The sequence below is a fragment of the Syngnathus scovelli genome, chromosome 3 (assembly GCF_024217435.2).
Source record: "Syngnathus scovelli strain Florida chromosome 3, RoL_Ssco_1.2, whole genome shotgun sequence".
Lineage (NCBI taxonomy): Eukaryota > Metazoa > Chordata > Actinopteri > Syngnathiformes > Syngnathidae > Syngnathus > Syngnathus scovelli.
Genome location: NC_090849.1, coordinates 10,327,249 through 10,391,722, shown reverse-complemented (window position 1 = coordinate 10,391,722; position 64,474 = coordinate 10,327,249). Strand labels below are relative to the sequence as shown.

The following is a 64,474-nucleotide window of genomic DNA, read 5'->3' as shown; positions in this document are numbered from 1 at the left end:
GCAGGCACCATGAGTTTGATTCCCACATATGACGGTGTGCATGTGTGTGAGCGTGTGATTTAAAAAAAATGAAAAATACGTTGGTACTAGCCGTAAGCCTGCATAAGGACCTCCAACTCCATCGTGGTAAAATAAGGCTATCTATTTTTTCTCAGTTGTCATGGTATTGGGGCCCCATTGATGATGGCTTATTATAGTGGTTGTGCACGCTCGTAACTCCAGGTTAATACTCAGAGTTTATTGAACTAACTCAGATTAGCTTTTCTGGAACCGAATACTCAGAGTCTCCCATCTCTGGGGTAAGTCAACTCAGAGTTCAGGAATAGACTCAGAGTATATTGAACCTGCTTTCTGGAATAACCACCTAGTCAATCACTGTTGTGTTGAGCACACTTTCTCGATGTTTGGAGGGGTGATGGTAAAACCACCCCACTAGTGACATTGTGTCCTACCTTTTGTAGGACCTTTGTACCACAGATGAAGCACATTGATGATGACGTATATCGAATGACGTCGGATGGAAAACGGTCTATACAGCAGGTTGCTCAAATTCCCAATGTCGTTCATTGCACCGTTTTCCCTGAAATGTTATCGTATTCAAATGAGATGCAGTCAGATTTGCTCATGAAATGTGATGATTTCTGTGAAGATTTAATTTTCTACTCACTCAGATCAAGATGTTCTGTGTATATCATTACTAACCTCATAATTGGATTCTACACAAGCTTCATCATCCTCCTGGTGTCATGAGACCATTAAAGCAGTCAAGCACAAACCTGATTAGCATTGACCCATATTTAACTTCTGCATGATCATCAGCTGTGTACAGCCAACCACAATAGCCACCACAAAAGTGACATCTTTCCTATATAAATATTTTGATGCCTTGAGAGTTAATTAATTTCAAGCTATTTGTGAATCATGATTCTTGTCATGAGTAAAGGTCGGATAACTACAAATCATTTTTTTTGTATACAGGTGTGTTCGAACAAGTAATAAAAATATGAACTAGTTAATAATTCTGAACAATCTCAGTTGGCCTCAGCTTGACCAACATTTCAAAAGTGAATGACATAACGTAACCTATAGAGCTAATATGACCTTTCAACTCACAGCCATAATCAACCCTTAAGAGTCCTCCTGCTCTGTGGGATGTGCTCAAGTAGCATAAAGGTCATACCTACACAAGCATTCTTCGATGTCTCCCTCAACCTTTGTTTGCTCATTAAGACATTTGAATTACAAATCTTGGCCTTGCATTACTGTAGAAATGTGTCAGTGATTAATCACTCATGTTTTAAAAATAAAATACATTGATTAAGTAGATTAATGCATTTACTGTGGACCATGCAGCTTTGAGGTCATTTAGCCTAACATAATTTGAGCAATTTTAAGCCTTTATCATTCCTCTTAAGCTAAGTCACCAAAGGCCGACAGTCACCAACGTGTTGCCCACCCCAAGGACTATACAAGAAGCCCATGTGTCTTTTCCAAAAATAGCTCATCAGTGATGGAACGTTGTGAATTTCTAGAAATTATGTGTACAGTGATCGAGTGAAAATGTAAACACTAGCAAAGATTTATAGAAATAAAGTGTTTCGTGTTCATATTTATCCGTTTCGTTGTGAGAAATCATTAGCATAAACAGTTCCTTAACATATATATTATGACTTATTAACTCATTCACTGCCAATGACGGCTATAGACGTCAAAGATCCATTTTAACTGAGATGGCAGTGAACGAGTCAATAGTTAATAGGATATGATTAAGGGTAATGTGAGCAAATCTCTCTCTCTCAGATGACCAGTGAATCAATGAAAATATCAAATTAAATTTACGCAAATTAATGTTTTCTGCATTTTAAAACTTGTCTTAAAACGGAACATACTATTTGAGATTATTGAGGATGGCATTCACCCCAGCTCAGGCTTGGTTCAAAATAAACCATCCAATGAAATGTGTTTACTTGCTGTGAAATGTGCGACATCACTCTTCGGCAGCAGAAGTCCATCCTCATTTAAAATGGTGCGCGGGTGAGATGATAGTTAGTTTCATTCAGCATTAAATCAGTTTTAAATAACTGGAAACACACAAGGTAAGAAAGCCCCAGCAGCTGACATCACTTGAAGCATGTAGTATTTGAAAATATTTTTTTTCTTTGCTTCGGCATCAAGTCTGCGCTTCGCTAACTAGTTCCTTTGAACGGTCTTGTTTGCTCAGGTTTGCCCTGCCCCAGAAATGTGCCAACCTAATTATTGGTAGAGCGTTGAGTCTGAGCTTGCCAGGCGAGCCATGTATTGCCTTAATATTTACAATGCCTTTCATCCATGAACTGCCACCTCTCACATCAGCAGCACAAACGGCATATGCATCTGCATTTTTCACTTCAATGACAACTCTTTCACCATCCTTGTCGCGTTTCATTTTCAGTTTCATTTTCAAGTGACCCAAAAAATATCATCTTCTGCATTTCATATCGTATCATCCCTATTATTGAGTCTACTCCAACAGCAGTTCTTCATCTCAGTAGACCCCGGACTCATTACACGAACCATTTGCTCCCTCCCATTTATTCTAACCAGATTCAAAGTACACTGCAACATCTTTCTGGTCGTAAAGAGTCCAAGCTTCAGTCAGATCCTGGGCACATAACCTGCAGGCAGAGAGGTACCACGCAGTAGTTGTATCACGTCCGACTACTTCCAGTGTCATCAAATCGATAATAGATTGCTATAAGTACGGAGGAATAACTCACACCCCTGCCTTATTTGTTCGTGTGGAAGAAGTAAAATTTTTATCTATCCATTTCCGAGAAAAAAAAAAAAAAAAAAGACTCGGGACCTCAAGACCAAAACATGCATGCAATTCAGTAGGGACCCACAATGACGTTTATGTGCAGTTTATATTCAGGTTAGGGTCAAAATTCCTGTTTCTGATATATTCAGAATAACTGATTTACATGCCTGAAAGAACAGAGTTACTCACACATTTAAATATCCTGTTTGAAATGGCGATACACAGACGTCATGACGCAAATAGACGTCATTTCTGCTTGTTACTTTCAACTGTCAGTAGAACACATTATATCATGTCACTCACCACAGTAAAACGCCAGTCTGTTTCTCCCTCACTCCAAAAGTGTCCTTTTCTGCTACCATAAATAGAATAAGTTATGTTGAAAATAGATGGATGGACCTGACATGTTTTAACGGATGTCTTTTGCTGGTCACGTGATCGTGTGTGAATCGTCAATATCAAGGCATGGCTCACTTGTCATATTTGAAGTGGTCTCTACCAGGTGGTAAAGAGCATGTGCGTATGCTCTCTTGTTCTTATTGATGGTTGTCGGGCCTTGCTTCCTGATCTCAGTAACATCCCTGATCATGTGCTTATGTATATTGTCTTCCATGCGGATGGCTCTAGTCTTTTTCCAGTCCATGATGTGGTTTTCCCTTTTTCAGTGATCGGTGATAGCTGACTTGTGGTGTCTCTTTTGTGCCTTTCTTTTATTGTTCTTGTTTTTTTTTTCTGCCTCCTCACACGGTTTTATGTTCCTTCTTTGTTGTAATAAAGCCCCTCCATCATTTCCCCAGTGTATGATTTATTGGTATTTCATATATGGCGTTGGTATTATTATCTGGATGTACCTTGTCCATATGATGAGGCAGTATTTTTCGGAATTTGCTGAAATAAAATTTGGTTATTTACGGTGATGTATTCTTGCTTAGCAACATTACACTTCAGCGACAGAGGTCCATCGTCATAAAATTCAAAATTGCTTGCTTTGTATGTCTTCCCAAATGGTATTTTACACTAAGTTGATATTGCTTCGTACAATCCATTAAAGACATATTTCTGCACATGCTCACTGACCCTACTATCCCACTCACTCAGAACTTATTGGGTCAGTCATTCACAGGAGGACAAAGAAGGAGATTGGGACTTCAAGAGACCCTTGAGACAGTAATCAAAGTGCCGGTGTAAAAAAATACAAAAGCTCTCCTGCATACATGTCACTTGAGAGGAACACGTTGTTTTGAAATCAAAGAAGTGGCATAGTATTTATGGCCATAATGGTTTGCCATCAGTGGCACACCAAAATATACCCGTTTTTTTAAATATTGTTGCAGAGCTGCCTTTCAACTATGCAATCAGTGTTGGAGCACCAATCAACAGAAGGGTCCAGCTAAAAATAGTCACCCAGCACACACAAGCCATCCATCACTCGTTGAAGGACTATTAGGTCATGCTTCTGACAACCCATTGCTTTACCTATAATTATTGATCCAAAAAGCTACGTACCACAACTGACCTTCACGCACATTTCACAAGCACTCCATCTGTCAGTATGACACAGGACACACTTTCTATATAATGCCCTGACGTACCACCAAATCCCAGTTGTTGTTTTTTTCCCATTATGCATGGGGGTGTGACATTTCCAGGCTGTTCACTGACCCAGTGTTGTAGCTGGTATGTTAGAAGAAAACATTGCACTTAAACCAAATTATGCAGTAGCATTTGTCAACTCTGCCATTTTAGTTCAATGGTATAACATGATCAGAGCATGAATGCTAGGATGTGATCATAATATACTATGTATGGTGGATCTCAATTGTGAGCTATCTAGTACTCTTTCTTTCGTTTGTTTGTTTGTTTGTTTGTTTGTTTGTTTGTTTGACAACTTTTATTCCGAACATTCAAATACACAAACAATACCGAGCTTCCCGTTTGCTATCAGACAAAATCCCTGCATAAAACCAAATGAAATCGAGAAGGCAAAATAAACACAGAGAGAAAAAAAAAGAGAGAAAAAAAGATATTTGGAAAGGAGTGAGAAGCTCTCACCCCTTTATCTAAACCAGTGGTTCTTAACCTTTTTGGAGGTACCGAACCCCACCAGTTTCATATGCACATTCACCGAAACCTTCTTTAGTGAAAAATAAAATTGTAGTTTTCAAACTCAAGACATCAATGTTTTTTACGGATGCACAAAACGAACTGTGCATGAACATCACAAAGTACAAAACAAAACACAAACCTGCAAATCAGTGTGACTTCTGCTGTTGCCTCTGCGAGACCAGTTCGGATGTGTGTCATCATGAATTTACAAGATAAATCAGGTGTGTTCAGACCTCCGCAGTGAAGCCTCTGCTGAACCCCTGAGACCGACACACCGAACCCCTAGAGTTTGATCCACTGATCCAAACATAATTTATATGCATATGTAGGTATAAATATACCCGTTTTTTGCATAGGTATATATATATATATACCCCTCCGCGAGTCGTCACCTTATCGTGGTGGAGGGGTTTGCGTGCCCCTATGATCCTAGGAGCCATGTTGTCGGGGGCTTCATGCCCCTGGTAGGGTCACCCATGGCAAACGGGTCCTAGGTGAGGGGTCAGACAAAGCACGGCTCACCCAAGCCCCTTATGATGAAAAACATAAATGGACTTTGTTTTCCCTCGCCCGGACGCGGGTCACCGGGGCCTCCCTCTAGAGCCAGGCCTGGAGGCGGGGCTCGAAGGCGAGCGTCTGGTGGCCGGGCCTTCGCCCATGGGGCCCGGCCGGGCATAGCCCGAAATGGAAACGTGGGTCCCCCTTCCCATGGGCTCACCACCTGTGGGAGGGGCCGAAGGGGTCGGGTGCAATGTGAGCTGGGCGGCAGCCAAAGGCAGGGACCTTGGCGGTCTGATCCCCGGCTGCAGAAGCTGGCTCTTGGGACATGGAATGTCACCTCTCTGGCTGGAAAGGAGCCCGAGCTGGTGTGCGAGGCAGAAAGATTCCGACTAGATATAGTCGGACTAGCCTCCACGCACAGTTTGGGTTCCGGTACAAGCCCTCTCGAGAGGGGCTGGACTCTCTTCCACTCTGGAGTTGCCCACGGTGAGAGGCGTCGAGCAGGTGTGGGTATACTTATTGCCCCCCGGCTGGGCGCCTGCACATTGGGGTTCACCCCGGTGAACGAGAGGGTAGCCTCCCTCCGCCTTCGGGTGGGGGGACGGGTCCTGACTGTTGTTTGTGTCTATGCACCAAACGGCAGCTCAGAGTACCCACCCTTCTTGGGGTCCCTGGAGGAAGTGCTGGAGAGCGCTCCTTCTGGGGACTCTATCGTTCTACTGGGTGACTTCAATGCTCACGTGGGCAATGACAGTGAGACCTGGAAGGGCGTGATTGGGAGGAACGGCCCCCCCTGATCTGAACCCGAGCGGTGTTCTATTGTTGGACTTCTGTGCTCGACACGGATTTTCAATAATGAACACCATGTTCAAACATAAGGGTGTCCATGTGTGCACTTGGCACCAGGACACCCTAGGCCGCAGTTCGATGATCGACTTTGTAGTCGTGTCATCGGATTTGCGGCCGCATGTTTTGGACACTCGGGTGAAGAGAGGGGCGGAGCTGTCAACTGATCACCACCTGGTGGTGGGTTGGCTCCGATGGTGGGGGAAGATGCCGGTCCGACCTGGCAGACCCAAACGCTCTGTGAGGGTCTGCTGGGAACGTCTGGCAGAATCTCCTGTCAGGAAGAGCTTCAACTCCCACCTCCGGCAGAGCTTTTCCCACGTCCCGGGGGAGGTGGGGGACATTGAGTCTGAGTGGACCATGTTCCGCGCCTCCATTGTTGAGGCGGCCGACCGGAGCTGTGGCCGTAAGGTCGTTGGTGCCTGTCGTGGCGGCAATCCCCGAACCCGCTGGTGGACACCGGCGGTAAGGGATGCCGTCAAGCTGAAGAAGGAGTCCTATCGGGCCGTTTTGGCCTGCGGGACTCCGGAGGCAGCTGACAGGTACTGGATGGCCAAGCGGAACGCGGCTTCGGCGGTTGCTGAGGCAAAAACCCGGGCGTGGGAGGAGTTCGGTGAGGCCATGGAAAATGACTTTCGGACGGCTTCGAGGAAATTCTGGTCCACCATCCGGCGTCTCAGGAGGGGGAAGCAGTGCAACGTCAACACTGTTTAAAGTGGGGATGGCGTGCTGCTGACCTCGACTCGGGACGTCGTGAGTCGGTGGGGAGAATACTTCGAAGACCTCCGCAATTCCACCTACACGCCTTCCATTGAGGAAGCAGGGCCTGGAGACTCTGAGGCGGATTCTCCAATCTCTGGGGTCGAAGTCACTGAGGTAGTTAAAAAACTCCTCGGTGGCAAGGCCCCGGGGGTGGATGAGATCCGCCCGGAGTTCTTAAAGGCTCTGGATGTTGTGGGGCTGTCATGGCTGACACGCCTCTACAACGTTGCGTGGACATCGGGGACAGTGCCTCTGGATTGGCAGACTGGGGTGGTGGTTCCCCTCTTTAAGAAGGGGGACCGGAGGGTGTGTTCCAATTACAGGGGAATCACACTCCTCAGCCTCCCTGGTAAGGTCTATTCAGGGGTGCTGGAGAGGAGGGTCCGTCGGGAGGTCGAACCTCGGATTCAGGAGGAGCAGTGTGGCTTTCGTCCTGGCCGTGGAACAGTGGACCAGCTCTACACTCTCGGCAGGATCCTCGAGGGTGCATGGGAGTTCGCCCAACCAGTCCACATGTGTTTTGTGGACATGGAGAAGGCGTTCGACCGTGTCCCTCGGGAGGTTCTGTGGAGGGTGCTTCGGGAGTACGGGGTGCCGAGCCAACTGATAAGGGCGGTTCGGTCCCTGTATCACCGATGCCAGAGTCTGGTCCGCATTTCCGGCAGTAAGTCGGATTCGTTCCCAGTGAGGGTTGGACTCCGCCAAGGCTGCCCTTTGTCACCGATTCTGTTCATAATTTTTATGGACAGAATTTCTAGGCGCAGCCGAGGCGTTGAGGGGGTCCGGTTTGGGGACCTCAGCATCGCGTCTCTGCTTTTTGCAGATGACGTGGTGCTGTTGGCTTCTTCAGGCCGTGATCTCCAGCTCTTGCTGGAACGGTTCGCAGCCGAGTGTGAAGCGGTCGGGATGAGGGTCAGCACCTCCAAATCCGAGTCCATGGTCCTCGATCGGAAAAGGGTGGAATGCCCTCTCCGGATCGGGGATGAGATCCTGCCCCAAGTGGAGGAGTTCAAGTATCTTGGAGTCTTGTTCACGAGTGAGGGGAGGATGGAGCGTGAGATCGACAGGCGGATCGGTGCAGCGTCGGCAGTAATGCGGACCCTGTACCGGTCCGTTGTGGTGAAGAGAGAGCTGAGCCAAAAGACAAAGCTCTCAATTTATCGGTCGATTTACGCTCCTACCCTCACCTATGGTCACGAGCTATGGGTCGTGACCGAAAGAACGAGATCTCGGATACAAGCGGCCGAAATGAGTTTTCTCCGCAGGATGTCCGGGCTCTCCCTTAGAGATAGGGTGAGAAGGTCGGTCATCCGGGAGAGACTCGGAGTAGAGTCGCTACTCCTCCACGTTGAGAGGAGCCAGATGAGGTGGCTCGGGCATCTTATCAGGATGCCTCCTGGACGCCTCCCTGGGGAGGTGTTCCGGGCATGTCCCACCGGTAGGAGACCCCGGGGACGACCCAGGACGCGCTGGAGAGACTATGTCTCTCAGCTGGCCTGGGAACGCCTTGGGATCCCCCGGGATGAGCTGGATGAAGTGGCTGGGGAGAGGGAAGTCTGGGAGTCCCTCCTAAAGCTGCTGCCCCCGCGACCCGACCCCGGATAAGCGGAAGAAGATGGATGGATGGATGTATATATATATATATATATATATATATATATATATATATATATATATATATATATGTGTATATATATATATATATATATATATATATATATATATATATATATATATATATAAAAGCCCTGCTCGCTTTCTGCTGCTTCACCTTGCACTCCGGTCTGCCCGTTCGCCCTCTGCCAAGTTCCTATTGACCCATCTGACAAACTCTATTGCTCCTTCCAGCTCCTGGATCTACCCTGCTGATCTCCCGGCAGAATCCACTCCTCTCTGGTGGTACTTCGCTCTCTCCACCTTCTGAACGACCAGTTCTGTTGCTCCTGTCCCGGACCCTCAGCTCTGCTATTCATCCCCTTTTCAATAAACACTTAAAGTTCTCCTCCGTCTCCTGAGTGTGTTCTACATGTGGGCCAAATCAGACGCCAAAACCATGACAACAACGATAAAAAAAATAATTTCAATACTAAAAGTACACATTTATTGGTGCAAATAAAAGATACATGCCACTCAACGCCGATAGAATACAAATTAGTGATAGTAATAATGGTTTGCTTCCTTTCAGTACATCATTATAAAAGCATCCCATGAATCAAATTCTCACAGTTTATGATAAAAAACACATGGCAGTTCTAAAGTTTTATGACTGAAACTCTGTACCTTGGTGACCCAGCAATAAACCGTATCTTATTCTTTCACAATCAAGGACAAGTCTATTTGTCAACTGATCAGCTGACAACCCGATCTACCCGATCAGCTGGTAGACAAGTTGACTTGTCCTTGATACTGTCCTTAGGCTGTGCTGCAATTAAGTACTAGCTTTTCCATCCTCAAAAACAAACACATAACTATTTACTACCTTGTGATTAAAAAATAAATAAATACAAAGCATGTAGCATTTCATTGAGTCATACTTCCTCTTTTAAATTACCAAATGACAAATGGTAAACTCGTGCGCCAACAGTTACGACATTGATAATGTAATCACACCATATTGTTCAGCTTGCTTTCGACACACACTTTCTAATAGTCCAAACAAACAAATAAAAATTATTAACGGTGCTCGTTAATTATCTAACAAGGTCTCAAACATTTTTTCCACCTTCTGCACCAGCACAATGTTAACACTCCGGAGAAGCATTCTCATGTGGGCGATTCTTATTTTGCCAGTCCCGCCTCGTAATGTCGTGGCTTGGGCAAACATCGGACAGTCCAAAAAAAAATCGCTGACATCATTACTGATTTTGAACCGTAACACAAGGTGAAACTGGAATTATATTCAGAGGATATTTATCCTCAGTCAAAAAGCAGGGGACGATTTTCATGTCAGCGGATGGGTGTGTCCAATTGGGAAGAATTGTTCGATACAGAAAAGTGTTTGTTAGAGATTCGGTGAATGAAAGTGACCTTTCGTTAATGTCCATTTGAACTCGGATCCTCTTCAGTTTCACAGGCGGATACCATGGTTTTAATCGTTCTGAGACAATTTTGTATTTATCATTTTGAAATGCGATACTAAACAAGGCTCCACCAAACATCACCCCCAGCTCCCAGTAAGTGTTGTCTCCCACCTCAACATCCCAGATGTTCATCCCCGAGGCCAAAGCAGAACTGAAAACACTGTTCGTACAAGACCTCTCTGGATTTTGGGGACGCTGCTGTTCGTCACCAGTTCTCACGCTGGTCAGATCTTCAGACAGACTAAGTCCTCGACCGGCTGTGTTCGGGTCCAGAATGATGGGACTGTAGGAAACAATCTCCTTCATTCGTTTCCACGCGGTGAACTTGAGGTTGCCCACGTGTTTGGCTTCATCCAGGAGAAATCCCCTTGGGAGCTGCTCGGGCTTGGACAGCTTCTGCATTCTGGTCATCAAAGTCTGGAAGTTATTCATGAAGGAAAGGTTGTCAGACACCAGCTGCTCCTCTGCGGTTCTGATCATAACTGAGAGAGTGGCCATGTCTGCGCTGAGAGCTTCAATTTCCTCCTTCATCATCTGAGTTTTGTTCTTCTCTTCCTCCCTCAGAGCAGACAACCTGACCTCCTCTTCAGCCTGCAGGAAGCGACGAAGCTCCTCAAAGTCCTTCTTAATCTTGCTTTCCACATGCTCCCTCTGGACCTTGACGTACGCCGATTGTTTAATGCAGTTGTCCCTTCTCTCTATATAATCTTTCAGACTTTCCATTGCAACCTGCAGGACTTCCTGGAGTTTCTCTTTGTTACCTTTTGCAACTTCATCAATGGGACGGATCTTATGCCCATCGTGGGTTTCTGCATCTTTGCAGACGAGGCACACAAGCTCCTGGTGGTCCAAACAGAAGAGCTCGAGTTTCTTCTTGTGCAAGCTGCAAATGTTCTTCGACTCGATTGAGGCTTGTGAAGAAGCTGCACTCGCATTCCTCAGTGCAAAGTTCAAGCCTATCTCCATGGACGAAAACTCTTTTCTAGAGACTGGACAGGAGTGACTGCTTTTCTGCTCCGACCTTATCTGCAAACACTCTTGGCAGGAGCTGGAGATGTCTTTCGACTCGGTTGAGGCTCGTGAAAAAGCCTCACACACGTTCCTCAGTGCCAAGTTCATACGCAAATCCATGGATGGAAACTCTCTTCTACAGACTGGACAGGAGTAACCGCTTTTCTGCTTACGCCATTTCTGGAGACACTCTTGGCAGATGCTGTGAGTACACGGCAGCATGACAGGATCTTTAAAGACCTCCAAACATGCCGGACATTCGAGACTGGCCTCAACGTGGCTTGCCATGGTCCTGATGAAGATACCGCCTCAGCCTTCAAGCGTTCAACGTTCACTCAGAGAGCCTCAGTACGTCTGCCTGAGTGACTAGGATCATTTTGTGTCCAATAAGTCCGAGAGTTCAAGTCTTGCTTCCTGGACTTTGGCTTTTTTTTTTGTCAGAGTAGGGTTTTGATAAGACCAACGTTATCTACAAATATGGCTGTAGAAATACAGATTGCCTGGTGCCAAAGTGCACCGCAAAATGCCATAACGATCCACTTCAGGGAGTGTCGGGGCAAAGGGACGCAATTCATGAATTCACAGTACTGCATCACGACCGTATGAGTATTTTTACTCATCTCAGAAGGATGAAGCTGGTACAAATCGTTTGATAATGATATGCTGAATTTAACATATTTAATGCATATTTGGAACTTAAAATAATAATAACAACCCAAGTTTGCTTTCATTCCCAATATCATTTTGTATTCATGTCAGTATGCATTGGATTGGAATTGAGTAGTTTTGGGCGTATTGGTTCTGTGGTATTGTGATATCGATACTTTCTTAAGTAGCAATTGGTTATGGACTACGCTCATCGAGTATCAATAATTAATAAATGCATGCGTCACGTGATCGAGTGGCATGCTGTTTCTGATTGGTGAGACAGAGTTTATGTGTTAACAGCAGATTCTGGATAGGTCAGGCTAAAAAATTAAGGTTTGACAATCACCAGATTGCCTTGTCTGAAATCGCGATTTGGATCCAAAAACGATTAATCGTCCAGTCTTCTCCTTCCATCTCACAACAACAGACACACACACAAAGAGATTAATAATGCGACAAACAAGGAGCTAAACACGCTATGTCGATATGGATTCTACTGATGGGTCAGGGTATAACAAAGTTAAAATAAGATAAAACTCGCACGCACGCACGCACGCACGCACGCACGCACGCACGCACGCACGCACGCACGCACGCACGCACACACACACACACACACACACACACACACACACACACACACACACACACACACACAATGACAATCCTTTAGTCCTTGTTGTCACGACTCGTCCCCTGTCATTTCCTTGTGTCTATGTTGTCATGGTTTCTGTCGCGTCTCTGTGTACTCGCCCCACCCCTTCTGTGTCTACTCACAATCTATGTACTAATCACAGTCACCTGCCTCCTGATACCTGTCGCGTATTTAAGTCCTGTCTGCGTGTCACTCCTTTGTCTGATTGTTCTCGTCATTCTAGTCTCTTGTCTCGTCTCTTGTCTTTCTGTTCTTGTCTCTCGGTTTCAATTAGTTTAGTCTCTGTATCAGGAAGTCATGTTAGTGTGCCTGTTCCTGTTTGTCTGTTCCCCTTCGTCTCCCTTTTCTCTCAATAAACCCTGGTCTAAGCTGGATTTGGTCGCCCTGGCTCCACTCCATCCGTTACACTTGTACCCGCTAAACAACATATTTTTGTACATTTTTTTTAAACTGGTGGATATTTGGTCTTTGCTTGAATTCCTCACTTAGACTGTTCCATAGTTTGACCCCGGTTATAGACATACATAAACTTTTTAAGGTTGTTCTTATGTTTAAGATTTTGAAGTTATGATTCGACTTTAAGCTTATAACCTCCCTCCCGATTCCTAAATAAGCTTTGGACATTTTCTGGTAGTTCTTTTGCTTTTGTCTTACAAGATAGTTATTAAATTTACTTTTTTGGGTGCAGGATCTTCTGCTCTTTGCCCACACAGCTGAAGGAAATGATGTACTACAGGGGTATCCAAACTTTTTGCAAGGAGGGCCAGATTTGATAAAGTGAAGGGGCCCGGGGGCCAATACTTTTTTCAGACATTTTTTAACTACAGAAGTTTCATGCAAATACATACTGTTATGAAACAAATTTCATTGTCCCAATTGTCGTTATTTTTTAAATGACAAAATAACCAAATATAAGCCACTCAGGCAGATGTGAACAACTTTAAAAACACAAATTCTGCCTTTCGTTCATATCTGAAGAGTCAGATAACATTGAACAAACTGTATGAAATAATTTAATTTACAAGAGTTTAAAATTATTTTTGCCTCATGAACATTTTAAACAGGAGTTATAAGTAATGCAAAGTTGTCTGTTATTTTTAAAACTTTTAACAAGTGAATTTTGCTCTTGTCATTTACAATATTTTTCAGAAAGAAATAGTTTGTGTCACGTCTACAGGTTCATAACTTCAACAGTATTAACATGGCCACTTCGTAATATTTAATATTAAGTAATTTTTACTTTTGATTTACTTTTGAGGCTGGCTCGGTGGAGCACTGGGTAGCACGTCCGCCTCACAGCTAGGAGGGTGCGGGTTCGATTCCACCTCCGGCCCTCCCTGTGTGGAGTTTGCATGTTCTCCCCGGGCCCGCGTGGGTTTTCTCCGGGCACTCCGGTTTCCTCCCACATTCCAAAAACATGCTTGGTAGGCCGATTGAAGACTCCAAATTGTCCCTACGTGTGAGTGTGAGTGCGATTGGTTGTCTGTCTCTGTGTGCCCTGCGATTGGCTGGCAACCAGTTCAGGGTGTCCCCCGCCTACTGCCCGATGACGGCTGGGATAGGCTCCAGCACGCCCGCGACCCCCGTGGGGACTAAGCGGTTCAGAAAATGGATGGATGGATGGATTTACTTTTGACTCACAGCCCCACGTGATGAATCGATGTTGTGATGCCAGTTCAGCTTGGAGCTGCTTCACTTTATCAGCGCGGTCACTCCCTGTTAGCTTGTTGTATGTGTTAGCATGTTTAGTCTGATGGTGTCTCTTTAGGTTGAAATCCTTAAACAAGGCAACAGTCTCTTTACGAATAAGACAAACACGATTGCCTTGATTTTCAGTGAAGAAGTATTGTAATTCCCATTTCTCTTGAAAGCGACGGCCCTCAATGTCAACTTTCCTCGTTTTCTTTGCAGTCGCCATGGCAGAAATGAGCGGAGAGGGCTGGTGCTGCCACCTTTTGGTAATAGGAGGAATTACAGTTTCAAGTTTCATATATATTTTTTTTTTTTTTTTTTTGTATTCATTTTGACAGTGCAGGCGGGCCATGAATAATACATTATAAGACCGAAGCTGTGGGCCGTATGAAATATGACCGGGGGCCGGATTTTGGACATATCTGATGTACTACATGCATTTGCATACTGCATTGATAACACTGGGTTGAGGTTTCAGTATCTTGCTAGATTTCCCTCTTGGGAAGAATAGAGTATCATATTCATCCAGCGATCCATCTAATGACAGCCAGGTTTCAAGGACTTTGACATCTATTATTGATTGTATATGTCAATTTTAAATTAAGAGGTGCTCTAACTGCATGGCAGTGAATGGTAATCTAATAATGTACAGAACATGTCACACATTTTTAGGCTGTGGTAACAATTGGTTTCAAAAAGATTTAGACCAGTGGTTCCCATACTTTTTTACCACCACGGACCGGTTACATGTCAGACAATATTTTCACGGACCGGCCTTTATATAAATATATCGATAAATAATAAACATATAATAAGAACTGCATAAAAATAAAACTCACCATTAAGTATCTGCTCCGTTGCTTTGCGGGCTCGACTGGAGAAACACGTTACGTGACTCGGACGAGCGTCTAGACCTGAATTAATTGATCGTCGATAATAAAAAATATATATACATTATTTTTTTCTGTGCGGCTTGGCGGCCTTGTACCAAGTGACCCACGGACGGGGGTTGGGGACCCCTTAACTAGAGTATTGTTTTGAAATTGAAATTTGGAGTTATTCATCCGTCATTCTGTTTGTTCATTCATTCATTCATTCATTCATTGCATTAATCATAATTTATTTTGCACCACGATGCTATGGAAATTCAGTAAAATTCATGTACATTTTTAATCTTATATGTACGGCAAGCTAATTTCGAAATGCGCGCTATCTATTTTGTCCGATTGTAGATGCCGTACTGAGTCATCAAATAGAGCCGAACCGTTGCGCATGCGTGCTGGAGATTGCTGAGGCGACCGTGTAGGATTGTCTTGCTGTGTATCTTTTAGTTTGTTTTGTTTTTTAAACTTGTTTTTACGTTCATTCACCATGCCCAGTGACCGTTGGGAAACGTTACAGGCTCTTAAAAATTCACCAAAGGGAAGGATCACTTTCAATTCGTATTGGTCGGCAAGGGGTGAGGTGAGTGTGAAAATGTATTATTATTATTATTAGTTTTTAGGTTAGCTCAACTTTTGGTCGACTGGCGATTCACCACAATTTTCACCATCTAATCGGTATCATATCCGATTTGCACGTTTATTTAGGTCTCAGAACGTGTTAATACATTGCATATTCATTCACTCATGTGATTATATATATATAAAAAAATCTTAACTGGCCACGAGAAAAGTCAACTAATACAGTACAGCATGCTCGAAAAGTCTGCAATGAAAATATTTTGATTTGTACCTCTGTACTTTTAACTGAAATGCAATCATTCATGTTACTAGTTTACGGTAACTTTCCGAAAAGCCCCTTATAAACCAATCTAATTCAGTTAATTTCCGTTAATCGTTTTAACCGTGCAGTACTTAATTTATTTTGTTCGTTGTGTTTTAGTGTATTTCTACAAACGTATGTATGTGCTTTGCAGGACATTTTGTCAGGTTATCAAGATTCGATCAGCTTGTCATCGCAGTCTGGGGTCATACTGCAAAAACTTAACTCCCAATCTCCACAAAACGCTGATGGTTTGAATTATACCAATCAGTCCAGCCCTGGGCTTACGCCTTCCGTGTCTTTCACTGGATCGAGCAGTGACGTGACATCGAAAGACAATGCAACACTATATTTGAAGACTGAACATGAACAGGCAAGTTCTGAAGATGAAATGAAATCAATATAATTTTATTTGACAATATTATACTTGGCACAACTTTTGTTGTGGGTGTTTTAAATTAATTGATGACATTTTCCATTTTATCAAGGCTTGTTTCTTTTGTTATCCAATATTTGAGAGTTGTTATTTAAAGATGAATACTATGTAATTACTTGAATGAATGATTCTATTTGGAAGTCTTATCTCCCCTTTTTTTTAATCAGACTCATGATGGGAACAATCAGCCTCCAGAAAACAATGCAGATGAACTCACCTGCCGCATGTCCTCGACCATCTCTCTGCTCTCCCCTGAAGCCATGGCGATGGCTGGACGCATTGTTAGGTTTGAAAAGGAGCAACAGAAAAAAGCAAAGGTCTCAACCTAATCATTTATTTTTTTTCCCCTTGCAATTTGTTTAAAAATAACAATTATTAGTTTTTGTGGGGGAAATTGTTCATAATCATAATTGTACTAAGTTCATTTTGTTTTTCCTTATTTAATCACTTCACTGGTTTCTTTTATATCAAACAAATTGTTTTAGGTTATTCACCTGACATGTTTCGGCGGTTTCTTCCGCCTTCATCAGAGTCACCATTAAGTATCTGCTCCGTAGACTCTGATGAAGGCGCAAGAAACCGCCGAAACATGTCAGGTGAATAACCTAAAACAATTTGTTTGATATAAAAGAAACCAGTGAAGTGTTCATAATCATGTTAAATCAATTTGTAAGATGGTCCAATTTGAGTGTTAGTTGGACACTTTTTTGCAGTGTAAAACCCGAACACTGTTTTGCAACAGAATTATTGCTAATGGCAGGTTTAATTTTTGTGTGGATCAGATGGCGTTCAGAGTGCGTCAGGAGCTGCAAGAGAAGCTGGTGATGGTGGTGGCAAGTACTGAGTCCGAGCAGCTGAAGCGCTTTGAGGAGCTCATGGAGTTAAAACAGAGACAAGAGTACCAGAGCATGCGGGATATGATGGAAAGAGAGTGAGATTACCTGACCAATGTATAAAAGTGTGTCCGCTTGGCTTTCTTTTTATGGTTTTTGAATTTTCTGTACTGTAGAACAAAAGAGAGCATTGGACGTCAAGAGAAGCTGAAGGAAGAGCAACGCCACAGATTGAAGGTATTTTCACAATGTGACCCGTCCATACATACATCCATACATTTGAAAAAAAATGTCAGTGTGTAAATTCTCATGTTGGTCTTGTCCTCTGACTCAAAGATCCAGAATCTCCGCCTGAGGGAGGTAGAGCAGCAGCGTCTGAGGGAAGCGGAGCTGGAGCGGCAGCGGCTGGCTGAAGGCAAAGAGAGGCTGCGGAACCTCAACTCTATTCAAGAAGAGATCTTGCAGCTCAACCAGCTACTGGAGTCCTCGGCCCAAACTCAAACCACTGTCCTGTCAGCTAGTCTTGGCACCTACAGCATGCGTGGGAACCAACTGTGCTCCCAGGTGTCAGAGATTGTTCGAAAGACAGCAGAGGTCAGTATAAAACTTTTAGTCACACGACCGCATTACACTAAAAACATCTTTATTTGGGATGATAACATGAAGTATTTAAAGGGCTAGAGACATCCCTTTTTTTTTTCAATTAGAACGGAATTTGATAGAATGTATAAAGTGAACACATTTGCCGCATTGGAAATTAAAAATGGACACCGATTACTAAGAATAAAGCTGAAATGAAATGCCAGTTTATCAATCTGGTCCCGCACGAAGCCAAACTGGCGGCGCCGTTACTGTGACGTCACAAGTTGTACATCTGGATGTCAACAAACCCAAACAACATGGCAGATGATAGCGACAGCTCCGTTTCTAGCGGCACTATTAGCATCATTTTATCCGATTCAGAAACCTCTTTTGATGCAGAATATGATGAATCTAGCAGTTCACTTGGGCTGAGCTGAGCACATTTTCTGAATTGTGCCCCTCCCGTCACTCTGGTTAGGTTGGCATAGTAAAAAGTGCTCTTGGGGGCTTTAGAGTGCCGAGTTGATCTCGGCACATGAAGACATGACCACCTGCAACGTTTGGTTTAGGTTTTATAAGCATTTTTAATTTTATTGCTTAAATCGCATTTTCTCGACGAGCTGAGCACGTTTTCTGAATTGTGCCTCTCCCGTCACTGTGGTTAGATTGGCATAGTAAAAAGAGTAGAGTGCCGAGTTGACCACTGCGAATGAAGAAATTAACATCTGCAGCGTTTGGTTTAGGTTTTAGGCGCAGTTTTAATTTTATTTCTTAAATCGCATTTTTTCGACGAGCTGAGCACGTTTTCTGAATTGTGCCCCTCCCGTCACGCTTCGACATACTTTTCAAAGTCAAAGTCTCCTTTATTGTCAATTCCTCCGCATGACAAGACACACAAAGAGATCGAAATTACGTTTCTCACTATCCCAGGGTGACAAGACAGCGTTCACAACGCACATACAAGTAAACAACACAGGAAAAATAAAACAAGATGAACAATAAGAGTGATAGCCCGCTAGCCGCTCCCGATGCACAGCAGAGTCCGGAAAGATAAGACAGAGTTCACAACGCACATACAAGTAAACAACACAGGAAAAATAAAACAAGAAGATGAACAATAAGAGTGATAGCACGCTAGCCGCTCCCGATGCACAGCAGAGTCCGGAAAGATGACAGTCAACCAGGCCACTGTGAACACGAGCACACAGCAGGCACGCACTGTCCGGTTCGTGGATCCTATCAGGCGAACTCAACCCATCTTGTCGTCCCGCGAACGAACGTACGCCAGGATAATGGAAGGCACGGCTAGGCGAGCTGGGTTGGCCGCAAACCTGGCCCGACGTCTCCGCGCTGGCCCCTCTTCTCTTTTTGTTTACACTTCCGGCTGGCGGCTCGGTGCAGTCAAACTCATCTGTGCGGCAAATTTAAATTATATTTTTAGAGCAACAGCTTCCTTTTCGTTGTTTCGAGCGTCAATTTATATTTATAAGCCCATAAGCTAACTAAAACCGATTTATACATATACCGGTGTCTCTAGCCCTTTAAAAGGGAAGTCAACCCCAAATCTTCATGACAATAATGTTGTATGTGCATCCTCTAGTCTAAACACAGCATTTTGATTAATATTGCGTTTGTGGAATATGAATTAAGCAACAAAATTTACCTGTTTTTATCCATCTCATGGGATGGTCGTTTTCCCACTTGCTGTCGACTGGAAAAAGGAAAAGAAATCACAGTTGCCAGGTCTCGGGTCCAATCACGGCTCAGCTTCGGAATACTGGTGAGCCAGGGTGCGCACTCCCCTTTCGCCTGGTCACCAATAACAAGTTTAAACGGAGAGTGGTGTTAGTCATTCGAGCGAAAAGCCCAAACCTGCCCCACCCTCCTTAAAAGCACTGGCGACGAAGCGCAAATATCCGTCGGCAAATAATGTGAAAAATACTACAGTTCTCCAAATGACTGGTTACCGTATAAATGCAACATTGATTGTCAGTAATGTTAACAAGAATAAAATCCCCCGAAATGCTCATCAATCCAATAACACATTTTTATTTGTGTTCTTATGAGATTGGTAGTGATAGAGGCCAGAAATGGGCACTTAACCCAATTTTGCCGGTCGGTCCTCCGTTCGCGACCTGGGCAAACTTCCGTCCTTACTTCCGTCATTCCCGACTCCCCAGGCCGTCCTTTTTGGAACTTTCTTGCCCCTCTTCCTTCGTCCGCGAAATGGGCGTCCGGCTGGGATAGACAGACCGCCTAGCACAAAATGCCCACCTCTGGTTGAGGACATGACACGCACTTCTTCATTACAGTGTATGGTTGGAGGCTCTGGTGCGCAATGTCTGCCTTCCTGTGGTATTACATTTTTCATTGGCTCAAACATTGCCCATCCCTATTCGAAATATAAAACCTAAATGCCTGGAACTGGGTGTTATGACTTGTGTTGAAACAAATTACTCAAATAATTTTTGAAAACGTGAACAGTGTTTCAAAGAAATCAAGCTATTAAGTCATTCTGTTATCTTCACAGGGACAATATCCCACTGTGGAAGACATGACTGAGGCAGAGCGGGCCCTACATGAAATGAGGAATCAGATCCGCCTGATGCAGGAAGAGGCAGCCAAAGCTCAGGAGGAGGAGAAGAAAAAAGAGTTGGCAGAGTCCCACAGGAAGCTGGTGGAGCTGAAGATGCAGCAGGAAGAGCAAAAGAAGGCGGAGCAGTTAGCCAAAGAGAGAGCGCATAAGCAAGGTGGGAAATTGAGCACCCAAAACACAGACATTAAATTATTAGGAAAAAACAAACACCAGATGTTTTTTTTTTTAATGTTGTCTGGAAATGTGCCTTTGGAGGGGCAATACAAAGTAATTTATTTGCCGATGTATTAAAGTGCACAAGAAGAAAAGTTTGCAGTCATTTGCATACGATTCATTAAGCCTCAGTTAAGGTCAGTGTTCAGGACTCAACCATAAGAAAGACTGGCCCAAAATTGGCATCCTTGGTAAAATTCCAAGGCAAACTCCACTTCAGTACTTAAGAAGAAAAAAAAAAAAGTGGGCCAAAATTCCTCCACCATAGACTCACCAGTTTTTGCAAAGACCTGGTTTTAGTCCTTGCTGCCGAGAGTGGTATGTAATAGCAGCATTTTATATTTTCTTGGATTGGTTATATGAGGTAGTACAATTGGTTTGAGGATCTGAGGTGTTGAAATCTGATATTAAATATGCCCTGCCTTCCCCCCCAAAAAATCTGGTACCATGCAGGAAGTGGAACAAATACTTTTTCAAAGGACTGCACATTTCCATCGTCATTTTACAGAATTCTGCTGTTAACTTTGAGCGGGATGTTTGACACTACAGTCATGTCGTCCAATAGGGCTGCAAAACAATGCAGATGATAGCACGCTGAAATGGTACAAGGAGCTGCAGGATTCCCTTACTCAGTGCACTCAGTCCATTGAACAACTCAGCTCATCAAAAGATGTCCAGGTTAGTTTGTGCACTTCAGCAATTTCTCAGAGACCTAACACTGTCTGAATGCATGCTTACTGTGTCGTCATTGCTCTTCATGTAGACAAAGAGACTGAAATTGGAGCTCCAGAAAGCCGCGACTATACCCATCAGTCAAATCTCCTCCAATTCTGGATCTCGGCTTCGAGAAATCTTTGAAAAAATTGACAAGCTGCTCTCTGGCCAGGCAGTGGTGTCGGGGGGGAAGTCAGTTTCCTCCTCCCATCACCCACAGGGCTTGGACTTTGTGTATTACAAAGTGGCTGAGAAGTTTGTGGTGAGTGCTAGTCACAAGACGGGTCTATTAAGAAAATACCTGAAGATGTCATGTTATGTCATGCATGTGATTTCTGCCGTAGAAACAAGGTGAGGAAGAGGTTGCATCTCATCATGAAGCAGCCTTCCCTATTGGTGTGGCAGCCTCAGGTATCTGGCAGCTGCACCCCCGATTTGGTGACCTCTTCCTTGGCCACCTGCACAAAAAATGCCCTTATGCGGTCCCCCATTATCCTCGAATGAAGGATGGCACACCTGTGGATGAATATCAGAGGTCAGTCACCGCTTCCACTAGGATTGGTACGATAAACCCAATCGACTGACTATCCCTTTGTCAAGGAGAGCGATACAAAAACCTCAGTTGAATCAAAATTTGCCAGGAATCCTTGGCTACATCGACCATAAAGCTGTGAACAAGCTATTGCAAGGCTATGAATCGGTTGCGTGAGACTTTACAGTTTTCATCTTTTAGAACAAGAGCATGAACTCTGGCGCAGTGCTCTCGTTCTAACCTTATGCTTACAATCAAAAGCAACATTAGTAGCGACACAACTAATTTCAGTAGCATCACCATTTCCTACGTCAAATAGCTTTTCAGTATTCAAGCTACTTTTGTCTTTACATCGCGATAGCAAAGTAAGTCGTGTTCATTGTCGCTTCATCTCCCCCTGTTGTAAACATTAAATGCAACGTCTAGTACCTGGCCTTGCACGCCAAATCTTAACTTGTCATTCGTGTTGACATCATCGCCTGAGTGCTGTATAACATCAGATGTTTATATAATATGGATCTTTTTAAAATAGAAATGTCATATTGTAGATCAGGGGTCACTAACGCCGGTCCTCAAGGGCTCCAATCCAGCCTGTTTTAGGTGCAGCCCTACTACAACATACCTGATTCAAATGACCAGTTCATCAGCAAGCTCTATAAAACCATGATGATAATTTGAATAATTTGTTTTGCAATAGGGATACATCTAAAACAGGTTAGATAAGGAGGGGCCCTTGAGGACTGGACTTGGTGACCCCTGTTGTAGATCAATTAAGGAAAATTCCAATACTATTATTTTCAAGTCTCCACAAATTACAAATGTCACAACATGGATTAAACATTTCATAGTTAGCCACTAGATGACAGTATCGACCCATTTGCTATGTATTAGAATCTCGTCAAGTACCGTAATTTCCGGACTATAAGCCGCGGCTTTTTTCCAAAATTTTGAACCCTGCGGCTTATAGTCAGGTGCGGCTTATATAAGATTTTTTTTGTGATTTTTGTGATGACTTGATCACTTTTATACACTCGTAAAAAGGCTGTGGACCACTGTTGTGCGGTATCTTGAAGAAAAAAACAACAAAAATACTATTTTAAAACACTACTATGGCTGCTGCTTATTCTGGCTGTGTTGTTTGTGACTATTATGAGCTTTAGTAGGAATGCACACTAGGTTACCTGCGTCAAAGGGCTCTAAACCCTTTCTCTTACTCTGCCATTGTATTGAAGCCCAATCAATCAGCATTTAAATTCAATTCTTCTGAAATTTTGTTCACCAAAAACAAGTTGTAATGAATGTGAACTTTTAATGCATTTCATTCAGAAGGTTACTTTGAACCCTGAGGCTTAAATGGCGGCGCGGCATATTTATGGATTTTTACGGCTTTCTGTGTACTGTCTTTCTTTGTAAAAAACTCATGTGCACGTGCGGCTTATAGTCCGGTGCGGCTTATGTAAGAAAAAAACTAAAACATCCCTGAATTTTAGCTGGTGCGGCTTATAGTCCGGTGCGGCTTATAGTCCAGAAATTACGGTATAAACAACTAATTAATTAGCTGAGAGGTCAGGAAATACCTTTGAATGCTAGACATTATAAAGAGGAGTTTGTGCAAGTTTTAAATTTATATTTTTGAACAGAATAGGGTTAAATCGTAGGTTGTGATATTGGTGTGTGAATGTGAAGCATTGTAAAGCACTTTGAGCATCAGATGATGCAGATAAAGCACAATTATATAAGCAGTCCATTTACCATTTAAGATAATTCAGACCCACACTCAGAAGGTGACAGTGATGCACTTCATGCTGTTTGCCAACCGCCATAAAACAGAAGCAGAAGAAAAAGAAACATGACCTCGACTGTAAACACAGCCATACAAGCAATCGTAGAATACAGTACTTAGGTTTTTTGTCTTCTTTTTTAAACCAGTACGTCGTGGCAGCAATTGTAGTAAATCTTATAAGAAACAGGTCAAGTTTATTTGTATAGCCCTAAATCACAAGCAGTCTCAAAGGGCTTCACATAAACAAACAATTGACAATTATTCTCAAAGCATCCCCTGATCTTAAGATTTTAAGAATGAATTAAATAGTTGAATGTTTATCCTAAATGTTCAGCAGTTTTGTTCGAAATGTGTTCATCTTTTTTTTCCTGTTGTATGTTTATATTTTGAATATTGTATTGAAATGAGAATCTTATCGTATCATTTTGCTCAGAAAGGTATCATTTGCCAATCAAATAGCTTTTATTGAGATGTGACGAATTGGCCTCATTCCCAACTCCAGCTTTCACACTGGCCATCTAAAGTTTGTCTAATGCTGGGTTCAGACCGATCGTGTCTTGCGTGTTTGTTTAGGTTTTATTTAGGTGGAGAAGAGTAGAGACTCCTACTATCGCTACATGATACAAGCTAGTCGTTTTGCCAGCATTAGTTTGCAGTCGGATAAATGTTGCGTTATAAACAACCGCTACCATTTTTTTTTTGTTAACTTACCGCAATGTCTTTGTAATGAACTAAGATGTGTCTCTTTAGGTTTGTTTGTTTGTTTGTTTGTTTGTTTGTTTGTTTGTTTGTTTGTTTGTTTGTTTGTTTGTGAATGGATGAAAGTAATTGTTGCTATTGCGCTGATGTCACCACTTATCTAATTTGTGCAAAGCTGCAAGGGCTCAGCCACTTGCAGATCTCAACAGTGCATATGTGAGGATCAAGTGTTAAAAAAGAACAAAAACGCACAACAAGCTGTTTTATATATAGTACATAGGTGTGGGCCTCACTGTACACCTTAAAGCTTGCAGGCATCGATTAAAAGGCTGTAAGTGACGAAGCGACAGTTGCACTATGTGCCATGTTTAACTGCTCTAATTTTAGAGGCTTGAACACATTTTCAGTTAATTCCCAACAGGAAAAGATTCAGATGAATGAATAATTTCTTTAATCACTGTCATGATTAAATCGATAAACCTTTCCGCATAATGTTGGTGTTAAATATTACTGCGGTATGGGACATGGCGTTTACTTTGCTGATTGTTACGCGGTGTCAGATTACTTCACTCATGCCATGTGAGCAAACCAACACATTTATTCAGCCTATTTGTCTTTTGCCGGCAGTGCTGATAGTAAATGCATAACAAAGCTAATGACTCACAACTAATGCGACATGTCACATGGTCGGTGCGCTATTAAGATGTGCTATTAGCATTAAAATCCCCATGCACTGGGGCAAAGCAAATGACCACAAATGTCCTATCATACTCGCGTCCTGGTGTTGCGCACACATTGCCCTCGCTGCACATATTAAGCAAACCGCCATCAAAAACTTGATTAATCGTGACTGTCGTGTCCCAGCAGAGGGCAGTCACTATGTCAGACGGAATCCAAAAAAAAAATAGCAATGCAACATCTCCAGTGGTTGTAATGCTCCAAATCATACCCCATGCAAAATTAATAGCTAAACAATTTAATTTCCCTTACTCCTGATTACCGCTTAATTTGTTGTCAATGCAGTGTGTATATACCTTGTGGGACACACAGTAACTGAAAACAGAAGAACAGCTTTGAAAGTTATCTTTTCGCTTAATAGAATTCTTGGTTACCGTGTGGATGAGTCTGGGGTTGAAGGTCAAGACAGTTTCCTGAAAAGGATGTCCGGCATGATCCGCCTCTATGCTGCCATCATCCAACAGAGGTGGCCATTTGACTCCAAGCATGCGGTAGGGACTCTTTCATTCGTTTGACCAGTCATGCCTGGCAATAATTTTTTTAATGCTTTTGATCATCTCATTTGTTTCAGTTACAAGTTGTTTGCATCTTTTGTTTTTTATCAGGTAGAGCAGCTTATTGATGGTATCGTTTATATTTCAGATGCCCACTCATGGTCTGAATCATGGTTGGCGCTGGTTGGCTCAGATGCTCAACATGGAGCCTATTGCTGACATCACCGCGACACTGCTGTTTGACTTTCTCGAGGTGAGTCCTACTTACTGTACCATATTCGATTTGGGAAAAGGAAGCCTACATTAGTAGGCTCGCACCTCACAGCAATCATTGATTTAAACAAAGCTGGAACGCCTCTTTTGATTCCCTCAGGTTTGCGGTCACACTTTATTAAAAAGCTATCAGGGCCAGTTCTGGAAAGTCATCCTTCTTCTGAAAGAGCAATACTTACCCAGGTAAATACTCGCATGGACTTGTAGCTACTAGCTAAGAGACACTTAAATATTTTGCATGATGACCCAATTATGGCTATCTGTTACCAGGATTGAAGCTGTGACAGGCAGTGGACAGATGGGTTCTGTCTCCAGGCTCAGATTATTCCTTGAGGTAATAGATGCAATCTTCCAATTAGCCTCTGCATGTGATCGCTATCATTCAAAATAAGAAAATGTTACAGGGAATACAAAAGCATTCATTGAAGGCTTGAAACTTTTTTCAGATATGAAATCTGATTGAGGTATTGAAGAGGTTTGATTTAGGATTGTGAAAGTTAAAAGGAGATTGTTTCAAGCCTAAAAACAACAATGAAAAAAATCTACATATTCAGATGAGATCGTGCGTGCGTGCGTGCCTTCATGTTAATGGGTATATTATGTGTTAATGAATCCTATGAAATGAAACTCTGTAATGGGTTTGATGATTTTTTTTTTGTGTCATACCCACAGAAATTGCTTCAAGAAGGGCACATCAGTCCACCTAAAGGCCAGCTGACATCCATGTTCTGGAGGTCCTGATGTTTTAGAAGAATATGTGGATTTCAGGTGAAGCTGATAGATGCAAGTACGAAATATTTCTCAGCAACGAAGTCACCATGGACAAACCCTCCTAAACACTGCGATGTATGTATATAATGATGGAAAATATCTAGTTGGTTTGTGTCAACTTTGTTGACCCCCTAGAGAAGAAAGAGATCTAAACATCTATTATTACTTATAGCAGCTTTTGTTATGACTATATTTCATTAATTGCAACAGGTGATGACAACTTTGTTTATCAGCTGAAACATGAGGGTTCCACTAAAGTTATTTTACTATGTTTCATTATTTTAAAATAATGGATTCTAGTAAACAAATAAAAGACAAATATATTTGCAGCAAATGAAATGTATTGAGTTTATTTTAAAAAATGACATTTCAAACAAGACAAATGATGTTTGATGTCAATGGCAGTCCTTTTTTTTAATGTAATTTTCCATAAATGCAGTGCTTAAAGCATTTATCTTAATGTTGTTATTGCTGCACAACTTTGTCTTTCCATCAGTCATCCAGACTTGGTCTTCTTTTGTTGACAGACAACAGAACTCTAAAATAGATGCATCCAGTGATTATAGCATAGAAGGGTCATAAAAAAAAAAAAAAAAAAACTGTGCCTTTTATATTGCAAACAAAACTAAATTCAAGACTCCCATTAGCAGTGTACGCAGCACATGCTGAAAAGTATGCACAGATAAATTCTCATCAATGGGACATAAATTTGCACGCTTCAGTAAAACTCGAATGACAAAATGAGAAACATTTTGGTTTTTATTTTCAGGTTACATTTTTTGCAAAATTATTAAAACGCAAAACTATGCAATTACATGTACATACACTGAACAAAAATATAAAATTTAAAATCCATCTACCTCACAGGTGTGAGTGACCACCAAGTGCCTTAAGATGCCCACGATAAACACAATAAAACGCCATTCCAAGATATGTAGTTTTATCACACACTACAGTTTCAGATACTGCATTTCACAAGTTTTAACCGTCACAAGTCGTGAAAGGTCCAATCAGCTCGCCGACAGCCATACAAGCAGTTTGTTGGATTGCCTTCTGCAGTAATACACAAAGGTGTGTTATTTTAACACTTCACATCTCAGTTTCTCACTGGTCAGTAATTTATTAAAATTTGGTTACTGCGTCAATTAGCAGTAGTTCAATCTGGAAAGACGTTTGTTGTGACCAGAGGTTGGAGTGGAGTGATATGATAGGCATTACTAGTATTCACCTTTAATGCCATGGGGGAAAATAAATCACTGAAACATCTTTGTATATGTTAGAGTAGGCTTTGTAATTATATTTTTGTTGTTAGGAAACTGCAAAACAAACATCTTAAAGTGTAATTTGCAGAAACCATGGTGTGTGATTAAATTACAACAAAAAGAGAAACAAAAATACACTATTACTAGTATGACATGGGTTCAAAACTTTATTTTTTTGAATGTTTTTAATTTGATAATACAAACAAATTAAAAAGATCCATTAGTTTAGAACATGAAAACTGCATTAGCAACCACAGAAAAGTACTCAATGCAGATCAATATACTAAGTACATCCTTGCTATACATCTTCCAATTTCAAAGTCTTTCTGTATAAAAATACCCCAATTTCAGTCCAAAACAATTTTTCCATCCTGAAATCTATACAAATGTCTATTTAAACATGATATTAATTTCTACATAAACTCTTATGTAGTCTTTCGTATGAAATAAATGAATGTCTAATATTAACATAATAAAAATAATAATTTTAAGACATTCTTTTATTTGTCCCACACAGGGAAATTCCAAGCAAAGTCTTTCTGCCATATCTCTTTAAGTTGTGTGCTTTAAAGAAAAAAAAAAAACACTTCGATTCAAATACGACAATAGCTGGTCTTTTCTGCCCTACTTTTTATATTTAAATGCTGTTTTCTCAGGCAAAGCTCGTGATTGTCCTTATTTCCAATTACAGTAGACGTCAAACCTCTCAGCTGTCAAATTTGGCATAAAATGAAAACTAAGGAACGGTTAAATGGCGTGGACAAGGAAAACAGTAAATCAACAGACACGACTGTCTGTACGGTTAGTTACAATTAGCCAAACCCCGGCCAAGAACAGAAAAAAACAAAAGCGCGTGTTAGCTTATGTTGGAATTAGACATAAAAAAAAGAAACAGGACTTTCTGTGTACAGTGTACACTCCTTCCAGTCTATATAACGGCAAGTTTCAATACCAAAGTCTCTGACAAGTCGCCGTATTACTTCTCAAAAACATCAAATATCTTTGCACTGTCTCAGGTGAGCAGTCTTGTCGCAGGTAAATGAATATGATTATTTTTCAATCGGGTTTATGTTGTTCTTCCAGTGCTTCCAGTCGTTCATCTACTCGGCAACTCAGGTCAAGGCCAATTCCGTTTTTGGCGGTGATTCCAGACTCTCTGCAAATTCTCCTAACTCATCTAATAACTCTGTGAATGCTGGACGTTTGAAGGACTCAACCTAAGGGACAAAGAAACACAATTGACAAAATGTTAGCGCAGTGAAAGCAGCAGAGCTTAACAAATTTGTTACATTTTCATACAATGGTTTCATCAGCGCACTGTATATGAGAGAATCTTTCAGAGCGGTATTTAACAACATATTTATCCTACTGCACCGCATCATGCTGAGAGCAGCTTCTAATATTTTGGTGATGTCATTTAGCTACACCAGAAAGTCCACAATATTAATAAAAAAAATCTGACATTTTTTTTATTCATATTGAACTATACTAGTGTCAGTGTATGTGTGGACAAAAAAAAACAAATACCCACCATACAGCAGCTGGCTGCCAGTTCCAAGAGACGCTGAGGACAGTCTGTCACCATCTCCTTGAATGCATTCTTATCCAACCCATAGTCCTAAAATATATATAGTCATTATTATACATGAATTGCATTTCAAAAGGTTTTGACAATATGCTGCATACATTGAACTATCTTCTCCAACTGAAGGTAGGAGTCTACTTTGACCTTGAAAAAGTCAAATACAACTTATCTGTGCTGCATGGGATTCAGAAGTTATATGCCCATTTTTGTCTTAAACGTTTTGTCCAACAGAGAGGTACAACTATCTTTTCAACTCTTTCAAGATTAGGAGTTCTTCAAGGCAGCATTCTCTCTGTCACTTTATTCAGTGTTACATTCAATAGTATCGTACAAGCAATGCCCCCACGTCTATTTTGTAGCCTTTATTTCAATCACCTCTATCTGCTATAGAGGAAAATGTATGAGTGAGAGACAACTCCAACTATGTATAAATAACATCAGTACTTGGTCGATTCAAAATGGCTTCAAGTTCTCTAAATTTAAAACTGTACTCATTTTGGTTAGCTGAGGTCATTACACCTTGATCCTCTGCTCTACATGGATGGACCACCTAAGTGGTGAAAGAAGTTAAATTTCTTGCACATACCTTTGATAACTATCCTTAATTCCACACATCAAACGTCTTAAGAAAATATGCTTTAAAACTTTGGATAGTTTAAATGTTCTATCAAGGACAAAGTAGGGAGCAAAGTAGACTGTGCTGCTGCAATGAGGTCCCGTTTGTCTACGGATCAGCAAGGAAATCATACATTCAAATGCTGAACACGACCTCAAAAACTGGCCTTGGGAGCCCTCTGAACCTCACCAATTGGGAGCCTTCATGTGGAGGCGAGGTAACCCCCTCTTCAGTTAAGGCACCTAAAACTTGCTCTACAGTATGCAATCAAACTCAAAGCAAACAAAGAAAACTTACTGCTTATTGTACTGTCTGTAGCCCCCGGTTTTTGCAATTTTATGAAGCTAGACCAGGTATAGGCAAACTACGGCCCGCGGGCCACATCCGGCCCACGGGACCGTTTAATCCGGCCCGCCAACCCTAAATAAATTGTATTATTATTATTTTTATTTTTTTTTCTCGGTCATTTTGCCTGCAATGACTGCGTTTCCCCAGTAGATGGGGAACCACCCGCCTGTGCATTTACTACCGGAAGCCGTGTCAGAAAGCTCGGTGCACACTCACAAGTGCGTGTACGTACTCAGTAGTACGCAAATGGCCCACTCGCGCTCTATTTGTATCACTGCCGAATTTAGAGCGTGGGCTGTGACGACAGCATTCTTGTAATTTGCGCGCCGAGCTTTCAGATACAGTTTTACGCTAAAGCCACCCACAAACCTTCCCCTGGAATCCTTCCATTAAAATGAGTCGCCCAAGGAAAAGCAAGGTGGACACTGAGTGCCGAGTGTTTAAAAAGAGTGGCCAATTTGGCTCGACGTACGCGACGTGACGTTCAGCCACATGAACATCAACATCAACCCGTCACAGATCTAGGTAAACGGACCAACACCTCGGATCTCTCCTAAGAATTGCCACAACAAATTTTACTCCAGACTATGACACACTAGCAAAAAAAGGGAGCCCAACAACACTGTTCCCACTGAAAATGAAGGGGAGGCTTTCAAGTTTGTTGTAAAAAAATGCATTTTGAATATGATCTGTACAAATAGCAGGGATTGAAACTAGCGACCATTCTCATTTTCAAACAATCCAGGATGCTCAAGGACATTGATGCACCACCTGTTTGTGACTAATCTTAACCTGTAAAGTTCTTAAGGCTTACTTTAAGGAAGTGTTTCCCGTTTCCTCACCTCTGTTACCAGGTGTTTGTGAGTTAAAACTCTGCTCTGATTTTCAGATACCCCTCACCGTGTTGCCGTTTTGATTACTTTATTTGGATGTATGCTTTCACCGATTCTTTAAGATGATATATTTGGTCAGAATGTTTGCTGTTTGATGTGATCTCATAAGATAAACATACATCTTTCATTAATCTGACCTGCAGGCACTGAAGTGATGGAGACTGTTATTCGTAATAACAGTGTCGTATTTTATGAGAATCACTGATAGCAGTTTTTTAGGGATGTTTTTTTTTTTTTTAATGCTGTTAATAAATGCATTTGTTTTCAAAAAACCTTTTTTGAATATCCATGCTTTACTACCTACTAAAGGCCAAAACCTTTTATGCAATGACCTTTACAGGTCGTTTATATTACTTCACACAAACACTACATCCATCTGCTCCTGGTTCGGCCCCCCGGTCAAAATTTGGAACCCAATTCGGCCCGCAAGTCAAAAAGTTTGCCCACCCCTGAGCTAGACCCATGTCCATCAGACCATTTGGAATTCGCATCAAACCCTTCCTAGAGGACTTAATCTAGACGGTCTGCAATCTACGTATGTCTGCCCCACTCCGCTTTGACAACCTGTAATTGTAAAGTATTAAACCCAAAGGAAATAAAATCTAACACTCACCCAAATGAGTGCCTTTTTTGATACAACCTATTATGTATATGATGCTGCCAAAATTGAAACAGATGCCTCTTGCCCAAAGTTAGCTGGGATAGGCTCTGCCACACCCATGACTCAATTTAGATATTATTTCAATAACATTATGAATGTTATGCCCAACAATATGAACAAGATATCTTGGTCATATTGTGTATTTCCCTGTACAAATACTATCGACTAATACTCTACCTGTGTCCTGGGTAGTATCTCAGGGTCAGCAGGGATCCTGGCCAGGATTTCACACAGCACAATCCCAAAGGAGAAAACATCCACCTATGTATGAGAGGTACATAAAAAACATAACGGTTTTAGGTATGGGGAAGTATGGGGATGAGTAGAGAAATGTTACTTTTAAACATTATTTTTGCACACCTTGAGCCAACTTACCTCATTAGTAAAAAAAAAAATATATATATATATATACACAATAATCCCACGTTTATCGCGGATAATTGGTTCCAAAAACCACCCGCGATAAGTGAAATCCGCGAAGTACGGTCACCAACAAGAAGTACTGGGCAGGCTAACGAGTTAGCGGAAAGATGCTAATCCGCAATCGTGCTAACACGCGAAAACGGACATCTAAAGGAATGTAAACGAACATTTGAAGCAATAATACATTGTCCTAAAGGTTAGACATGTTTCCTCAATTTAGAAATTTTATTTTGACTTTTAAATGTTTTTTTAATTTTGAAAAAAAATCTGCGATGTCGTGAAGCCGCGATAAACGAAACGCGTAGTAGCGAGGGATCACTGTATATATATATTTATCCAGGAAGAAGGCATGCTAAAATATTCTCCCAAGAGTGTCTATTTTATATATGATGCTGCCAAAGTTGAAACAGATTCTATCTGATACCTTACGGTCATACGGCTCCCCTCGAAGCATCTCTGGTGCCATCCAAAATGCAGAGCCCACCAATGAGAGCTTCCTGCCAGGGTCTTTGATTGGCAGTTCCACCACCTCTCTTGCAAGACCAAAGTCTGTCACGAGGGCCTCCCGACCTCGGGATGTCATCCGGATCAGACAATTCTGCAGAGAAACAATAATAGATCATTTAACCAGCAGAGGACAGAGTGGGGCATCTTTTCATAACAACAATAACCGAGGCCCTTGTGTTCAATTAAACAGTCAATTTTCATTTATGAATGCGCATCAGTTCAGTCTTCCATGATATAAAGTGATCACTTTTTGTGTGTGTGTGTGTGGGGTGGGGGGGTCATCCAAATAGCTCCTGAGTCACTTCATCTGTCACTTCTCTCTGATGTCAGCATGTTTCCCGTGCACTAAATAATTCACCTGCACCATGTGTGAAGTGGCTCAAAAGAGAACAAAGGTCGCTTGTGTGGGTCAAAGCACCCTGCGTCACATCAAATAGTGAATGCCAAACGACATGCAGTACATCCTTTCTTGGAATAGGGAAAATGCTCTCTGAGAGTTTTAGTGTTGAATGTGTGACGAGAGACAGAAGGACAGCTATGAACTCTGTCTCGGTGTGTATTTATTTTACTGTACATTGATTGCATCAACTTTCCCTTTCTCATAAAATAAAGTTTGAGTTCGTATTGAAATATTAAAAACTAACATTAAGTTTTAATTCTGTCTGGTAACTGCATCAACAAGAAGTAGGATTATTTTACAGTACAGATGTCGCAACTCCAAATCTTGCGGAGGTATTTTGACCCTCTACTTATTTTATTCCTTGGGGAAAAAACGTCTGTGAGAGATTTTTGGTCTAAATTTAGCCCCACCTCTCTGCCAAGTAAAGCACCAATATGGGAAACCAAAGTGGAAAACATTTCTAAGTACGATGATTTAAAGTAAGCCCTAATTTAAGGGCCTCAACCTCAATCTTGGAACTTCAACCCGGGGGGGCATTTGGGTGAAAAGGGTAGGTTGCGAATGTCACTTTAGACAGGGGTTCAGCTAAATAAAACTGTCTTACTTTTGAGTTGAGATCTCTGTGATAAATATTCTTGTAGTGCAGGTAGATCATTCCTCTGCTAATATCACAGGCAAAGTCCACCTTCTCTTTCCAGCTCAGGGGAACGTCTTTCCTGGCCAGGAGCTCCTCAAGACAGCCACCGTTCACGTACTAATCCAGGCCAGAAATAAAGTTTTGTCATTGTTTAGTTACAAGTATCACAATACATGGCCATACAAATCAGTGAGATGATATCTCTACAAAGACACGATGTATGATCAAAAAACTATGTATGTACATACACAGTTTCATGAAAAGTATTTACCCCCTTCTGAAATTCTACTTTTCTTACATAGTTTCTTCACTTCAGTCTGTGGTATCAAATAAATGAACAGACAATGATAACTAATGTAATAAAATGAAGTTTTTAAATGTTGACTGAATTTGTGAAGAAAACAATTCAGTGCTATCTGACCCCGTGTGAAGAAATACTTGCCCCTGCCTTTGTTTAATCATGAATTTGCTGATTACCTACAAACCTGTTGAATCAAGAAATTGCATAAATAAGACCCTGTCTGACCAAACAAAGTCAACCAAAAGAGCTCCAAAAGCTGCAAAATATTGACTGAGAGACATAGAGAATGTAGCCTATGCTAGACTCTACATTTTCCCCAAGGCCTCATGCTGAGATGACCCCCAAATAGCTCACCAAGGGAGGCTTTCATGAGGTACCCATAACAAGGTTATACAAGGTCTAGCTCTTGGACCCAGACTGGGAGATCATGATTTTCATCCGAGCAACTTCACAGTTGGCGTAAAACTGCTCCAGTGAGAGTTAAAATTCATGACCCAATTAGGCCAATAGAACAAAATTATCTGCCAAAAGGCCACCAAACTGGACTATCTCAACATCTTGGCTTCATCTGGAATTTATTAACAGAATCATCAATGGTAAGGCCAGGTTTGGAAACAAATACCCGATATGCTTGGAGCAACAACAACAGAACTGTGTAACCTGCCCAATCCAGGACCAGGGTTTAGAGCTGGTCTACACACCCTTAAAACTGCTGGGTTAAAAATTGTCATGCTTCTTTTCTGGAGCTAACTAGAATCAGATTCTGTTAACCTGATTTTTCAGTTCCCATCAACAGCCCTAACAATATAGCTAATAAAAAGTTTGACTCACCTCTAAAAGTGGATATAGTTTGTCTTCTTTAACACATATACCCAGATATCTGGAACAAAAGGCAATAAGCATGTTATCGATTGTCTCTGTTTATAAAATGTCAGCAGCAACCAGGAATTTGGGGTCCACCACATCAATACTGCAAACTGAAACTATTATTTTCAACAGCCTCAAGTGTTGTCTTCATCCTGCGCAATTCAATGTCACAAAACATTTCAATCACTCTAAGTAAGCAGTTTCATTTTCTAAGGTTACTGCAGTTGCAGCTGAACACAGGCACCACTGACTCCAAGGACAAGCGAGTCACTGCAGTGTTCACTGTAAAGCACAGGTGTCAAACACAAGGCCCGGGGGCCAGATACGGCCCGCCGCATTTTATGTGGCCCGCGAAGACAATTGTGCATCAAATTCAAGTGTCATTACTAGAATTGCAAATTGTCTTCACTTTTAATATATATTTTTTTTAATATTTGACCAGTTTTTACTCATCTGATTTGAAAACGAGTTATTTGTCAGTTTGTTTTATAGCTTTTACTGTATACAATATGAGGTGCTCATACATTTATTTGGGTTGACAGTCATAATGGCCCTCCGAAAGAAGCTATGACTACAATGCGGCCCGTGAAAAAAATGAGTTTGACACCCCTGCTGTAAAGGATCAAATGTTCATTGATCCAACTGCAAAGTTCTCATTTTCAGCAGTGTTTTTTTTTACTGGGTTGTTTTTCGAAGATGCTATAAAACCAAACGAGTATATATGTCAAGGGGACGGATTAAGCAGACAATCGCTAGCCTTAACATTTTTTGTGCTAACAACAACAATGAAAAACGCAATAATTGAGAGTCGAGTCTTCTTGTAGTCAAGGTGCGGAAAGAGAAACCTTTCCCACAGGTAGTCCACAAATACAGACACACAGTGATTTAATTTGAAATGTAGTGACATTAAATGCTAACTAAAACAATGAAAAACTGTGGTAATTCAATTCCAACAGCAAATACTAGAAATTGCAATCCTACGACTATAATAAAACTTATTAAAGTTAAGTTAAACTTAACTTTTCATTTTAATTATTATGATATATTTATTTGTTGCTATTGTTTGACTTCTGAATGAGCTGCTCAATGACTGTGATGAAAGCAAGATGATTTTTTTCAAGTTTTATATATATTTTATTTAAAAATACCATTTACTGTACCTAATATTGAACAAACCTTAGAAACCGCTGCATTTAGTATTGTAAAGTTAGAAGCTTATATACAAGTCTTGACTAGGTGTTTGAGAGAAAATGCATTTTATGGCACTGAACTGGGGAGTGGGTCGAAAAAGTAATATGAGGTTCTATTAAAAAAAATATGAGGTTCTATTAAAAAAAAAAAATGAGGTTCTATAAAACTAAGAAAACATCAATACACTAAACACTTCTGTTTTGTGCATTTACGTATATCCTTGCTGTGTTAATAGCTACTCTTACCTGACAATATTAGGATGAGAGAGTTTCTGAAGGAGGCTGATTTCACGTACAATGCTGTCCTGGTCCACGTCGTTTTTGTATATCTTCACAACCATCACCTTGCGGCTAGTTGTGTGTATCACCTAAAAAAAAGTTATGGTGATGAGTTTCAGCGGCACTGATAATGGTAAAGAAATTTCAATAACAGCTACAAGAATGCTAAATAGGCTCTTTTGAGTTACCATTGGCATTTATAAGCATTGCAATGTTCTTCTTATGTCACTGGTCTCTTTCACTGGTTCATTTAATCAGGCATTTAAACCATTTAAAATGGAAATCAGTTGTCTTGGTCCCAATAGACATTACATAATGCCTCATCTGAGGATGGCATTGTGTCCCCACAGTGTACAAAGCGTGTGGGCCAATCATGGAATGGTAAAAATGTCCTAATTAATGGCTAGAACAAAGCATCCTTTGATGGTGGCTCATATGTACAATACATCTTTATTTAGGCTGGTAGATGGCAAAAGTGGAAAACAACAGTTTCTGAATGCACACCTTGTAGACCTTAGAGAAGAAGCCACTCCCAATTAACTCAGTGGTAAAGTTTTCCCAGAACTCCAGTTTACGCACAGCGGTGCGGAGTTTCTGCCAACGGTCCACATGGAAGTACTTGTCTGAAGATTCACCATAAAAGGTGGGACTGGTGGGCTCTGATACATCCACGTCACACATGCTGGAGATGCTCGCTGAGAGAGACAAGAAATGGTGGACTTGAAAAAAAATGTCTCATGGTTTGTTAGTCGTCAAATCACCTGCTACAGGCTTAGTAAGAGCCTGATCCGGGATGTTGAATTTTGGCTCAAATTCAAAGAGCTACAGGTTAATTTGTGATACAATGCTTCCCTTACACACAGACACACACACACACACACACACGCACACACACACACACACGCACACACGCACGCACGCACACACACACACGCACACACACACACGCACAATAGACTCTTGTTTTGCCATTGTTGTTTTGAAAGTGTCCAATATTTTCTTTTGCAGATAGTACTTTGCATGGCTCCAGGGTTGTCCAAACTCACTTTACATATTTGTTTGTTCTTTTACCCACTCCCTTCTTAAACCCACTCTAGTTAAAAAATGATCTGGTGTCAACGTCATTCAAGCAAAACAATATGGTTACATTTACATGTCAAAGGTGCCACACAATCTTTAAAGATGAATAAAACTCAAAAGAACTTCCACAGCCATTAATTGAGCTTGAATACAAATTTAAATTGCTTTGTTGAAAAACAAAACAAAAATGAAAATAAATACTACATCATCACCATATTACAGTACTAAGTTAAAAAATAAAAAAACAATATGTAATTTATTTTCAGATCAAATGGGTTGTATTCTTTTTGGTGGATTTTCTCCAATATTCTGGAGTGTCACTGCAGGTGAAACATCTAGGTGTTATGTTGTTCATTGCAAAGGTGTTTTGTGGGATTGAAGCCAAGGCTCCCCTTTGTGCACTTTACATTTGACAGTGAAGCTGCAACAGAAAATAGCCTTACCCAATCTTTCAAATGTGTCAAGATGTGCTAACCCTTTATATGGTGTATTTATATAGTATACTCACTGATAAATATGGATAGACCGTGTTGGTCATAATTAGACAAAGAATACAAGCTACTGTAGTGAGTGGCACTGGGAAAGGTAAATTGTGCATTTGAATAACTCAGAGCACCTTTAGATGAAAGAGGGGCTCACAAAAGGGACCGCCGTCCCACATACTGAACTGCGGCCTTAAACAAAGACGGTGAATAATGTGAGACTGATTAATGTGAGGGCAAAACTCGAGGCTCGGTTAATGGATAACAGGATCAGACATTGAACACAGACCGACCTCAATGTTGATGTAATCTCATTTTAGCTCTGGGCTAAATTGAAATGATGAATGTTGATGTAAATGTGCGTGAATGATAATTCTCTCAGCTTTGTAAAACTGATTCACGGAAGCATTTATCAAGATAAAAACCAAGCTTTATTGATACAAAACAAACAAACAAGGAAGCAAAAACTGATATTTTTCAAATATAGTATTTCAAATCTCATAATTATTTTTTTTTTAAACCAGAAACTCATTGGAAATGCATTTTGGCAGACAACCGCGTCGTGTCCCACAATGTTGTGAAAGAGTTACAATAACAAGGTCAACATTAGGGGTATAGATATTCACTGTATCATACCGAGGGCCGTTTTCAATAAATTATTTAGCTTTTCTTATTTTGTTAAATATGTGGCTCAAAAAATTCAAACAGGCTGTCAGTGTATTGCGTTGAAGTTGTACACAGGAGTACACTACAACTGAAATTAAAAAAAAAAAAAATGCTGAATAAAATATGAAATTACTTCAATATGTGGTGTCTGGGAATGCACTACTTAATAGATCGGGTGACAGACATACACGTAATATTCACACAACTGAAGTGGCATATGATATCATATTTCACATAAAAGCAACAGTTGTCCTTTTTTCAAGAAAAAAAAAAAAATCCTTTTGGGCTCTGAATGATATTGAGCGGCAACTGCAATACAAAATTTTGACCTGGTTCTGCCCCAAGGGTTGGTGTGACAACGCTGGGTATTTGACCCCAACCCCCTTTAACCCCCACGCGAGTCTTTGCAGTGATGCCGGTGGAAAGCACACACTGACACGCTAACACAATTGGCAGCGGGCTTTCCTCATCAAGTCGTGTCCACTCAGCCTCACTTTTCATGCTGCTTTTGTTCATTCGGCCCCAAAACAATTGTCTCACTCTCAGCTCCAGCGCTGTCAGTTAAAGACACTTACAAGTGAAGTATTATCACCAAACTGCTGCGAGCTGTTCTGCTGTCTTTCATAGTTTCTTCATTTCCTTGTCCCACAAAGCAAACTACACACTTTTTTTGTTTGTTTATTGACTGTCTATTCTCCAAAAACAATTTGAGGTAACAAATTTCTTTAATCACACCGCGTTTTCTTGTCAGCTACCAGCCTGTGGTTGAGTGCACGCAAAACAAATCTTCCTTTCTACGTTCAGGGGGCTGATCTGATAAAATGTTTCATTTTTTTTTTTTTATAGGTATGAAGACCCCCTCCTGCTCCTCTACACTCTTTGGGTATAATTTTAGGATTAATGTTAGTACTGTTTGTCAATGCTGCAAAAACAAACTTTTGGCTCTATCTGAGCCAGCTCATAAGACACAGTAGCCACAAACTGTGGAAAAACACACGTAACACATTCGTGACATCATGGAGCAACTTTCTGAAGCTTGTAGAGGCAGCATTTTTGGTTTACCGCTTTTCTTGCATTTCAGGCAACATAATAATAATATCACAAATTTCATTAAATACATCTGACTGTTGCTTGTGGCTTTTTCTTTTTTCTTTAACAGCCCAACAACTTGTGAAGGTTGAACTAGCATGAGCATGGTAGTATGACACACGTGCACACACTAGAGGAAATGATCACAACCAACTGAGAATTTAAGCTGCGACATACATCTATGAGACCTGAGCTTCACCATGCTGACATCCAGCTTGTCGATGTGGAATTCTGCTCACAGTAAAAGTCAGTTCACACCCAGGCAGTATTTTTCACCCCTGGACTTGAGTTTTTCTATAGGTGTCATTTCCCTTAGGAATGCTCAAAATCTTTGACGCGGATGTGACTTTGGCAGTTTTTAAGTTGAATGTATATGTGTGTGATGTGTGTGTGTGTGTGCACATTTATGAGCAGACTCAAAGATGTTAAGGGTTCCTTTTTTCTTTATGGTCTTAAAAGGTGCTTTCAAATTAAAATATCGCTGGTAATATACAGGATTGTCTCAGAAAATTAGATTATTGTGATAAAGTTCTTTATTTTCTGTAATGCAATTAAAAAAAAATCTCATACATTCTGGATTCATTACAAATCAACTGAAATATTGCAAGCCTTTTATTATTTTAATATTGCTGATTATGGCTTACAGCTTAAGAAAACTCAAATATCCTATCTCAAAATATTCGAATATTTCCTCAGACCACGTAAAAAAAAAGATTTATAACAGCAAAACCAAATCAAACATTTGAAATTGTCCATTGATGCACTCAGTACTTGGTTGGGAATCATTTTGCACGGATTACTGCATCAATGCGACGTGGCATGGGGGGAGGGGGCAAATACAATGACTAAACACAGTGATTGTGTTACTATACAGTGATTCACAAGATAAGATGCGTTTGTTACAGTGACATGATAGAGATTTCATATTGATTTAATTCATTTAGTACGTATGACTGATTATACAATGTGGTTTCACCCTTTCCTTTGTTATTAAACCTGGAGTCAACCTTCAACCTGGCCTACAGAGTCTTGATGAGTGTAAGTGGTTGAGCTTACTATCTTGGGATATTCAACATATTTGGAGGGCAGGTTAGTTGAATACCCTACTAGTATACTTATTCATGCTATTCTAATATTTTGAGATAGGATATTTGAGTTTTCTTTAGCTGTATGCCATAATTAGCAATATTAAAATAATAAAAGGCTTGCAATATTTCAGCTGATTTGTAATGAATCCAGAATGTATGACATTTTTGTTTTTTAATTGCATTACAGAAAATAAAGAACTTTACAACAACATTCAAATTATCTGAGACAGTCCTGTAAAGTCTGAAAAATAATCCCTTAATGCATTTTGATGCTGCAATGACATTTTGGTACTCACAGAAAGCCACAAAGCCACAACTTAGTCAGAGTACGGTATGTAATATCCGCAATGACGTATAAAGTATGTAGGAAAAACTTGCAACTGCACCACAGCAATTTATCTGCCTCTACAACCTTTCTGGCCATGACATTTACGATTACAGCTTAATGTGTTAAAGCTGAGCATTTATTAAGTTATGACTCAAGCCCCCTTATTGTTTAGTGCTTTGTGCATTTTTTATTTTTTTTGCAGCAGAGTGATTCAGTGCCCATCACCCCTGGTTTCATCTTTTGTTAGTTTCATTTGATTGCATTTGACTGCAGAGATTGATGACAATGAATTGCTGAATACGACAACAGTATGGGATGGCCAAGGCTCAAGTACACAGCTAGCCGAAATTTCTTGCTAACGTCAGATACATTGGCCACAGCCAGAACAAAGATACCCACTTACGCTACGCAAGCAGAGTGATATGATTGATCATGATCAGCACTAAGGTCAAAGGATGCGTCACTACTTTTCCTGGCATGTTAGATAGATGGATGGAGAGAGGGATAGAAGGAGAGACGGACGGACAGATGGATAGCCGTAAAGCATGATGCTGCCATGCCCGTGCTTCAATGTTGGTTTGGTGTTCCTTTGGTGTTGTATTTGTGCCATACCATTTGGGATTATGGTCAAAAGGCTCAATTTTAATTTCATTAGATCATAATATCACATTTTTCCACGTTTTGGGGCAATATGAAGGGTGTATTTGTAGTATTGTATTTGTCTATTTAGTACATTAGAAATGAATTTTTGTACCATTCTCCCTACTGATATCATTGCATCGAGATTCCTCTGATGCTGTTGAAACTCTCTGTGGATCATAGTCAGTGCTGGAGGATGTGACCAAAACATGTTTGAAAAATTTTAATAGAGCAAGATTTACCAAAATGGTGGCAAGAGTGTCTTGATTCCCACTTAACATGAAAATGAATGCAATTGGTTCAATTTTAACTGCTCTGGTTATGAAACCTTGTGCACACTCGTGCAACCAACCAAATTGTCTCAGCTGTTTATTTTTACACTGTCTCTCGATAATATATTAAGTGATATGTTTATTTTGGTTGTGTCGCCACACTCCAAAGTCAATTGTTTTTATTTCAATTGATATTTTCTCATTGAAAGGAATGAAAATATCATGAATGCTACCCGCACAACAGAACAGCATTAATTGTTGTAATGAGAATTTTAAAGATTTAAGAGCTACTTCTCTTGGCGTGCCAGCCTAAGACCAGACTGGTCATTGATTTTTATCAGGAATCCTACTTGAGGTTGAGGTAGTCGTTGCCTATTTGCAGCAGCTAATCACCAGGGCATATCCTGCCTTGAACTCCAGTGAGATCCAAATAATGTCTCAACTCAGCTCATCAGTGCAGTACTAATATGTCATTTTTCACCGAAACAACCAAAGGGTGATGGGCTTGCTCCTTACCTGCCGTTTTATCCCTTCCTCCCCTATGGCAGCTTATTAGGGTCACTTTGACTAGAATTAAATAAAAAATGTACAGACATGTGGCCTATCACTCAATAGGAAGTGGTGGGTGCAAGGGAGGGCCCAGTCAGCGACTTGACGTCACATCCGTTTCCAACAAATACAAACAAGACTAGACGTACATGGGACCAACAGATAATAATACAATTTTACAGTATTGCTTCATTTACCTGTCCAGTGTTGTACCTGAAGGTGTTCAATGAATGAAAGTTCTCTGTGATCTCACTTAAAAATGTGGCCATAGCGTTAGTATTTTTTGGTATGTACGTCAGAAATAGCAATTGACTGCATGCCACTTAGAGTGGCCCCTTCAGTAAAAAAAACAACAACAACAAACAAACAAACAAACAAACAAAAATTCATTATCAGCATGTTCCCTCTACAACAGCATATTGGATATACTTGCAGTTTGGCACTCTTTCAAACACATTTAATCTATTCCAAGGGTCTTCACCTGGGCCTTGGGGGCCTGTTTACTGGATATCTTATTTCCTGCAACCCGTCTGATTTAAAGGATCAGGATTGTTAGTCATCTTCTGCTGATTATCTGACCATTTTAATCATCTAGAAAACCAGCCCACTAGTCCCGCGGGTGTGCTGAAGCCGATCCAAGCAGTCATCGGGCAGTAGGCAGGGGATATCCTGAACTGGTGAGCCAGCTAATCACAGGGCTACACTATAGCCAGTAGAGTGCAGGGCACACAGAGACAAACAATCTGCACTCGCACTCACATCTACAGGCTGTTTGGAGTGCTCAATCGAGCTACCGTGCATTTTGGAATGTGGGAGAAAATCCACGCAGGCACGGTGAGAACATGCAAACAGAGGAATCGAACCCCCAACCACTGAACTGTAAGATTGCGTGCTAACCAGTGCGTCACTGTGCCGCCAGGATTGAACATGCCCATTTTGAGTGGAAAATGCATATTGGAGGTGCACCAGTATTTGTGGAAGAATTTTGGGGGTTTACCATAAAAGAAAGAAACAAATCTGAATGCTTTTTAGTGGACTTTTGCTGTTTTGGGCCTGACCCAATCTCTATCTCCTGCAAACGGCATGGGTAGATTTTTATAGTTTTAAATTGTAATATCATAATTCCCCGGTAGATGGCAAACATCACTTGCAGCATGTTTTCTACTGCCCTATTCTACAAAGTGGATTGGCTCAATATTTTGTGCATTTGGAATGACATGCAGGATAAATTTAGCAACTGAAAAATATTACAAGTTTGAGTGAGTTGATTTTTGTTGAGCAGTTTTGTCATGTCCTTGAATGATAATTAAAAAATACAGCACTGATGTGTGGCCTTCATTTAAGTGAACCTTTGCTGATGTAAGTATTTTCTCTTTTTCTTGAATGCACATTTTCTCTTCTTTACCCTCCATAGTAGTACTGTTGTATATTTTCTTTCACACTTCAACAGGCCACTTCTATGATTTATATGACATAATGTAGCAGAGGCCAAATGCTGTGCTACACTATTAAAACTGACTGTACCACTTAACTTGGGTGACTGTATTTTTGCTGTGCTGGAGGCCATAGCTATGTGAAGATCCATGGGAACTTCTAGCGACGATCAATGACTTAGAATCCAATCCTGGCTAATGAAATATTGACCTGGTTATGAAATTGGTGAACAGCAAACTGTGACATTAATAGCAGTGTTGTTGCTTGACCATTAGGTGCAAGACTTCCCTCCTACTCTCCCATAATATTTTTATGTGAGTGTTTTGCCATCAACTATCTGTGAGTTAAAATTTCCTTATACTCTATCATGAGTGGAGTGTGATACAAGTTCAAGGCTAATGCATTCACTGCTTGTTCATTCCCTCGAAAATTCTCGGTTTAGATGAACGCTGCAAGATGCTCTGCAATTTAGGCAACCAACAGAAGAAGACTGAACATGGCATGAGTCATAAGATGTTTTACAATTTGTCATATAACTGCTATTAAAACGAATTCACTGCCAGCTATTTTTAGAGCCCCCTTTACCCAACAACTGGGGTTGAATGTCTGGATTCTTAAAAAAATAAAAATTATATGTCATTGGTAGTGAATGAGATAAACGAGCGAGAGAGAGAGAGAGAGAGAGAGAGAGAGAGAGAGAGAGAGAGAGAGAGAGAGAGAGAGAGAGAGAGAGAGAGAGAGAGAATGAAAGAGGTGCTGCTAGAAAATGAGGTAGGCTACAGTGCTATATGTTTGAATTAAAAAAAAAATCTTATTATTAAGTTTATGCTTGAAATGTTGGAATGAGAAACAAGCATAGACTATTTTTTATAACATTGGGCATATGAGCTACTACATAAGTTCGTGTACACAACGCAACGGCTTTTTTTAAGTACACCGATTTCGTCAACTTTACCAAAACCTTGGAAGATAAGTTTTAGAATTTAAATGTCCATATTCTTGATTTTTACCAATTTTCTCCTTGAAAGTAAAATTCAAGCTCCGCCCCGCTCACTCGACCAAAACAGCCTGCTGCTATTTGACAGAACACCTAACAATTAGACTTGAGCAGGGAGGCGTCATAGGCGCAGTCTTCCTGGACCTAAGAAAGGCCTTCAAAATGGTCAACCATGATGTTCTCTTAGCCAAACTAACACAATTCAATCTGGCTCCTAGTGCCATAGACTGGTTCAGATCGTAGCTAACTATGCACAAGCACAGTTAGTACAAATTAATGAAACCATTGAGACGTGTTGGCGTCTCGCAGGGGTCAACTACTTTTCAATCTCTACATGAATAACCTACCCTCAGCTTGTAACGATACTAGCATACAGATGAACGCCGACGACGCTGTTTGCACACGGCAAAGATGATGCCACTGTGGCAGAGACCCTAACCAAAACAATGGACAAAATCGCCAACTGGTTAGACTCCTCTCGTCTCGCTCTAAACGTTGCAAAAACAGTATCAGTTTTCTTCTCAAAAACGAGACTACACCATCGCCTGGCAGTCACATTACGAGGGGAGCCTATTAATCCAACAGGAGAGACTAAATACCTCAGAATTATCTTAGCCTCCAACCTAAATTTTTGTAAAAACATTAAGAAAATGACAAACAGTATAAAATACAGCCTGTACACATTCAAACATATTAGGAACTCCCTCTCACGAGAGGCAGAAATAACATTCTACCATGGTATGATCCCGCTTCCTGTACTGTATAATGAGCTGGTCACAGGCAAACATAACTATCAAACCCCTAAAATCAGTATACAAACAAACAATAAAAAAGTCGCATAAAAGTCCAAATTATATCACATTTGTCCTCTCTTAAAAGAGTATGAGCTGCTAGATGGCGACAATCTAACAAAGCTATCAAACCTGACCCTGATATTCAAAATACTGCATGGAGCTGCACTGCCTCCCCTCAAACGGCTTAACCAGCCTTTCTCAGAACGTACAGAAAAAGCAACCAAAACAAAACAGAATTGCACCATCCCAAAAAGAAAAAACTGCTTCTCATATACAGCAATAAAAGAATGGAATGGATTCCCCCAACACATAAACTCCTGCACAATCCTAGTTCACCAAACAAACTACAATGTACCTACTATCACAATAGACGTGCGCTCACTGATAATTGTGTCCAAATTAGGTTTTCATATTTAGGTTTTTAACCTCACAAAAAGCACCTGCAGTCAGATGTGCTTCGTGATTTCAATCAGGCTTTCCACCAAACAACAATGCAACTACAATCAGACATGCACGAAGATTTTAATATGACTCCTAAAAGTTTTATCCTCGAAAAAACTGTTCTCACCATGATTTTATTTGGGCTCGTAAAAGTGTTATATTCTATATATTCTATGGTTTTATTATTTCGCCTACTTCACCCCCGATGAAGCACTGGAAAATAGCACTCCTGCTAAATCCAATGTGACCATCTTGTTGTTGTTCATGAAGTGAGAATGATTTATGGTATTACATGCTACTCTTTAAATCCATCCATCCATCCATCCATCCATCCATCCATCCATCCATCCATCCATCCATCCATCCATCCATCCATCCATCCATCCATCCATCCATCCATCCATCCATTCATTCATTCATCCATCTGTCCATCCATTCATTTATTTATTCATTCATTCCTTCAGTAATTTATTTATTCATTCATTCAATCATAAAATTCAAACTTCCTTTTACAAAAAGGTAGGAGGGGATTAAGTACACAAAAATATAAATACAACACGTGTACATCAATAATTTCCCTTTTTCTTAGTGCAAAAATCCCTATAAAATTCCTCATCTTAAACCATGTGGTCGAGTTTCTACAGTCTTTCCACACCACTGACCTCTCACTGCCCTAATTACTACTCTGAGTCTCGTTTTACACTGATTTGACTCAGGCAGGCTGAGGAGTTGAGTCGCCATTTTGGTCGTTTGTGTTGTTACCGTAACGGTTTTTACGGACTCCTGACATGGGTGATGGCGTTAAAAAACCCGGTCAGGGTGCACGCTAACATCCATCTGCACCACACTGACTCAGAGGGATCAACGGGACATTAAACACACAATATAAAGAAGTTGAATACTATTCTAGGACCCTTGTCAGTCATATTCCCTAACAATTGTCATAACAAGCACCACACTGCTGCTCAGGTGCAAATGTTTGAGTCAAATGTTTGGTAGATGAAGGCAAGGGTATATCCACCACTGACAATTACTAAACTATTGAACATTTCCTTGGTTGTTTTCTCCGAGAGTTGAAAGTTGTAAGCTCTGAGGGGTTATGGTAGTGCTGTTCCTCTCTGACATTTACAATATAATATTGATGATCTTAAAATAAATTAAAGACGGTTAACAATTATATCAAGTTTTTCTTGAAGAATTTGTATTAATTCAAATAATATCTATTTTCATGATTACTATATCAAGTTTTTCTTTAAGAATTTGTATTAATTAAAATCATTTCTATTTTCATGATTACTTGTCCAAAAAGTAAGCAACCGAAATTGGCCCAAGAATGCCTAGGGAGTTCAACACTGTGGTGTCCCACTGTTGTGAATAGCAGCTGTAGTGCCATCCTCGGACATGAAGTGTCTTTTTTGTAATGAATAAAGGAAGACTGCAGATGCGTATTTTAATCTCACAATACTTACTCAATTGATTTAGTATGCTATTCATATGCATCTTGTGGTAGCTGGAACAAATCCAGATGTCTGCAGAAACTGAGGAGGAACCACATACATGCAACAACAAATGAGCAAAGCACATTCACAGGACTCCACAAAACATGCAGAAAAGCAAGCAACACTGTACACAACGCATAAAAATTGACTGGCATAAGGGGTTGGGCTGATTTGCTCGAATACTTCCCGGAAGACTGAATATACCAGGAAACAAAAATCCTCTTCTGTTGAATATACTGTATGTCGAGCAATGGATGTCAAATTTGTGGTTGGTTTGTTAAATTATATTATGTAGTTTGTTTTGGGGTTTTTTGGGGCAGGGGGGCTTTATTAATGTTTCCCGTCAACTTCAGAGATCAGCACTCCCCTTTTAAAGAAATTCCATCAAAGTCCTTGAGCCCCATTATGTGCATAATCGTTTATAATAGTTAGTAGAGAGTTTATATTAGATGGGAAGTTAAACCTCCAACCCACAAATGTGTGTCAAAAGCCTTTAGAGTTGCATAAGTGGGACTCCAAACATTTCATCTTCTTGTTAGCGATCATATTGTGTTGCATCTTGGGGTTGCAGCTGGGGGCGACGGCATACTTCCACAACATAGTGTCAGTTGTTGTGTGTAGGAAAAACTTTCTTGGCTCCATATTTGTAATATTTGTAAAGCTCTTTTTTTATATTTATTCGCGTGCAATATCCATATTCCTATGCCTATATGCCTATCCTAATGCCTTTACTGTATATTGTATGCATTTACGAACAGAGTAACAGAAGTCAATTACTGAGAAAGCGGTGAACACGTGAAAATATATAATTTACTGACCTGAATTATTCTCTGTTGTAAGAGGCAGGTTGAATTTATGTGGTGGGTTTCTGCATCATATATCCTCTCATGTGTCTGTCACAACAAGAAGTGTGGCTAGATTGTTCTCTCTGTCTCTCTCTCTCTCTCTCTCTCTCTCTCTCTCTCTCTCTCTCTCTCTCTCTCTCTCTCTCTCTCTCTCTCTCTCACACAGGTTTTGAGTGGTGGATTCAGTTTCCCGCAGCTGCTGTGAAAGCAGTCTCACTAGTGAGATGCATGTTTCATGGGTTGTCTTAGGAACCAGCTCCACCAGCCGTGCGTCGGTGGATGGAACTCCACCCACGGGGAGGGAGGCTGGAGGGGAATAGCAGACTGACTTGATTGCCACTTCAAGAGCTCTGCATTGGATGGATGCAGATTTTCACTGGCACTTGGCATTGGATTTATTAATGCCTCCAAACATATATTTTGTGATGGCTAGCTGAACTGGTTTGTATACTCTCCTTGGAGCTACATGTGCTGATGAGATGTGTCCAGACACAAGACAGCACAGAGTGGGGGAGGCATGTGTGTGGACGTGCATGTGTACGTGCGTGTCTACGTGTGTGTGTGTGTGTGTGTGTGTGTATGTGTGTTTGAGTGGAACAATGAGGAGCTTTGGCCCAAAGCATTACCTCCTACTCAGACTGTGTGATAAATGAATAGACTCAAACACAAAGCACATACAAAACCGGCAAATGAACAGGCAAATGGCAAACTGTTTTACAAAACTGTTACACGTTGCGTGTTTTAGACCGGCATTAACTGCCGTAGATTGCACGCATATAGTAGTTAAAGAGTAAACACATCCGGAGACACTGATTGACCTCAAATTAAAGACGTTAAAATTTAAAAAATTAAAACAAAAACTTAACTCGTCAATTCTAGAGTAAGTGCATCTGACAATTTGGTCACAAAATTCACACAAGACTTGCTAAAAACATGTCGAAATGGTGGCGCAGATGGTGTCGAAGTCAAGGCCCGGGGACCAGATACGGCTCGCCACATCATCTTAGGTGGACAAATTGTACATCGAATTCATGTCAATTCCAAACTTTCAAATTGTTTTTGCAAAATATAGAGATATTGTTAGCAATTTTTATTGCCATTCATTTTTTAAAAATATTTTTTATTTTTAAATAGTTGATTTAATTTGATTTAAATATTTCATTTTTAAATATTTGAACAGTTTTTATTAGTCTCTGTTTTGAAAACTAGTTATTCATGAGTTTGTTGTGTAGTCTATACTATATATACAATATGAGACGTTCATACATTTATTTGGGTTGACAATTTGAATGAAGCAAAATATGACTGATGCAGCCCGCGACAAAAATAATTTTGGTACCGCTGGTGTAGTGCAATTTTGGAACGATCATTTTTCATGACATCACGATTCTGAGAGGTTCTGTGTTGTTGTTTTTTTCTAGAAAAAAGTATAATACACACAAGTGGTGCACGAGAGAGACACATATTCAAATAGAACGGATGAATATTCCCAAAGGTAAAGATTTGGACTCTACCGAGCAATTGCTAGACAATCGCATTGTATAACTTTCAGTGCTCAGAGTGACAGAAATGTTCAAAGTTTACACTTGCATCACCTTGCTAGTCTGCATTTATTCGGGGATTCCTTATCTTGTACACTATTTTGAAGACTCCACACTGACAAACTGTGACTGGTTCACCATCAGGAGTTAGACTGGGAAATTTGAGGGGGGAATGTCTATTTTTGTATTCATTCTTTATTATTTAAAAAGCAATCCATAGCTCAGCTAGAATGCGAGCAAAATAAAATCTAACTAAAGTGTGTTCTGAAATTCACTCTGACGCCATGTTTACTCTAAGAGTGGGTGTAATCAGAGCCGTAGTGTTACGTGAGGAGCAGGATTTGGACTCAGAAACAGACATGACACAAAGTTGAAAAGTAACAGTCTTTATACACAAAAATAAAAAGTATCCACAGAGAGCAGGGCTGGACGCAGAAGACATGAAGAAAACTAGACAGTCTACCTGAAAGAAAGACAACTTGTCACGGAGTAATCCGTGTTTATATATTGTGAGACATCCGGCCTACATCAAGGAATGGCAAGTCACGACAGAACTCCCCCCTGACCAAAATGTGTCAAAATCAGAATTTTAAGGGAACAAGACAATCTGTGCCAAAAATACCAACCAATCATGATATGAAATGTGCCAATGCTTTGGAGGGGTGTCTCAAACAACAGTGAACAAGATCTAGTCTACGCTCTGGAGTGGTCGCCAGAGGATGACTAATTGCACTCAAGAGCTTGATAAGGCATTTCAATTACTCCATTCGTACATAAAGCAACTTGATACATAAGGTACTTTTGGTACATATCAGTCAGCAGCAAGAAAAAAAAGAGGCAGATTTTAAAGGCATCAGTGGTTTCTTCTTGCTCAAGTTTTAAGGTCATGACAGCTGCCATTGACACACTCATCTTCTGTTTCATACTGCCACCTAAAGGCCACAGAGTGAAACAACAGCAATACAGTAATATCAAAACAGGCACAGCTACCTAGCAAGCAGCAGGCTTTTCTTGGTTCATGTTTTATACCTGACGAGAAGTGCAATATTCATATACGTACGCGTGTGTGTATATATACACACACATATACATATACATATATATCTACACAGATACAGACACACGCACACACTTTTCCAAGGCAAATCAGTAAAAGAAGCCATGGCTTTCATTTCCCAAACTATTGCAGCACCTGAAGTAAAATAAATACAGAACATAGTGAGCTCATATACATATTAAAAACGTCACCATATGATTATTTTTAGACAAAACATTATTTTATCAGCAGGATATTGTTTGGTTTAAAGTTGTTCTTTCTTGCACACCAGAAATGACATATACGTCTTCTGTATTTTGACAGAGGCAATAAAATGAAGTTATATTTACTATCTCTGCATCCACTTAAACCCTTGGTTCTTCCAAATGCTGACAGATATCCAGCTCAGAAGCACTCATTGGTCAAAACCAGCAGCTTTTATAGCCTATTGAGAAATCTTTCCAAAGTTGTCGCAATTGGGGAGGCTGAAAGCCGTTGATGATAACACGTCTGGCAAAAGTGCACCTGTCATAGTCCAAATGACTGATTTCAAAGAGGTTGATGAATTGCAGCCATTTTATTGCGTAGACAGGCCTTACACCAACCACACGCAGACACAATCCCATGTAGACGTCCTCTAAAGGGATCCATCGGACAAACTTGGAAGCCCATGAGACCTTGGCGGCCACGTCTATTGAGAAGACATAGCCAGCACCTGACAAATATGTAGGAAAGCTGTCTTCAGGGTACAGCTGCTCTGACAGGTGCCACTTGCTGTTGCGGTTTCTCGATGGCTTGCCATCGGCTATTACAGATCCTGTAATGTAATTGCTCCTGGGAGAGTTCCTCAGTATTCTGATGAGGTAGAATACATTCACAAATGTGTCAGCATCCACCTTCATGGCATAGGTGGCGTTGGGGCAGTAGTTTGCTAGCCAGTTCATTATCATCATGCTTTTGATTGTGAGATTCTGGTAACTGTCCACAAAGGTCATCTGGATGACATCTGAATATTTCTTGCTCTCCACCTCCAGCATGTCCTGTATTCTTCTTACCTGCCCCGCTTTAGGCACACCAATGTAAAACAGTGTTATGGTGTCCTGACCTGCAGCACCCCACGTTTCTCTTATGGCATCCCTTGCCGACAAATCCAGAGGTGCCACTGGGACCATCAACACCAGGAAGGGACTTCTTTTCTTACAAACGTCAGGCTGATTGAGAAGATAGGAGTACGTCTCTGGGCGCAGCATCTTGTACTCTTCCACAGGAAGGGGCCATGGCTTTGTAACTTGCTTAACAGATCCCTCTCGTCCAATTAACAGAACAATCGCGAGTAAAATGGTGAGACTGAGAAGCTTCACGAACCTTCGGAAGAAACACACCTTCATAGCCGCCAAGACCCCTGTTCGTACGCACAACTATTGAAGTAACCTCAAAACAAAAACTAACTTCGATTTGTAAACACGGAAGTGAAGACGTCAGCGACTCCACAGATCACCACTGAAAATCTAGATAGCTCATGGGCGGAAATGTCGTTCGCTCCTGGTCATTTTTTGACATTGCTTCGGTTCGGTTTGCTGTTGTCGGCGGTAAGAATTCACTCACTTAAATACTCCTAACTCGCTAAATTCTTGACTGGTTTACAAAATGATTATCTATTACAAACCTTATTTCATGGCTATGACTTTTGAATGTTTTTGAAGGTTGACGGTTTAAATAACTTTTTTTTTTTTTTAATAAACGCAGGCTACTTGTTTGTGTCATTGCTTCCTCACAATTGCTCACAATTTAATATTTTCTATTATCATTTGTTTTTTCTGAAACTAATAACTTTTTTTGAGCTACCTAATCGATTCAATCAAGAGAAATGTTTCTGTCAAAACACAGAAAACATGTTTTTGCTTGATAAACCAGCCAATGAAGAACACCGATGTGATGCAAATAATTTCTCGATGGTCATTAATTTTAAGTTACTATAATGTCTACCGTAAATTTGAGGATTGGCATTGAAATGCCCACTACTAAAGAAGCTGTCCTGTGATGTCTGCTGGGCCAGCTTTGTGATTGATGCTTAATGTGACAGAAAAAAACAGAGCAACGACCCACTGAAAAACACCCTAAAAAATAATTTATGGATTCATTATTTTTCTCAATTTATATTTTGTTCCATGTTCCTTCGAACCAGTGGTCTCAGAAAGTTCTCTTTTAATTGATTGTTTATTTGTTTTGACTGTTATTTGAATAATGTAAATATTGGAAAAAAAAAATATATATATATCCATCCATCCATCCATCCATCTTCTTCCGCTTATCCGGGGTCGGGTCGCGGGGGCAGCAGCTTTAGGAAGGACTCCCAGACTTCCCTCTCCCCAGCCACTTCATCCAGCTCATCCCGGGGGATCCCAAGGCGTTCCCAGGCCAGCTGAGAGACATAGTCTCTCCAGCGCGTCCTGGGTCGTCCCCGGGGTCTCCTACCGGTGGGACATGCCTCGAACACCTCCCCAGGGAGGCGTCCAGGAGGCATCCTGATGAGATGCCCGAGCCACCTCATCTGGCTCCTCTCAACGTGGAGGAGTAGCGACTGTACTCCGAGTCTCTCCCGGATGACCGAGCTTCTCACCCTATCTCTAAGGGAGAGCCCGGACATCCTGTGGAGAAAACTCATTTCGGCCGCTTGTATCCGAGATCTCGTTCTTTCGGTCACGACCCATAGCTCGTGACCATAGGTGAGGGTAGGAGCGTAAATCGACCGGTAAATTGAGAGCTTTGCCTTTTGGCTCAGCTCTCTCTTCACCACAACGGACCGGTACAGGGTCCGCATTACTGCCGACGCTGCACCGATCCGCCTGTCGATCTCACGCTCCATCCTCCCCTCACTCGTGAACAAGACTCCAAGATACTTGAACTCCTCCACTTGGGGCAGGATCTCATCCCCGATCCGGAGAGGGCATTCCACCCTTTTCCGATCGAGGACCATGGACTCGGATTTGGAGGTGCTGACCCTCATCCCGACCGCTTCACACTCGGCTGCGAACCGTTCCAGCGAGAGCTGGAGATCACGGCCTGAAGAAGCCAACAGCACCATGTCATCTGCAAAAAGCAGAGACGCGATGCTGAGGTCCCCAAACCGGACCCCCTCAACGCCTCGGCTGCGCCTAGAAATTCTGTCCATAAAAATTATGAACAGAATCGGTGACAAAGGGCAGCCTTGGCGGAGTCCAACCCTCACTGGGAACGAATCCGACTTACTGCCGGAAATGCGGACCAGACTCTGGCATCGGTGATACAGGGACCGAACCGCCCTTATCAGTTGGCTCGGCACCCCGTACTCCCGAAGCACCCTCCACAGAACCTCCCGAGGGACACGGTCGAACGCCTTCTCCAAGTCCACAAAACACATGTGGACTGGTTGGGCGAACTCCCATGCAGCCTCGAGGATCCTGCCGAGGGTGTAGAGCTGGTCCACTGTTCCACGGCCAGGACGAAAGCCACACTGCTCCTCCTGAATCCGAGGTTCGACCTCCTGACGGACCCTCCTCTCCAGCACCCCTGAATAGACCTTACCAGGGAGGCTGAGGAGTGTGATTCCCCTGTAATTGGAACACACCCTCCGGTCCCCCTTCTTAAAGAGGGGAACCACCACCCCAGTCTGCCAATCCAGAGGCACTGTCCCCGATGTCCACGCAACGTTGTAGAGGCGTGTCAGCCATGACAGCCCCACAACATCCAGAGCCTTTAAGAACTCCGGGCGGATCTCATCCACCCCCGGGGCCTTGCCACCGAGGAGTTTTTTAACTACCTCAGTGACTTCGACCCCAGAGATTGGAGAATCCGCCTCAGAGTCTCCAGGCCCTGCTTCCTCAATGGAAGGCGTGTAGGTGGAATTGAGGAGGTCTTCGAAGTATTCTCCCCACCGACTCACAACGTCCCGAGTCGAGGTCAGCAGCACGCCATCCCCACTGTAAACAGTGTTGACGTTGCACTGCTTCCCCCTCCTGAGACGCCGGATGGTGGACCAGAATTTCCGCGAAGCCGTCCGAGAGTCATTCTCCATGGCCTCACCGAACTCCTCCCACGCCCGGGTTTTTGCCTCAGCAACCGCCGAAGCCGCGTTCCGCTTGGCCATCCGGTACCTGTCAGCTGCCTCCGGAGTCCCGCAGGCCAAAACGGCCCGATAGGACTCCTTCTTCAGCTTGACGGCATCCCTTACCGCCGGTGTCCACCAGCGGGTTCGGGGATTGCCGCCATGACAGGCACCAACGACCTTACGGCCACAGCTCCGGTCGGCCGCCTCAACAATGGAGGCGCGGAACATGGTCCACTCAGACTCAATGTCCCCCGCCTCCCCCGGGACGTAGGAGAAGCTCTGCCGGAGGTGGGAGTTGAAGCTCTTCCTGACAGGAGATTCTGCCAGACGTTCCCAGCAGACCCTCACAGAGCGTTTGGGTCTGCCAGGTCGGACCGGCATCTTCCCCCACCATCGGAGCCAACCCACCACCAGGTGGTGATCAGTTGACAGCTCCGCCCCTCTCTTCACCCGAGTGTCCAAAACATGCGGGCGCAAATCCGATGACACGACTACAAAGTCGATCATCGAACTGCGGCCTAGGGTGTCCTGGTGCCAAGTGCACACATGGACACCCTTATGTTTGAACATGGTGTTCATTATTGAAAATCCGTGTCGAGCACAGAAGTCCAACAATAGAACACCGCTCGGGTTCAGATCAGGGGGGCCGTTCCTCCCAATCACACCCTTCCAGGTCTCACTGTCATTGCCCACGTGAGCATTGAAGTCACCCAGTAGAACGATAGAGTCCCCAGAAGGAGCGCTCTCCAGCACTTCCTCCAGGGACCCCAAGAAGGGTGGGTACTCTGAGCTGCCGTTTGGTGCATAGACACAAACAACAGTCAGGACCCGTCCCCCCCCCCACCCGAAGGCGGAGGGAGGCTACCCTCTCGTTCACCGGGGTGAACCCCAATGTGCAGGCGCCCAGCCGGGGGGCAATAAGTATACCCACACCTGCTCGACGCCTCTCTCCGTGGGCAACTCCAGAGTGGAAGAGAGTCCAGCCCCTCTCGAGAGGGCTTGTACCGGAACCCAAACTGTGCGTGGAGGCTAGTCCGACTATATCTAGTCGGAATCTTTCTGCCTCGCACACCAGCTCGGGCTCCTTTCCAGCCAGAGAGGTGACATTCCATGTCCCAAGAGCCAGCTTCTGCAGCCGGGGATCAGACCGCCAAGGTCCCTGCCTTTGGCTGCCGCCCAGCTCACATTGCACCCGACCCCTTCGGCCCCTCCCACAGGTGGTGAGCCCATGGGAAGGGGGACCCACGTTTCCATTTCGGGCTATGCCCGGCCGGGCCCCATGGGCGAAGGCCCGGCCACCAGATGCTCGCCTTCGAGCCCCGCCTCCAGGCCTGGCTCCAGAGGGAGGCCCCGGTGACCCGCGTCCGGGCGAGGGAAAACAAAGTCCATTTATGTTTTTCATCATAAGGGGCTTGGGTAAGCCGTGCTTTGTCTGACCCCTCACCTAGGACCCGTTTGCCATGGGTGACCCTACCAGGGGCATGAAGCCCCCGACAACATGGCTCCTAGGATCATAGGGGCACGCAAACCCCTCCACCACGATAGGGTGACAACTCGCGGAGGGGATATATATATATATATATATATATATATATATATATATATATATATATATATATATAGATAGATAGATATATATATAATGATGAAAATAATGATGTGGCAAGAGTAAAAAAAAAGCACATCTATAGTCTCTGATTGCCAACAAGACATAATTGAAGAAAATATTGTGAGACGTCTGGGTCATCTTTAATCTCTGACTGCCAATAAAAACAGTAAAACAGCATGCCTGCTGGGTGAGCAATCTACAGTTACATTCAAATTCTTGCTCCGTTGACTGTGGTAAGTCATCGACCAGCTCTGTCCCAAGATGGCCGCTCTCTGGCAACGCGTAAGTTATCTAGTGGTTACATTTATGTACCTATGGGTGCGTTGGAAAATATACACTGACGCTTGTGCGCTACTCCGCGAGAGGGCGTGTTCGGAGTGGAAGAGTGCGCTCCGCTTCTATTAGACTTTTCTTAGACGTAAACAAAAAAAGGTTCTTGAAGAGTAATCTTATCTTGCTCACCTTCACAGTTGAAACATATATATTTTGACTAAATGTACATAAAGTTTATGTTATACATGCAGTAGTATATGCAACAGAGGTTTGGTCACCCTATTTAAAACAAGACATTTAATTACTAATTGAGAGAGTGCATGTAGACTTGTAGACTGCTTTTGAGGGTACGCAAACAATTAACGTTGAGAAAAGCTTCACCTTCAGCTTTTAACTCACGTTTAATCTGATTATGGTGTATAAGATTATAATGGCTTAGTTTATATGAACTTTCTTTAATTTTTACACAGTCGTACCAAACAAGAGTCAACTTAGTTAAACGTTCTGAATTAGACCTTCATCCATCCATCCATTTTCTGTACGGCTTGTCCCCACGTGGGTCGCGGGCGTGCTGGAGTCTATCCCAGCAGTCATTGGGCAGTAGGTAGGTGGGGGGACACCCTAAATTGGTTGCCAGCCAATTGCAGGGAACACAGAGGCGGAACAACGATTTGCACCCGCACTTACACCCATGGGCCGTTTGGAGTGCTCAATTGACCGACCTAGCATGTTTTTGGGATGTAGGAGGAAAACGGACTTCCCAGGGAAAACCCACGCAGGCATGGGGAAAACATGCAAACTCCACATAAGGAGGGCAAGAGCTACACCATCTGAACTGTGAGGCAGATGTGCTAACCAGTGCAAGACCGTGCCACCTTAATTGTGACCTTGTTTAGAAAACATTTTTTTTAGTCACATCACTTAAACAGATGCCATTAACTCCAACACTGGCATTTTTTTGAAAACGTGTGGCTCAACTATCGTTTGATTAATCAAGGAGTTGGGGTTAAGAGACCATTCTGGACCGGACAACGGCCCACCTCGGTCCACTTTGCTTTGTCTGTTTAAATAAGTGTTGTTGTTGTACATTTCAATGTACATGTTAATTTGCTTGATGACACTGTTTATTCTCACGTTTTGTTGATTGGCTAACAATAAAACAAACAAATAATTTTATGTGAAACAGGTACAGAGAAGGCTGGTTAAATTAACACACACAAACTATCAATTTTGAACAGAAACAGGTTTTAGTGTCTCTCTGCAGCCATCTGTTAAGCATGGACTAACATTTATCCTTATTTCCTTCAGATGTTTTGCTTTTCATTCCAATGTTCTCCTTAGCAATAACAATGCTCATGTGTCCTTATGTAATCTCATTAATTGACTGTAGAGGGCAGTAATGCATCAATATCCATAAATAACTCACATTTATCCACACTTCAACCCAGAAAGCTTTGAGAAAATGTCGTCTTGAAGTGCTAAGGGAATTTGATTTTCATTTTTCAAAAACAAGGTTATATCATTTACAAACTGACTTATCACTATTTTTCTACACAACACATCCAACCATCTATCCATCCATCCATCTTCTTCCGCTTACCCAGGGTCAGGTCACGGGGCCAGCAGTTTTAGGAGGGACTCCCAGACTTCCCTCTCCCCAGCCACTTCATCCAGCTCATCCCGGGGAATCCCAAGGCGTTCCCAGGTCAGCTGAGAAACATAGTCTCTCCAGCGTGTCCTGGGTCGTCCCCGGGGTCTCCTACCGGTGGGACATGCCCGGAACACCTCCCCAGGGAGGCGTCCAGGAGGCATCCTGATGAGATGCCCGAGCCACCTCATCTGGCTCCTCTCAACGTGGAGGAGTAGCGACTCTACTCCAAGTCTCTCCCGGATGACCGAGCTTCTCACCCTATCTCTAAGGGAGAGCCCGGACATCCTGCGGAGAAAACTCATTTCGGCCGCTTGTATCTGGGATCTCGTTCTTTCGGTCACGACCCATAGCTCGTGACCATAGGTGAGGGTAGGAGCGTAAATCGACCGGTAAATTGAGAGCTTTGCCTTTTGGTTCAGCTCTCTCTTTACCACAACAGACTGGTACAGATTCCGCATTACTGCCGACGCTGCACCGATCCGCCTGTCGATTTCGCGCTCTGTCCTCCCCTCACTCATGAACAAGACCCCAAGATACTCCAACCATCTAATAGGGCTAATGTTGATTAAAATATATGACATTTCACCTACCATAATAAACAGAAGTGGTGAACTGCAACCTTGAGTATGGCTCTTTGAATCTCAAATCTCCACCAGGTGCCATTACGTAAAGCTACCGAACTATAAATGCACTTATAGAGTGTAGTAGTAACGACAATAAATCTGTCATAAAACCCATAGTAAATTAAAATCGTGAAAACGAATGGATGCTCAACTGAATATAAAGCCTTTGGAAAGTCTAAAACTGAAACATATCCTGAATCATAAAGTCCGTATTCCACTTAATCCATTTCTAATATGATTATGGATTGCCCTCCCTTTCAAAAAGCCTGATTAAGTCTCAATAACTTATAGAAGGCTCTTTCAACCTGGCAGCAATAATTTATTTTCAATAAAATTATCGGTCTCAATTTATCACGATCTCTTATCGTTACCAGATTTCGGAATTAAGATAATTAGACCTTGTTTCAATTTCTGCATTAATTCCTGTCACGGTCGGGTGTAGCATGGAGCAGGACGACCAAGTGCAGCTTGGACCAGGGTTTATTGAAGCAACTCAAAAGGCAAACTGACATGACTTAAACAATAACTTGACTGACTGACCGGGACGTGAAACAAGAAGACAGCAGGACATGACGGCATCAAGACAGGACGACAACACCGAACGACAGCAACCAACACGACAGCAACCAATGATCCGACAGGGAGAGAGGGGCAGACAGGACTTTTATACACGACAGGTAACGAGAGGCAGTTGGGAACAATCACACTGATCATGGGCACACAGGAGGGGAGGGGCGAGCACACAGACAGAAACCAAGACAACAGACACATAGTGGAGCAGTTGGGGACGAGACCTGACAATTCCTTAGACATTTCTATAAATTAATAAATGGGGTAGCCTAATACCACAGACTTGTGGTTTAAATGCTGTGTACCGGCTTCACTTCTGTGCTGCCGACGTCCTGCATAATAGATCTTGCCAAGATCGCTGCCAGTCTTACCTGCAGTGTTTTTGCCGAAGGGCATACATCATCTCATCAAGGCCTTCAGGGGTGTCCATGTAGTGATTCATAGAAAAATGAATAAGGAAAGATATGTTTGAGGGAGGCGGCTCGGTGGCGCACTGGGTAGCACGTCCGCTTCACAGTTACGAGGGTGCGGGTTCGATTCCACCTCCGGCCCTCCCTGTGTGGAGTTTGCATGTTCTCCCCGGGCCCGCGTGGGTTTTCTCCGGGCACTCCGGTTTCCTCCCACATTCCAAAAACATGCTTGGTAGGCCGATTGAAGACTCCAAATTGTCCCTAGGTGTGAGTGTGTGCGCGATTGGTTGTCTGTCTCTGTGTGCCCTGCGATTGGCTGGCAACCAGTTCAGGGTGTCCCCCGCCTACTGCCCGATGACGGCTGGGATAGGCTCCAGCACGCCCGCGACCCCCGTGGGGACTAAGCGGTTCAGAAAATGGATGGATGGATGTTTGAGGGAGTGTTTAATGAGCAGAAGTATCTTGAGACCAAGGATAAGGACAAAAGCGTGGCTGGCCACTAAGAGGCGAAGTGCTGACTGAATGCTGGAGAGCTGACAATGGGATGAAGAAATGGTTCAATGGGAGAACAAGAAGTCAATCATCCCCCCCCCCCCCCTTCTTAATTGTGCTGCGCGGTCAAGGGTGCTTTTCAAATATTTTTAAGATGATCTCATGTCTTCTGATGCCCCTTTTCACTGTGCATGTGTGTCTGTGTGTGTGCGTGTGTGTGCGTGTGTCCGTGTATGGTTTAGAGTACATTACATGTTACTGCAGTATATTAGGAATAGTCAGGAATTCAATTTCTACTGTATATATACATAGACTTTAGGTAATTATATTTTTTTTCCTCAAAGATTTCTGCTTCAAAAATTGCTGATGTATGGTATAACTTTTGAATTCCAAACTATATTCATGACATACTCATGCCCCTCAACTCTCGTAAGAATGAAGCAGTTCTCAATGAATGAATGAGTTACAATTGCACAAGGTTCCAATCTGAGTTCACGGGGGCTTTGCTACAATTTCAGAAAGCCACACTCGCACACATGTTCGCACATAAACGCGCACATGCACACAGAAGAATATTGTAATGTCTTGCAGATGTGTGTCACCTATTTCAAAAATTGAGATATATGTCCCTTGAGCCAGAAATATGGGTCCCCCAACCTTTGGGAAATGCCACAAGTTGTTCTTTGAGGAATGTTTCAAAGTTCTTGAAGAAAAGTCATCATAGAAGACTAATGATAGATGCTGAAGGCAATGGGTTTTTTTCTTTAATGCTTCCTGCCTCTAAATAGTATCTGTGCTAGCTCATATCGCCTCTCACCTTTAAGACACTGAACTCAAAGTGCTTTCTTCTGTAGCACCACTCTCTCATTCTCACACATAGTTGTCAGTGTGTGAATGTTACCATGAGGCCATGCTGCTTCAAACTCACAGAGCACCTGGTATCATTCTCAGGGCATTTCCCAGTCAAACACCAGCTAACCCAGGTATGGGCAAACTACGGCCCGCGGGCCACATCCGGCCCGCGGGACCGTTTAATCCGGCCCGCCAACCCTAAATAAATTGTATTCTTAAACTTTTTTTTTGGGTCATTTTGCCTGCAATGACTGTGTTTCCCCAGTAGATGGGGAACCACTCGCCTGCGCATTTACTACCGGAAGCCGTGTCAGAAAGCTCGGTGCACACTCATAAGTGCGTTTACGTACTCAGTAGTACGGAAATGGCGCACTCACGCTCTATTTGTAGCAGTGCCGAATTTAGAGCGTGGGCTGTGACGACAGCATTCTTGTAATTTGCGCGCCGAGTTTTCGGATACAGTTTTACGCTAAAGCCACCCACAAACCTTCCCCTGGAATCCTTCCATTAAAATGACTCGCCCAAGGAAAAGCAAGGTGGACACTGAGTGCCGAGTGTTTAAAAAGAGTGGCCAATTTGGCTCGACGTACGCGACGTGACGTTCAGCCACATGAACATCAACATCAAATGAACAATGAAAATGAAGGGGAGGCTTTCAAGTTTGTTGTAAAAAAATGCATTTTGAATATGATCTGTACAAATAGCAGGGATTGAAACTAGCGACCAATGCAGGATGCTCAAGGACATTGATGCACCACCTGTTTGTGACTAATCTTAACCTTTAAAGTTCTTAAGGCTTACTTTAAGGAAGTGTTTTCCGTTTCCTCACTTCTGTTACCAGGTGTTTGTGAGTTAAAACTCTGCTCTGATTTTCAGATACCCCTCACCGTGTTGCCGTTTTGATTACTTTATTTGGATGTATGCTTTCACCGATTCTTCAAGATGATATATTTGGTCAGAATGTTTGCCGTTTGATGTGATCTCATAAAATAAACATACATCTTTCATTAATCTGACCTGCAGGCACTGAAGTGATGGAGACTGTTATTCATAATAACAGTGTCATATTTTATGAGAATCACTGATAGCAGTTTTTTAGGGATTTTTTTTTTTTTAATGCTGTTAATAAATGCATTTGTTTTCAAAAAACTTTTTTTGAATATCCATGCTTTACTACCTACTAAAGGCCAAAACCTTTTATGCAATGACCTTTACAGGTCGTTTATATTACTTCACACAAACACTACATCCATCTGCTCCTGGTTCGGCCCCCCGGTCAAAATTTAGAACCCAATTCGGCCCGCAAGTCAAAAAGTTTGCCCACCCCTGAGCTAACCCCAAGCAAAATAAGATTTTGCAAGTCTTGAGCCAAAACAACTGATTGACAATCATGGAATATGGATCTTATTGTCTTATTGGCTTTACATTTCAACAGCAGAGCATATAAATGAATTCGTTTTTTTTTTAAAATAAAAATACTTGACCAGATTACTTTCTCTGTCTGTGTTGCTCTCAGCTAATTAGACATGATGAAAATACTTTTTTTTTAAATTTAGGAAAGTATGAAGATAACAGTTTGAAAAACATAATTCCATCCATCCATCCATCCATCCATCCATCCATCCATCCATCCATCCATCCATCCATAGAAAGAAAGAAAGAAAGAGTAATGGTGCTGTCACGTCTCGTCCCCAACTGCTCCACTATGTGTCTGTTGTCTTGGTTTCTGTCTGTGTGCTCGCCCCTCCCCTCCTGTGTGCCCATGATCAGTGTGATTGTTCCCACCTGCCTCTCGTTACCTGTCGTGTATAAAAGTCCTGTCTGCCCCTCACTCCCTGTCGGATCATTGGTTGCTGTCGTGTCGGTTGCTGTTGTGTCGGTTGCTGTCGTGTCGTCTTCATGTCCTTTTGGTTCCTGTCGGTTTCAAGTATGTTTTGGTTGGGAAGTCATTTTGTTTTGTTAAGTCATGTCAGTTTACCGAGTCTGTATTTTGAGTTCCGCCAATAAACCCTGGTCCAAGCTGCACTTGGTCGTCCTGCTCCATGCTCCACCCCCGACCGTGACAGGTGCAACACATTATTAACTCAATGTGATTAAAATGGTGGAGTGCATGTTTCAGCGTAGCTACACCTTATGGTGGCTGCCAAAGAGCTTTACAAAGCCTCACATTCACTTGTTGTCCGTTCCTGTTTGCCGCTCAACCGTATTTGGGGGATGCAGGCAGTGGCGTAGCATGGGTCCTCTGGGGCCCCAGGAAAGAAGGTAGTTATGAGCATTACTACAGGAAGTGGGGGGTGTATTGGTCCAAAATACCAAATGTTATTGTATTTTTATTACAAAGCAGCCATTAATTTTCAGTGATCACAAGTAACAAAATAGATAAATGAAAACTATACTCAGTTATAGATAATAGTAATGACACGTTTGTATCTGACACTGATGCAGCTGTTGCATGTACAGTTAAAGCAAATACAACGTATTAAACTAAAAATCATTTTACTTCATGTAGGTTCACTCATTTCATATAAATCATTCAACAAAGCTTGGTTGGGACTGCACCAGCCTGAGTTGGTGTGGCAAACCCAACTACCGTAATTTTCGGACTATAAGTCGCGTTTTTTTTCATACTTTG

The 64,474-nt window shown here is 42.0% G+C and overlaps 4 protein-coding genes across 7 annotated transcripts; 1 reads left to right on the top strand and 3 right to left on the bottom strand.

The window, feature by feature from the left end:
• Positions 1–9,087: 9,087 nt before the first annotated feature.
• On the bottom strand, positions 9,088–12,320 carry LOC125965706 (E3 ubiquitin-protein ligase TRIM35-like). The gene has a single exon (XM_049716445.2). It carries the CDS (start codon positions 11,389–11,391, stop codon positions 9,868–9,870), a length of 1,524 nt encoding a protein of 507 aa, XP_049572402.1. The 5' UTR covers positions 11,392–12,320; the 3' UTR covers positions 9,088–9,867.
• Positions 12,321–15,358: 3,038 nt separating this feature from the next.
• On the top strand, positions 15,359–26,865 carry gle1 (GLE1 RNA export mediator). Its single transcript, XM_049764250.2, has 15 exons — positions 15,359–15,562; positions 16,017–16,235; positions 16,466–16,615; positions 17,081–17,229; positions 17,308–17,368; positions 17,468–17,725; positions 20,244–20,463; positions 21,088–21,200; positions 21,286–21,498; positions 21,581–21,771; positions 25,350–25,479; positions 25,631–25,735; positions 25,856–25,938; positions 26,026–26,089; positions 26,428–26,865. The coding sequence occupies exons 1-15, from the start codon at positions 15,470–15,472 to the stop codon at positions 26,494–26,496; spliced, it is 2,118 nt and encodes a 705-aa protein (XP_049620207.1). The 5' UTR covers positions 15,359–15,469; the 3' UTR covers positions 26,497–26,865.
• Positions 26,866–27,928: 1,063 nt separating this feature from the next.
• On the bottom strand, positions 27,929–48,933 carry zgc:162952 (PKc_LIMK_like_unk domain-containing protein). 4 transcript variants are annotated; one of them, XM_049716541.2, is made up of 10 exons: positions 48,672–48,933; positions 47,824–47,892; positions 37,075–37,190; positions 36,463–36,584; positions 34,991–35,039; positions 33,826–33,975; positions 32,739–32,912; positions 32,069–32,152; positions 29,320–29,406; positions 27,929–29,005 (listed from the first exon to the last, which is right to left on the bottom strand). In XM_049716541.2, exons 2-10 carry the CDS (start codon positions 47,852–47,854, stop codon positions 28,901–28,903), a joined length of 918 nt encoding a protein of 305 aa, XP_049572498.1. In that variant the 5' UTR covers positions 47,855–47,892; positions 48,672–48,933; the 3' UTR covers positions 27,929–28,900. The 4 variants fall into 4 exon arrangements, with proteins under 4 accessions (XP_049572498.1, XP_049572496.1, XP_049572499.1 ...); XM_049716539.2 differs by having other exon boundaries at positions 37,000–37,190; positions 48,672–48,931; XM_049716542.2 differs by lacking the exon at positions 47,824–47,892.
• A 1,676-nt stretch (positions 48,934–50,609) lies between these two features.
• LOC125965729 (beta-1,3-galactosyltransferase 2) lies at positions 50,610–52,798 on the bottom strand. The gene has a single exon (XM_049716544.2). It carries the CDS (start codon positions 52,661–52,663, stop codon positions 51,698–51,700), a length of 966 nt encoding a protein of 321 aa, XP_049572501.1. The 5' UTR covers positions 52,664–52,798; the 3' UTR covers positions 50,610–51,697.
• Between the last annotated feature and the right edge of the window lie 11,676 nt (positions 52,799–64,474).

What these genes read in the sequence shown, in the direction of transcription:
- zgc:162952 (XM_049716539.2), bottom strand. Translation starts at nt 47,854, where the DNA reads ATGCATATGAATAGCATACTAAATCAATTGA. An exon ending in TAGCATACTAAATCAATTGA is followed by an intron (nt 37,191 to 47,823) that starts GTAAGTATTGTG and finishes TGTCTCTCTCAG; the next exon opens with CGAGCATCTCCAGCATGTGT. An exon ending in ACAGAGATCTCAACTCAAAA is followed by an intron (nt 32,913 to 33,825) that starts GTAAGACAGTTT and finishes GTTTCTCTGCAG; the next exon opens with AATTGTCTGATCCGGATGAC.
- gle1 (XM_049764250.2), top strand. Translation starts at nt 15,470, where the DNA reads ATGCCCAGTGACCGTTGGGAAACGTTACAGGCTCTTAAAAATTCACCA. An exon ending in ATTGGTCGGCAAGGGGTGAG is followed by an intron (nt 15,563 to 16,016) that starts GTGAGTGTGAAA and finishes TGTGCTTTGCAG; the next exon opens with GACATTTTGTCAGGTTATCA. An exon ending in AGCAACAGAAAAAAGCAAAG is followed by an intron (nt 16,616 to 17,080) that starts GTCTCAACCTAA and finishes TGTGTGGATCAG; the next exon opens with ATGGCGTTCAGAGTGCGTCA.
- LOC125965729 (XM_049716544.2), bottom strand. Translation starts at nt 52,663, where the DNA reads ATGAAGGTGTGTTTCTTCCGAAGGTTCGTGAAGCTTCTCAGTCTCACC.
- LOC125965706 (XM_049716445.2), bottom strand. Translation starts at nt 11,391, where the DNA reads ATGGCAAGCCACGTTGAGGCCAGTCTCGAATGTCCGGCATGTTTGGAG.